This window comes from Chenopodium album, chromosome 14 (genome assembly GCF_948465745.1).
Source record: "Chenopodium album chromosome 14, dcCheAlbu1.1, whole genome shotgun sequence".
Taxonomy (NCBI): domain Eukaryota; kingdom Viridiplantae; phylum Streptophyta; class Magnoliopsida; order Caryophyllales; family Amaranthaceae; genus Chenopodium; species Chenopodium album.
Window position 1 is genome coordinate 24,108,846 of NC_137847.1, and position 72,089 is coordinate 24,180,934.

General features: G+C 36.3%; 1 protein-coding gene across 2 annotated transcripts; it reads right to left on the bottom strand.

Annotated features, from left to right (window-relative positions):
- Positions 1-13,917: 13,917 nt before the first annotated feature.
- On the bottom strand, positions 13,918-44,336 carry LOC145580169 (ornithine aminotransferase, mitochondrial-like). Of its 2 annotated transcripts, XM_081637555.1 has the most exons (10): positions 43,963-44,334; positions 39,623-39,731; positions 39,166-39,396; positions 38,710-38,869; positions 37,830-37,885; positions 34,823-34,975; positions 33,771-33,868; positions 33,188-33,268; positions 17,345-17,578; positions 13,918-14,290 (listed from the first exon to the last, which is right to left on the bottom strand). In XM_081637555.1, the coding sequence occupies exons 1-10, from the start codon at positions 44,118-44,120 to the stop codon at positions 14,152-14,154; spliced, it is 1,419 nt and encodes a 472-aa protein (XP_081493681.1). In that variant the 5' UTR covers positions 44,121-44,334; the 3' UTR covers positions 13,918-14,151. The 2 variants fall into 2 exon arrangements, with proteins under 2 accessions (XP_081493681.1, XP_081493682.1); XM_081637556.1 differs by lacking the exon at positions 17,345-17,578 and having other exon boundaries at positions 43,963-44,336.
- Between the last annotated feature and the right edge of the window lie 27,753 nt (positions 44,337-72,089).

Below are 72,089 nucleotides of genomic sequence, written 5' to 3' on the forward strand. Positions count from 1 at the left end.
TTTTGAAAAATCAAACCAAACTATAAACCGTATTTAAAAAAAAAATTGAAACCAAACCATATTTTTATAAACCGTAAACCAAACCAAACCGCTTAAATACGGTTTGGTCTGGTTTGGTTACGGTTCTGACCAAACTGTGTACAGCCCTAACTAGGGTGGCTAACATCGCGCCATAGCTAGCCTTGTTTATGGAGCTTTTTTAGTTGTTGGCTATATTAGTGAGGAAAAATATGTAAACAAATGTTTTAGGGGTATATAAATGTTGCACACTAATCTAAATAACATTAACAAACGTAAAAATTTCATGTTCTTTCTCCTTCAATTTTTAAATATTTGCTTTACTTTCCTTTTTCGGTCGTTTTTAAATACTTGCTTCATTTTCTTATTTGGAAATCTTTTACAATATTTAATTACTTTCTCTCACCTAATGGACCCACCATTAATCACATTTTATTAATTTCATGTTCTCTCTCCTTCAATTCTCTCCACTACTTTTGCTTTTTACAATTTTTTATTCTTCCACCTACCCCACTATCTCCATATTTTATTACATTTTCCAATTTCTCCTAAAATTGCGCGCATGGAGAAATGGAGCAAGTATTTAAAAATAGAGGGAGCACATATTAATGAGAGTACACATGCAAATACAAGTACACATTTTGAATGGTATAATTGGCAGCATACTGTTCATAAGATCAATCTTGTACTTTTTATAAGGTAGGGATTTTTTATTAGTTAGGAATTCATGTGCTTTGGAGACAATTTAAATTACGTAGTGGGCATTTAATGGATATAGGTGTCCATTGTTCGGATTAAAACTGGAATCCAATCCAATCCAAACCAAATTATCAATTCGGATCGGATCCGAAATTTAAATCGGATCGGATCGGATTGAAATTTTTTTAAAATTCGGATTTTCGGATTGGATCGGATTGACCCTAATTGGATCCAATCCATACTGAAAATTGAATTGTAAAATTAAGCTTTTATAAATATGTATTTCTTTAATTTTTGAAGTTTAGCTCAAATACTTACTACTACATAAAATATATTAGGGAGACTTTGTATTAATTAATTAATGACTTGATGTTGAACTATTTATTTTAATAATGATTTTGAAGACTTGTAACTATATTAAAGATTTATTTTTATAATTGTATTAGGCGCTAAAAAATATTGTATTACAATTCGGATTTTCGGACCGGATCCAAATAACCGAATTTTAATTCGGATTGGATTGAGAGAGAAATTCAGATCGGAATGGAAAATTGAAAACCGAATTATATTTCGGATTGGATCAGATTTGGGCTAAATCCAAACCGAAAACCGAACGGACACCCCTATTAATGGATAAAAATAATATTGTCATATTGTTGAGAATTTCGATTAAAAATTGAAAACAAAACAAAATAAACTTGAAAATTCATAAATTTTTAAAAATTAACCAAAAATAAATTAAATAAAAAAAAGCTCTAAACCCGTTAGGTTGACCAAAACTCGAAACTTTGTGTTAGGGTTGAGCATTTTTCGACCCGTGAACCAAAGTAACTTGATCCGAAATGACACGTGACCCGACCCGATTGACAAGCCTAATCATTAGTCATCATCCATAACTTAAACTAGAGGTGTTAAAAATTGACCAGACTTGAAAAACTGACTTGAACTGACAAGATCAGAACTCAAACTATACTAAACAATGGATGATATGAGTGGCTCGAAACCTGACTTGAACCTAACTTGATATTAACCAACAACTGATTTGACATGATACTCTATGACCTATACTCAAACCTGCACCTAATCTGATATTAACCGATGATTTAACTCGACCCACCAATAATTTAATCCCAAACTAGCACCTTACCCGATTGAAATCTAGAATTGTTGATAACCTGACACAACCTATTTATTCATCCGACTTGTTTGACCCAATATGTAATTTAAGTGTCGATTAGATCTATTTCTATTCAACTTGGAAGTTTAATTTAGTTTCAATGGTTTAAACAAATATAATTTAACTTTGTCAATCCATTATTTTATTTTTTTTTAATATAAGTTTAGTTTTGGTTTAATAACATGCTAATAACTATTAGTCAAATCATTGAAAGCATAATTATAATACAGGTCTTATTTGATAGGGTTTGATATTAAGCCAACCCAAATTTAACCCCTAAAATTGACCTAAAATTGATGTTTGTTCAATTAACCTGATTATTATACGGTAAAATATAACTTGTACTTAGATTTACCCGCTGTAAACTCGCTCAAAACCCAACACAACAAAACACAAACCCGAAACATTATCCAATTAAAAATTAACTTGAAACAAATCCGACTTGCACTCGAAAGCAAAATAGACTTGACATAACCCAAACCAAACTAGATCCCACCCGAACTTAAACTCGATCGGGAGACTGTATTGACCCAACCTGACCTAACGTGGACATGACTTGAGACTTGACTTAACTCGAACCAAAATCAACCCGAATATTCAAATCCACACCTCTAATTTAACCACTCAAATCTCGAACATTTCGTTGCTCAATAACGTATAAAACCGGCAGGTAGTGAAATGAAGAATAGACAAGTTGTCCATGTTTAGCTTAAACAAAGGAATGTGTAGGATTCCCATTTGATCACAAACGTTAAGATTTATGTAGAAGGTGTGATTTTATGCATTATCTTAATCATCATCGACAATCAACTTTTTTTAATTTGCATCATCTTTTTTGTAGCACAATGATCATGTATAGCGGAAGATGGTAACAATGTCTCAACCTTGTCTATCAATTATTATTTATTTTAACCAAAAGATAATAATAATACCATGTATATAGCTACTAGCTTCTTGGGATTCTAATGTCTTGGTTTGGACCGTCAAAATTATGACTAATTGGATCATTTTAAATCTTTGATAAAGCTTTGTTTTTCTATTAATATTGCCCAAATGCCAAAAGTTTAGGAATTATCTTGTCTCCAACTCTACTACGGACAAGTACAATATATTTTGGATCTCGCACTCTACGAACAAGTACACAAAAGTATATCAAGTTATTTAGAAGCATAATACTCCGTTGGTTATGTGAAGGTAAATCAATAATCAAATCAAACAATTTTGAAATATATGACATATTAAGATATTTATAAAGTATTGGGTGAGTTGGACTCACTTTGAGCCTACCCACCAAGATATAAACGGCCATCATACTTCCTTCCAATTAATCTTCCATTAAATACTTAACACTATTTCTTCCGTTATAATAAGTGATCCATTTGTTTATGACACATGCGTATAAAAAAATCTTTGACTAATAATATATTTATGAGAAGCTATTGTGTACGTATAGACGTACGAACTGTTTGGTGCGGGAGGTTTGGCTGATATATTTTACTCATTAGCTTATATGTTTCATGTGTTGGCTGATATGTTTCATTTGTTGGCTGATATAGTTTTTTGTGTTGGCTAATATATTCTTTTTGTTGGCTGATATGTTTTTTTTTTCCTTTTGTTGGATGGTATCAGACATAATTTGGCTTATATGTTTCTTTAATTAGCTGATATATTTATTTTTTGGCTGATATATATGTTTTAATTGTTGGCTTATATGTTTCATTTTGTTGGCTGATATGTTTATTTTGTTGGTTTATCTGTTGCTTTTGTTTGCTAATTGGCTGATATGTTCCTTATGTTGGCTGATATACTCTTCTTGTTGACTGATATACTCGTTTTGTTGACTGATGTGTTTTTTTTGTTAATGTCTTTAATGTTGACTGATACAAAATATTAATTGGCTAATACGTTACTTGTATTAGTTTATGTAGAAAGTATTTTAATTTCATTTTCTTTCCTCTTTCCCCCTTTTCCTCTCTTTCTTTCTAGCACATTCACAAAACCATATCATCCAAGCCCAAGATTTCTCTCTCTCCTCTTTCTCCCTCTTCCTCTCTCCTCTTTCTTCCTTTCGCACGCCATTTCTCACGCCAAACACCAACCTTTCTTTCTCACGCCACCACCCAAGACCCAACAAACCACGACCCTAACCTCACACCACCACCCTAGCTAAACAAAACCACCTAGCCATGGAAACAACCCACTCACCACCGAACCCATCTCACCATTGAACCCATCTCACCACCGAACCCACTCACCCACCATTGAACCCACACATCCACCACCTGAAAAAGGCCCCAAATGTGATTACTCGTCAGATCTACTAGCGTTGGAATTTGCACCTCCAATTCAAACTCCACCAAATCGAACCATCACCAAATCGAACCATCACCAAATCGCACCTTCACCAAATCGCACCACTGTAGCGAACCAGCACCACCGACTGAAGCAGGCCATGCCCATTATTTCCGCCAACAGCAGCGAGGGCAGAAATCACAGTGGCCCGATCTTCCATGTCCAAATTGCCTCCAAGTAAATCACAAATTGGTGAAATAAAGAAGAAATAGGAGAGAGAAAGGTTCACTTTTCTGATTCTAGAGAGAAGTAAAGTGAAATAGCGGAAAATGGAGAATGGTAGCATAAACACTTGGGTGCGGGTGGACGCACCCAATAGTTTGCGTATATTTATAATAATCTATTTATTAAGATAATATTAATAAGTATCCACAAGATTATATTTTATTTTTATGTGTAAATCACAAATATTAATTAAAAAGGTAATACTACATGTAGTCCTTAAGGTTGCATATAAACATTAAATACACTTTTGAAAATTGTATAAAATTAGGAACTCATGATAAAAATACGAATAAATGAGTAATTGGTGTGTTTTTGTCGTAATTTTCTAAAGTAAACAATTTTCTAGAGTGTGTGTAATGCTTATATGTAGCCTGATCTAAAGGCTATGTATAGTATTTTACTTAATTTAAATAGGTCAACTGAGTTTGCAAAAAGTGCTATTGAACATATGAATTCAACTTCATTATATTACAGCAGGAACAAGTCTCAAGTGTATTAATCCTACGTCTTTTAGGTACATTAATTGCTTTTTAAAGATTTTTCAATCACACTTTCGGAGAAATTAAGTTTTAATTATTAAAGGACTAATTTTGATGGATATTAATTTGTATTTGTCAGTGTTGAATAACGTGTGTAGAAGATGTTTATTGAAATACATTGGTTGATTCATGTTTGAGAAATGATTTAATGTTTTGTTTTTAGATTTCCGTGCGGCTGGCTTGGGTTATATGTTTACTTGTTGGCTGATATGTTTCATTTGTTGGCTGATATGGTTTTTGTTTTGGCTAATATATTCTTTTTGTTGGCTGATATGTTTTTTTTTATTCTTTTATTTGCCGGTATCAGACATCATTTGGTTTATATGTTTTTTAGTTGGGTGATATATTTATTTTGTTGGCTAATATGTACATTTTAATAGTTGGTTTATATGTTTTATTTTGTTGGCTTATATGTTTATTTTGTTGGCTTACCTGTTGCCTTTGTTTGCTTATTTCATCCATTTGTTGGCTGATATGATTCATTTGTTGGTTGATATGCTCCTTCTATTGGCTGCTAAGTACATGTTGTTGGCTGATATATTCTTTTTGTTGGCTGATACGTTTTTTTATTAATGTCTGATATATTTCTGATGTTGATTGATATCAGACATCAATTGGCTAATATGTTCATTTGAATGGCTTATATGAATAATGTATCAGCTAAGAACCCAAAATGTATTAGCCAACAACCAAAAATGTATAAGCTAACTACTCAAAATGTATAAGCCAACAACCCAAAATAAGTCCATACATTATTTTTATTTCATTCTCTCTCCACTTTCTACTCTTCCTCTTTTTCTCTTTCACGTGAAAATGGGAACAAATCCTCACAAATTCCCTCACTCCTCCTTCAATTTTTTCCTCACTTCCCCCTAATTTCTTCCTCCACCGCACCCACCAACCCACTGCACCCACCAACCAAACCCACCACCACCGAACCCACCAGCCGGAAATCTGCAACCTCCACCAAATCGCACCTCCAAATCAAATCTAGGGTTTCAATCGTCGTCATCTTCATCGTCATTGTTGTCATTCACCATTGCCATCATCGTCCCTCTTCATCATCATTGTCGTCTTCGAAGACTGGACGTACAAACACTTGGGTGCGGGTGCCCACACCCAATAGTTTGCGTTAATGATGTTGCCTTTAATCGGATATATTACTCCCTCCATTTTTAAATACTTGCTCCATTTCTCTTGGACACATATGCCGATGCTAATTTTTGATCAATAATATCTTTAGTTATCAAAATATAGATTCTAACAATTGAAAACTAATAATCTATTCATTGAGATGATCCTAACAAGTACCCACAAGACTATATGTTTTCTTATTTATAAATCACAAACTTTAGTCAAAGTAGCACAAATGAATAGTGCAAAAAATAGAAATGGAGCAAGAATTTAGAAACGGAGAGAGTACAAGTTTATCATCTAGATTAAAATTACTCCATTCATCCCTAACTTTTTCCTCATTTAACTTCACGGTTTTGAAGTCACATTTAGAAACGAACGAAGAATATATCTTTACTTTCATACGCATAAAAATTATAAGAACTTGATATTAATATATATTTATATATGGCCTAAATTAGCACTATTTATGGGTAAAATCATTTATAATAAAATCGCTAACATCATTAACATATTTTTATCATTATGATAAACTAAAACTCTCTCCTTTGATTATTGCATTATTTTTTAGATTGTCAGTATAAACTATTAAATTGTCGATAAAAGCTACTCCCTTGAATTTTTTGTTTATTTTATTTTATTTATTTATTTATTTTTTATATATAATTCTTGAGATTGGACGTGTTCATTTTTTAAACAGTTTGACCTTAGAAACTCGATTAAGACAATCACTATTATAAACATCAAAATTTTATTATGTGATTTTGTTAGATTCGACTTGAAATATATTTTTAAAATATTAATTATATTAGAATATTTTTACTTGTGTTTAATAAAGATATTTTTGATTAATCTAATATTATATCACTAATATATAAAGTTGGTCTCGCAGTTAGATCACGAGACATAGACACTTGACATTATATTCCAATTTTTATGTTATTTATAACCCGTGCAATTTACTTATATATGCCATATGTCCCTATTTTGTTGGCATATTTTGACCGGCATAATATTTTATAACATACTTTGACTGGCACAAGTATTTTTATATAATTTTTTTATTACAAGAAAAAAAATGATTTCATTAATGAAAGATAGTCAAACGATAGTTACATACAATTCCTAGGAAATCTAAAATGTCAACACAAGTACAAATCACCTTATAACTAGTTACATCGCAGAATCAATCAACGATCGCCTTAATAAAAAAACTTCATCTGAAGCAATACAATCTGTAAGCTAGCACTAATTCGGCTTGAAGTTCGACGGATGAGTAGTTGTTTCGGTAAAAAAAACTCACATGACCTTCTAGATACTTTCTAAGACTGTGAAACCCTAAAACTTCAATCTTTAGTAGATGAAAAAACAAAGAAATTAAGCCTAATAAAATAAGCACCATCATAAAGATGAGACCCATTTACTGAAAGCAAATAAAAAGTTTTTTGGGGCTTACCACCGGTAAAAACACCGATGAAAGTCCCTACAAAAATTTACAATTGAGATCAGAAGAAAAGAGATGAAAGAGAGAGAGTGAGAGAGAGTGAGTGAGAGAGAGAGAGAGAGAGAGTAAAGGAAAACCTTCAAAAAAACGTAGAAAAAATCTATCAATGGAGGCTAAAACAACCCTCCCAAGAAGAAAACCTAGAGGGAACGATAAGAAAAAGATAACATTCCACACTTATTTTTATACAAATTTAAGTGACTTATTTTTTGTAACAATTAATAATCAAGTTTTTTTTTTTTTTTTTGTAAAAAATAAAATAAAATAAAAAAATAAAATAAAATTATATTTATACTTATTGAATTGTAGTGTTATTATTATAAATAAATCAACAAATATATAATAAAAACTAAAGTGTTAATCATGGTTGGAGCAAAAAAAATGTCAAAAGAAAAAATACGATGTCAAATGATACAAAGTACAAGAGTAGTGCCTTATTCTAGTAATATTACCCTATATAAGTAGTACTTCCTCTGTTCTTTTTTACTTGACCTATTTCTTTTATCACGCTTGCCAACGCAGAACTTTAACGATGAATAACTTTAATTATTCATAAGTAAAAATTATAAAAGTTGTATATTATGATAGTACTTATTGAAACGAATTCAAAAAGATATCATATAAATATATTTTTCCTTACATATCATTCACAAAAGACGGTCAAACGAGAGGTGGTGAATAGTGCAAAAGTCAAAGTGGGTCAAGTAAAAAAGAACGAAGGAAGTATATGTTTGTTTATCATAAAAAAATACCTTTTTGACAGTTAAAAATACCTATTATAAAATACAAGAAAGGTAGGTTAAAATATTTCTATTAAATGCATATAGAATATACTTAGAATATAGTTGCCAAATTGAAAGTTAGATAATATAGGATATATAAATTAATATGCATAAAGATTTGGAAAAAAAAAAAAAAGTGAAAGTCGCTGGAAATTAATATGCATAAATGTCATGTCAGATTTGCTTTTAGTATGTTACTAGCTTATGGTCCCGTGCTATGCACGATTTACCAAATTTTATAAAGAATTTCAACAAAAATTTTAATTTTTTTTTTCTCTTTATAAAAAGTATATGAAAAAGGTGGTCAAGGCAAAGGTCAATATTCTGTTTTAAAATATTTCGTAGTAAATTTTAGGTTGTACATACCAATATGATATACTTCGTACAAATTTTATACTCCCTCCGTCCACTATTATCTGCAATATTTACCATAAATAATGGGTGCTCTCTATCATCTACAACAAATGTTTTTCTTTCCATATTTAGTAACTTTTTTCCACCAAATTGACTACAATACCCTTACTTTAAAATTTATAACCTCAATTACATACTTAAAACAAAATTAATTAAAAACTAATCTAATGTAATTAATCCCAAAATTTTCTTCTCATCATCTTCATCTTCCTATTATCTTTCTCTCTAATCCTTCAACCCATTCTCATGAATTGAAGAAGAAGACGGCCAACCTTAAGTGTTTTGATTCCAGATCTGAGTTGGTGGGTTTCGTGCGTTCTTAGGGTCATGGGTTTCGTGTTCTGGGTTCGTGGATTTCGTGGTTTAGGTTTGTGGGTTTCGTGGTCGGGTTCGGTGGTTTGGGTTCGTCGGCTGGTGGGTTTGGGTGGTCTAGGTTCGTCGGTTGGTCGGTTTCAGTGGTCTGGGTTCTTGTAGTGGTGGGTTTTGGTGGTTTAGGTACATAGGATGGTGGGTTTCGGTGGTGGTTGCATAGTTGTTGGTGGTTTGTGGGGTGGCGTGGTGGTTCTACATCCGTGAGCGGTGGTCTGTTTAATTGTGGTTTTTTTTATTTACTAGTATTTTAAATTAATTATCCCTTCTCTCTCCTCTTACTACTTTCCCTCCTTTTCCTACTTTCCCTCCTTTTCCCACTTAATTAAACCCACTCAAACATGATTACACTCCACTAAAAATTTTGTCTAGAAGTCCGCAAAAAGTACGTTTGTTGTAGATAATAGTGGGTGGAGGGAGTATTAAAAATTATGCATATCTTTTTAATAATAATATTTTTCTTAATTTTCAATCAGTAGTTGTAAAAATGTGATTACGTTATATAAACTATATGGAAGATTTTGAATAATATTATATCTATTTACAAATAAAACTAAATAAATACAATATTATATAAATCTAAGCGATATGATATCGTATGTCTAAATATTTTACAATATCAAAAGGGGTTATATGATCGTATTTAACATTCAAGCTAAAAAATTTAAGACAATCCTGGCATCGCCCGGGCACAAAACTAGTATATATATAAAGGGGAGTTTTTTTCCCTGTGTTTTTAAAGCGCCACGTAGAATTTTAATTTTTAAAAAATTATTAGAGCGCCACTTAAGATTAATATTTTTAAAATGCTATAATAGTATTTTGCCACGTAAGATTAGTTTTTTTAAAAAACTCTTCGTAGGATTATATCAAAAAAAAAAAAAAAAAAAAAAAATCGACACGTAGGATTAATAATTTTAAAACGCTACAATAGGATTATGCCATGTAAGATTAATTTTAGAGCGTCGCATAGGAAAATGTTATATTTTAGCCAATAAAAAAAAAAGAATTGCAATTTTATTTAGATCGAAAATTTTATATTAATTATAAAAATAAAATCAGCTCGTTTTCGTGTGCCTGGCCATACCGTGTGGCCGGTTGAGACACACCGAAATCTGACCGAGTAACCCTTGACCGTCCGAGTAACCCCTGATCGATTGAGTAACCCTTGACATCCCAAGTAACTCTTGACCAAGTAATTGATGACTACACGGTGTGACCAACCACATATAAACTTTGGAAAATAAAATATTTTCTTTTTATATAATGAATTTTATCTAAATATGTGAAACAAAGTTAATAATTCATTTTATAATAAAAAAAAATTGAAGTAGCCAGCGAATATCACAAAATTTATTAAATAAATATATATTAGTAAAATATTTTATTTGAAAAAATACAAATAAACCGTACATCGCACGGCCTTCATCTAAAAATGTATATTTGAGACCGTAAAATTTAAAGTGTGAAGAATAAAAAGAAACAGAGGGAGTTTAAGTTGTCAATATACGCTACTCTATATTAAATTATTGATATTGGATATTTCAAAAATAAAAATAAATAATAGTTTTTTTTTTTTTTTTTGAAGAAATAAAAGTTTTTTAGTTTCCGATATATATTATTAAATATTCAATATAAAATATTAAACTGTTGATTTAAGGAGCTACTAAATTCTTGAATTAATATACTAAATTTCTATATAAGGTACTAATTTGTCAAACGTTAATTATGGCAAAAGGTAACGAATTACCAGGATGTTGGATAAGATAACTAAAAGTAGAAATATTAACTTGAAATAAATATTAATTAACTGATAAACATGTGATTTTGACATATATTTCCAAATTAATGCCATTTTAGGAACCAAAAGGATTATCTAACGCCCTGGACGCGTTTGTTAGCAAGATCCTTAAAATATTACAAATTCGATAGAGCCTACAAAATTGTCACTATACGCAATTGAATCAATTGGAGCTGATCGTGGTTTCTCAAGCGATGAAATAGTCATTTGTATTAGTAAGTGAGGCAACTTTTGTGATTAGGTTTGTGATGAGTCTATTTTATACATATATTTACTCACCGTCCTACAATATGTGCTTATTTGAGCTCTGCGGAGCTATTTTTATAGTGTTTTTATAGAGTTGGTATTATTTTATAGAAATTTGCAGAATTATGATAATTCCCGAGCTTATTGAGCCACTACAAACATATTGGAGTTAGATCGTATTTTATAACCGGATATTTTAAGCCCAAGGCCGAGTTAGGAACTTTAATTCGATGATTAACCGCTCAGTTTGGTGAAGGATTAATTTATAAGCTAAACATCAATTGCATAAAAGACAAGATTAAAGACCCAAAGACAAAGAGCCCAATAATCAAGTCTTCTGCAAATCTGACTGGGCCCAATCGGGCGAAGCACTTCAGTGCAGGGGCGTGATGTTTAAGCGGTCCAGTTTCTTATGGGCTTGGCTTGATTGTTTAAGTCGGTCTACAAATGTTGGCAGGATGATGAGATAACAGGAGCAAAAATTATCTTCTTGTATTAGCTTTTAAGATAGGTTTTGTTAGCTTTTGATTGTTTTGATAATACTTATAGTTTGAGTGGGATTGGGAGGCTTTGACTTTTCTTATTTATATAAGGAGGTAGTACGTAAGTTTTGGGGAGGAGTTTAGATTAGCTTTTTAGTTTAGTTTTTAGATTAATTTTAGTTTCTTTTAGTTTTGTTTCTGTTTTTACTCTTCGTATCAATTTTATTATTTTGTTTTAATACTATTATTCTCTTTTCTTAATTCTTGCTTTTATTATGCTTTATTTAATTACTTTAATTAGTTTAGATTTAATTATGTGTGAGTAGTCTTCAATTTAGGGTTTGTTGGGATCCATAAATAATATGAAGGAGTCGTAATTTATTATTGTTGATTGTCAATGCTTGATTAATTTCTTATTGATTGATTTAATGCTATGCAATTAGATTAGGCTTGGTTTAATTGTATGAGCTATGCAATATTGATTCGAGATTCAAGAGATGAGAATTGATGTTTAGGCTTAGTTTCAATAGACAGGTTAATTTATAAATGGTTAACTCAAGGTTCGAGAGATGCGATTTAATACCGGTAGATTAATTCTGTGATTGTAATACGTAGCGAAAACCCTTTATGATATGACTAATTGATGCATTGATGATTGATTGTTATGTTTTACCCTGGAGTATTATTTATTGGTGAACATATGCCCTACGCTTTTATTAATTGATTTCTCCTTACTTTTATTCTTCTCTACTTTTATTCTTCTTAGTTTAATTCCTTTTACAACAACAAATTTGGTTACTTGATAATCTAGATTATATTAATTAATTAGAAATAGAAAGACTCGTTTTCCTGTGGATTCGACCCTACTTCCCTATTTATTATTAGTTAGTGGTTTTAGGAATTACTTTTGATTAGGTGATACGACTTTAGCCTATTAGTTTGAAGGCTAAAGTTAGCGATAGTTAGCTCCTTCATCTTTCTTCAACTTAGTCCTTCTTCCTTCAACCCCCACAGACCTTCATTTTTGTTTTCCTTCTCCTATCAACACCCACCGCTGCCCATACCAACACCATTATTTCCGACACCAACACCATCGTAGTCTCCACCGACATCGATACTGCCATCTTTGTGTTTATAGATGTGTGTAAAGTCAAGAGGATTTAAACTAACTTACTTATGAAACAACTAGCAGAACAAAAATTTGAGTGATTTTTCTTTCTCAAAGGGATGTAAACTTCAATATTCCTTTAGACATGGTCTTGGCAGTTGCCTCCAAAACAGAATACACATTTGAGTCGTCACTCGCGGAATTGTAGAGGAAGTGTAGCAGGACACAAGGAAGAGCAAATTATGCTGTCATGGAACCTAGGCTTTGGAATAGCAACAAGACCATACTACTCTTTACTAAGCGGCAAATTAGCAAAAGTTTGCCAAAGTATAAGGTTCATGACACTAGTCGATTTAGGGACCTTGAAAATTGAATATGTTAGTCACTTTCCTTCGTAACTCAGCTTGTATAGTGCTATTCCTTCCACTGGGGGAGGCAATTCAACATTGGTAAAATACCTTCCCCAATTTATTGTTATTTTTATGATTCCCTTTGAAATCATCATATAACACCAGACAAATTATACTTACATTAATTCTACACGTTAAATTCAATTTCAAGAATCAAATCCTTAAAACAAAAGACCTGATTTCATATAATCACAATTTGAAATACTAACGTTGGAACTACAGCTTCGAGACACTTCTCCAAATGGTCCTCTGTATAGCTTTTCATCACCTTCTGCTTAAATTATTCGGCACTAAGAAACCTCATGGTTAACCCTTCTTTGTTTCCTGATTTTCTGACTTTTCTCCTAAAATCAGGAATGGCTGTCACACACTCCCGCCCCAACCCCAAAATGGATGTCACCTTTAACTTTCAGGTACTCCCCAAACAGCAAGATAGCAGTTGAATCAGAAAAGATCGCAATATACGATCCACTACAACACCAAGATGAAATATTATTACGCTCAATCAGGCACAAGCCACCCTTGAAGCACCTGCAGATACAAAATACAATCCACAATAACACATGCAAAATTTTCACCACACCAGAACAAAACCTAGGAACATTTAGAGTTACCACAACGAAACCTATTAATGATACTTCACGTCTTCAGCAACTGTTTGCAATAAGAATGTTTTCCAAGATAAATCAAGGTTTCACTGCACAACTGAAAGTTATGTACATAGCACAATTATGACTAACACCTGAAAGATATTATCATAACTAAAATCAAATGAATTTTTCAGGTGAAAGCACATGGATTCGGAAAATATTAAAGGACCTAACTTCATATATAGTGACACGGAAGTTGATGCGCAAACCCTGGTGAATGAGTATATGTTCATTCTAGGGCTTATAGGTTTCTTCCACAACGATCACATACATCAGCTTCCATTGAAGTAACATGTTCAGGCTTTTCCTTTTGCATCTTAGGTAGATCAAACTCAAACACTTCAGACAGTGCCTTGGTTCCAAGTTTAAGCTCATCCATGCTGCATGTGTAAATTGTTTATTAGGCAACAGCCTGGCAATACCAATATATTGGGAAAAAAACATGCAGATAAACATGTACCAAACAAGGATAGCAACCCTCGACAAAAAAGAGAACTAAGATAGCAGGGTATGCATAACTACGTAGTATAACAAAATAAAAGATGAATATACATTTTCTATAACAATATACAATATGAAAATACAAAAACCTACAATAATAGTCTAAATGGAAGGCTAAACAAATTTCCAATGTAAAGTGTATAAACAATTGAGCACATCAGATAATTAGTTGAAATAGCCTAGCAACCAAACTATTAGAGCACACAATCCCAAAGGCTGCAGCAAAGTAGCAAATCATAGGTGCATTCTAAAATCTCACCAAGGTTATAGATATCTTTAACTGCCAGATGTCAGAAATGACCTGCTCCTTTCATTCAATTGATAAGTGCCATAGGACTATAGGAAAAATATGTATGGCCATTTCTTTTAGGCTTCTTCTATTCTATTTTAAGCTGCTATCTCCAAAAATAGTCTCAAGAATATTTTTATTTATTTATTTATTTATTTTTATTTTTTTATCTAGTATCTAGGCTATGCTCTAGTTTGACAACAATTATCTTTAATTGTGCGTTTATAATTATAAAAAGTTAATATTTTAAAAATAAATATTAGATGTTTCCAACAAGATCTCACTTGATTATATTTTCTAGTACTCCCTCTGTCCCTATTTTTTGCACCATTTGACTTTTCACGGTTTATAAGGCTCGTCTTAAAACGTATATATCTTCATTTTCATGCATGTAAAAATTATAAAAACGCAATATTAATATATACAATTAGACGATTCTAATAAAATCCCACATGACTATTATAAATTAACAGTAATTTATGGACAAAATTTTCAAAGTTAAACCCAAAAATGACAATGAGGCAAAAATAAAGGGACACAGGGAGAATATGATATTGTAAATCGTGGTTGAAGTTTATAAAGTTTGATGTTTAAAACAGAAATAGTGCATCTTTTGTGTCACTATGAAGTATATAAGAATGAAAAGGTGTGAAAATACGACAACACCACCACCAACAACAATAACAAAGCCTTAATTCCAAAATGATTTAGGGTCGGCTAACATGAATCGTCATAAGGAACCGTCACAAAAAGAAAGAGCATGGCAAGATAATTGATAGACACAAAGAAAAAAGACCAAAATGACTAATGTAGAATTAAATAACAGTACAAGGAAACAATGTATTAGAAAGCAGTTTGTAACAAGCACAATTATACATATAGAACTGCCTTCAAGCCAATGACGATTCTATATATGTATATACTATCTTGGAGGACAAGAAGAAAAATAGCAAGAGGTAAAAAAAAACAAAGTGGAAATTCTACATGGTGGCCCCATGGAATTGCAATTTCCATTTGGAGGAAACTTTTTATTTTTTTAATTTTTTATTTTGACTTTCTCGAGTAACATAATCAAATTATGCCCTTATTGGTGTTTAGTCCTAACCCTTATGTTTTTGGCTATCCTTTATCTTAGATAGTTTAATCTACTAATTTATCCTTCTATTTTATTCAGCCAACCCCTCATCTCCCCATGACCATACACCAACCTGAACCCTGCCATGACTAGCCGAACCCGACCCAACAAAAGGTCAAAAACCGCTATCCACCCACCAAAATCCACCACCTAACCACAAAAAACCTCACATCCACTAAAAAACATCCCTCCCCCACCCCCCAAACCCTTTTCCCAACCTTCGAAACCATCACCCATCATTTAAAATCACCAATGACACAGAAAATTACCATCTAACCCACCAAAACGAAAGCCTCCTTGACCTTCATTCCCATCTATATTCTCTATCCTTCCTTGAAGGGTGGTTTAGTGGTTAGGCTGCTGGTACGGCCATCCAATGTAGCTGGTGGATGGGGTGGTGGATCTAAATAGAGGGCAACGTGGTTGGTGGTTGTTAGAGAGAAGATTAACCATTTTAGCCTAAGTTAGCCATCATAATGGCAATTGGCGGGCTCTAAACATGAAAAGTAGTCACTTGAGAAAAGGGCCAAATTATATCCACCAAGAGGAATTTGCAATAACATGAGGCCATCATAATGAATTTCCAAAAAAAAAAAAAAAAAAAAAAAAAAACGAGAAATGCTAAGCTTTATATTAATTTAATTAGGAAGAAAAGGTGGAAATAAAAAATGAAACAATAGAATTGATTAAAGTTTTAAGCAAATAGGGATTCCTTGATTATGATTTCACAAACACTACATTCTAGTTTCCAATTAGATTCTATGTTACTAAGACTCTGCATTTCATCTAAAATACCCATGCTCTAGTACCCGTGTTAGACTGTAATGGGTATGACACTTGGACACTTCAATTTTAGTTCAAATTCATGAAATTTTTCACAAGATAGCCAGGTCGGACCTGTATATGTATCTGTACCCATCATGGGTACTTGTGTCCAAGTAAGATAGGTTAGAGTTCACATATTAGACCACTGTGAGCATCAATAATGGTTTATAGCTAGGGACTTCTTCTTTCAAATTTCAAAAGACTCTAACTAAAATTTGCTTGGGCAAGTTAATTGCTTGAGAAATTGCCAAAAGATGAGGAACTGGTACATTACCTTCTATTAGCTACTTTAAATAGCTAACCATTGGGACACAAACTAGCTACAAAAGAGTTAAGTTAGAAATCTTACGTGGCATGGCAAGCTAATTTAACAATTAGCTTAGCATTGGAAATGCTCTAATGCAATATAAAAAATTCGAGAAGAAGAGAATTGCAAGAATGCACATTTGCATCAAATAATAATCATATGAAGTATAATTAGATCACAAATGAACATAACCAATGATCAGGGAACTCTACTCCCTATTTTCCAACCTGCTGCAGCAAACCAAAGAAAGGAACCATCCCATTGACCCATTTACGAGAAAAGTTGACTTCTATGTCAGCTTTACAAAAGACAAAGAATACCCAAACTTTATTCCATATAAATTCTTCGTATCCATGATGTTGGAAAAATATAATTACCTTATTGAGAGTGGAGGAGTTAATCTTATGATTGTGTTGTGGGTAGGCTTAGCAAGAACACCTCTCTCCTTTAATTTGAGGCATATATCATAAGCTGAAGCAGGGAACAGAGCTTTGCTATTGAGTTCTACTGCGTTAAAAAGACCTTTTCCACGCACTTTTACAATGAAGTTAGGGTACTGCTGTTGAAGCCTATTTAGCAAATGCCTAAGCTCCTCTCCTAACTCTGCAGACCTGTATCAAGAAAATGTATAACTAAACAATCCACAAATGCTTTAAATGAAAACATCAAGAATAAAACAATTTGTTAAAGACATTAATAACTGCATATTATCTCGACGACTAATTTAGTCCATGTAAAGGATATACATTTTGCCATTTTAAACCACTATGCTGAAATATTTCGCTAATAGCAAGTTTCAAAGTCTTACTATAGGAGTTCTTTCATGTTAGGTGGTCTTTGAAAAATATTCTAAGACATCATGTTGCAGAAATTTCTTAAGTGGACTACCCTAAGAAGTTGCACACTTCAGCAAACCACCTAAATCACAAGTTATAGCTGCATTTATAATGAATAAACAACCACCTTCTCATTGTTCAAAGATGGATACATTTTATTTCAGATAACCACCCACAAATGTGTTGAAAGTCACCAAACTTTAATTTAGAAAACACTAAAATTAGTTTACTTAAATTAACTTTTAGTGAGAGGTTGGAAATGAGAAGAATTTTCATCATCAAATTTTAGCAAATTCGATAACATATTTGCAATGTATTGTTTTCAATGTATACTGCAGAAGAAAAAGAAGAATAAGAGAGGGATAAAAAAATGAAAGGAGATATAAGGATTAGAAAGTTATTTGTGAAAAAATATATACACTTTTGTGATTTGGGATTGTAACCCATGTTTCTTTCTCCTTGATAATAATCCTTATAATTATTTAAGTTACCAATTTGTAAATTGTAACTCCTACATTTGGTATCACAGCCACGTTATTTTCTCAATAAAAATGTCTACTAACTTTATTCAGCCACAAGTGCCCCAATTATCAAAGACCAATAATGAAGATTGGTGCATTAAAACGAAAGCACTACTTAGTTCCAAAATTTGTGAAAAATTGTTAATGATGGGTTTGAAAAACCATCATATGAGGCAAAATTGGCATTAACCCAAGAAAAGAAAGATGAGTTGTAAGAATATCAAAGGGCATTCCTTTTGATTAACGCAGGTGTAGATCGCGAAACACATGTGAAGATCTCCAATGCAACCACAAGCAAGTAAGCTAGGGACAATCTTGCAATTATATTAAAGGAGTTGAGAGAGTTCGAAAAATTCACTCACAAGCCTACGAGGTGAGTTTAAGGAAATCACAATGACTATTTTTCTTGCCTACTTACAAATGTTAACTAGCAGAAATTAAATGGAGAAAAGACCGAAGACACAAGGATCGTTGAAAAAGTACTTAGATCATCCACTAAAATATTTAATCATGTATTACATGCAACTGAAGAATCAAAACAAATTATCAATAGAACTTATATGATCCCTTCTAGTGCATGAACAAAGAAGTCTGAAGAATGATGAACCAGGTGTTATGGAGCAAGTATTTGATTCAAAGTTTTCATTAAATGAACAAAAAGGTGTAAACCAACAAGGCGGTTTTCGTGGACAAGGTACAGGTTGTGGTAACTACCAACCAAAGTAATGAGAGATATTTTGGCCATGGCAGAGGGTCAAACAGAAGAGGAATCAGTTTTAATGAACTTAATAAGACAAAAGTCATTCCACGCTTTAATTGTAAAAATATGGACATCGCATCCGAGCAAAAAAACAAAATGATCAAGGAAATCGATTGAAGTTTGTTGAAGATTCAAGAAACGATTAGGAAAGTCTGACATTGTTGCTAGCCCATGAAGAAGTTATTAATCAACAAGACATGTGGTTTTTTAATTCTGAAGTGCTAGAGATTAGTACAGAAGCAGAGCAATAAAAGCAGAGTAAGGTAATTAGCAGCCAAAATATAATAAATTGTATTGCAAGTCAGAGAAACCACAATACAACTCCCTTCTTTCGAGAGGAAAGGATGCTCTCCAAGGTTTCCACAAGAATTTTCTAGATGCATTACCCCTTCACAATCCCTCCTTAAATACACAAAATTAACTGACAAGCAGAAATAACAAACTCAGCACACAAAACAAGGACTAACAAACTTATTCCCTTGATTACTGATTTACCCCTCCCTGTAACTAACTTCCAGCTCATCATTCTAGCTCAAGATCTCTTATCAGGCCCTTGTTTGGGCTTCCTCCTTGCATATGTGAAGCGCACCTCAGGTCTGGTCTCTTGCAATACCTCCCACCCAAAAAAGCACCTTGTCCTCAAGGGGGAAGTGAGGAAAACGAGCAGCAATTTCATCATGGTCTTCCCAGGTAGCCTCAAAGTCTTGTAACCCTTGCCACTTAATCAAAACTTCGGTGGCAGCCTGAGAACTTTTTACTCCCAGCACAGACTCTGGTTCCACCTCCAACACTAAGTCAGCAGAAAGCTCGGCAGGCAGAGAAGTACGCAATTGGCCTGGTCCCATGGCTTTCTTCAACTGAGAGATATGGAAAACAGGGTGGATTTTGGCAGAAGCAGGGAGCTGCAGCCTATATGCCACCTTTCCCACACACTCCAGAACTGGATAAGGACCATAAAAGCGAGGTGACAGCTTCTCAGAACGTCTTCTGACCACAGAATGTTGCCTGTACGGCTGCAACTTGAGATAGACCAAATCCCCAACTTCAAATTCCCCATCCCTTTGGTACTTATTCTCATATTGCCTCATGTAAACTTGAGCCTGCACCAAGTAATACTTCAAATCATCCAAAATTGCATCCCTTTCTTGAAGCTGGTCCTCCAAGGAAGAAAGAGCAGTATCTCCTGGAGAAAACCTGACCAAGTGGGGTGGGTCTCTGCCATAAAGAGCCTTGAAAGGGGAACAATGACTCGCGGTGTGAAAAGCCGTGTTATACCAAAATTCTGCCCAATGCAACCAAGTCGCCCAACTAGAAGGCTTCCCATTCACAAAACAGCGCAAATAGGATTCAACCCCCTTGTTAACAACCTCGGTCTGGCCATCCGTTTGAGGATGGTATGCCGCACTTCGCTGAAGAGTAGTGCCCTGCAGCCGGAATAATTCCTTCCAGAAAATGCTAAGAAAGATTATATCCCGATCCGACACTATAGAGGAAGGTACACCATGCAACCTCACAACTTCTTTTACAAAGGCTTGGGCAACCACCTGGCAGTGTATGGATGCCTTAAAAGAATGAAGTGACCATACTTGATCAGCCTATCCACTACCACCAATATGGTGTCCCAATCAAATGACTTAGGAAGACCTTCCACCAAGTCCATGGAAATGTCTTCCCAAACCTTTTCGGGAATAGGAAGGGGTTGAAGGAACCCGAGGGGAGATAGGGTGGACACCTTGTTCTGTTGGCATATGTGACAACTTTGGACATACTTTGTCACGTCTTTGCGCATACCTGCCCAATACCACTCACTAGCAAGCCGTTGGTAAGTTTTGAAATCCCCAGCATGGCCTCCCACCGGAGAGTCATGGTATTCCTTAAGCAACTTGGTGGTGAGATCACTGTGCTTGGGAATGACCACTCTATTCTTATACTTTAACACTCCCTTATCAAGGGTGAATCCTTTTGGAACCTGCTCCCCACCTTGTAGCTACGAAATAAGCTGCTGAATGGTCTTGTCTTTCTCTATGAATGAGAGAATAAACTGCCATTGGACCCCACAAGACGCCACCAAGGAAGAACACTCGACTTGTACACCATGCTGTAGCATCCACCACTTTGTTAGTGGGCCCCGGTTTGTAGTGAATGTCAAAAGAATACCCCAAGAGTATACTTACCCATTTTTGGTAAGCTTGACCCACCTCCTTTTTCTCCAACAGGTACTTGAGGCTGCGTTGGTCAGTTCGAACAACAAATTGCCTCCCTAGCAAGTAGTGCCGCCACTTCTCAATAGCAAAGACAATAGCCATGAGTTCCTTTTCATATATGGGTTTGGAACGAGCTCTCATACTCAAGACCTTGCTGAAATATGCAACCGGGTGGTTTTCTTGTAAGAGGACAGCTCCTAAACCATGCCCCGAGGCACGGTTTCCACTATAAAGGGTAGTGTGAAGTTAGGGGCAGCTAGGATGGGAGACCTAACCATGGCTTCCTTGAGTGCCTCAAAAGCAGATGTAGCCTCATCAAACCACCTGAAACAGTCTTTGCGCAATTGATCAGTTAGAGGTTGAGCAATGAGCGCATATCCCTGAATAAATTTCCTATAGTATCCTGTAAGACCAAGGAAGCCTCGCAATTCTTTGATGGTGGTAGGTACAGGCCAGTCCACCATAGCCTGCACCTTAGAAGCATCCACCTCCACACCGACTGCTGAAATTACAAGTCCCAAATAATCCACCCAAGTTTTACCCACTTCACACTTTGTTAAATTCGCATACAACTGATGAGCAGCCAATGTTTCTAGGACTAGTCTAAGGTGACCTTGGTGGGACTCCTCACATCTACTGTAAACCAAAATGTCGTCGAAGAAAACCAAGACAAACTTGAGTAAGAATGGACGGAACACCTCATTCATTAAGGACTGGAAAGTAGCAGGGGCATTAGTGAGACCGAAAGGCATGACCAAGAATTCATAATGCCCTTCGTGGGTACGAAATGTCGTCTTATGCACATCTTCTGCTCGCACCCTAATTTGATGATACCCAGACTTTAAATCAAGTTTTGTGAAAATTGCAGACCCACTCAATTCATCAATCATGGGAATAGGGAATTTATCAGGTGTCTTTCTATAGTCTACACAGAAACGCCAATTACTGTCTTTCTTTTTAACCAACAAAACAGGTCTAGAATAGGCACTAGTGGAGGACTGTATTATACCTGCTCGTAACATATCAGTCACTAACTTCTCGATCTCATCCTTCTGGGAATGCGGATAACGATAGGGGCGAACACTAATGGGATTTGCACCATGCTTAAGAGTAATGGAGTGCTCAATTTGACGCCTCGGTGGCAAACCATCAGGCATGTGAAAAACTTGCTCAAACTCCGCCATTAACAGTTGAAAAGGGGCTGGTACTGTTGGTGTTTCCTCTACTACAACATCCATGTGGTTACATTCGAGTAAAAATCCCTGTCCTTCCTTCTATAACGACTTGAACATTGCTTTTAGAAAGATACACGTCCTTGAGCGTTTGTGTCTTCCAATTGGACATGGTAATGCCCAATTTCTCCGGCCACTGAATTCCCAAAATTAAGTCAGAATTTCCCAAGGGAAGTACCAGGAATTCCTCGACAATTGTAATCCCTTTGACCTCCAGCACAACTCCCCTGCACACACCACTTCCTTGTATAGTCTCCCCTTTCCCCAAAGTCACTCCAAAACTCCCCGCCTCGGTCACCGGAAGTTGGAGATGTTGCGCAGCGATGGAAGAGTCAAAGTTATGGGTTGCGCCTGGGTCGACCATTACCACCACATCGATATACTTGATCGTACCGACCATCCTCATCGTTTTAGGGCTGGTAAGCCCTATAATAGAGCACAGAGCAACCGCGGGATTGGGTGTGGGTTCAATTTCTGGTGGGTTAGGGGCTGGAATTTGGTTTCGACCGCGCTGACAACTCGCCGGAACCGTCCTAGTCCTCCTCGTCGTCCACCATAAGCAAGACACTCAGTTCCCGGCAGGGGCAGTTGTGGTTGAGGTTCCATTTCTCGTCGCACATGAAACAAAGGCCTTGCTCCCTCTTTTGCTGAAGCTCCTTCTCCGACAACCGCCTTATCTCGCCGGTATTTCTGTGGGTGGTGGTGGTGTTTTTGTAGTTCGGGTTTGTGTTTAGGTTTGGGGTGGTTTGGATCTGGTTGGTTGGTCGGGGTGTTTTGGTCTGGGTTGGATAGGGAGTACGCCAACGCCAACTGAGTGGGCTAGAAGTGGATTTGGGCCGTGGGCTGAGTCGTAACTTCTCCTCGACCCGCAAGGCCAGTTCCATGGCCAGTTCTATGGCCCGATCCAGAGTAATCGGATCCAACAAGCGAACCTCGACCCAGATATCTTCGCTCAACCCGTTTATAAATTGCCCTTTAGTAATTTCTTCGAGAACTCCATCAATCGGGGCCAAGAATATGATGAACCGACGCCGGTAATCCGCCACGGAGCTTGTCTGTTGGTGCGCAAGCCATTGCTCATGGAGTGTGCCGGTGGCGGTGGTCCTGAAACGGCAAAGCAGCAGCTGTTTCAAAGCGTCCCACGACAGCAAGGGGCGGTGATGATGCTCCCACTGATACCAGAGCAACGCGTCGCCGTCAAGCACCACCACAGCCGCCTCAAGCAGATCCGCGTCAGACAAGCGGTAAAAATGGAAGAAACGCTCGGCACGGAGGATCCACCCATCAGGATTCGTGCCATCAAAGATTGGTAAGTCGAGCTTTCTCAACTTCCAGTTTGATTGGCCACCCTGAAAACCACCGTCACCATAATCAAGGTGGTGTTGCGTGGAGAATGGGTTACCCATTGACCAGTGTTGGGGTCACGAACCTCAGTACGAATAGATTGAGATCTGTTTTAACGGCAGCTAGAGCCGTAACTATTTCCTAAGCTACCCTCGTCGAAATCCCAGCAAGCTCCTGCTCCATCAAGTCCATGCGTTGCGCATTGGTGAGGCGTGCCATTGTCTTCTCCGGCTCAAATCGTCACTGATACCAATTTGCCAGAGATTAGTACAGAAACAGAGCAATAAAAGCATAGTAAGGTAATTAGCAGCCAAAATATGATAAATTGTATTGCAAGTCAGAGAAACCACAATACAACTCCCTTCTTTCGAGAGGAAAGGATGCTCTCCAAGGAATGATTTCCACAAGAATTTTCTAGATGCATTACCCCTTCACAATCCCTCCTTAAATACACAAAATTAACTGACAAGCAGAAATAACAAACGCAGCACACAAAACAAGGACTAACAAACTTATTCCCTTGATTACTGATTTACCCCCCCTTTAACTAACTTCCAGCTCAAGATCTCTTATCAGGCCCTTATTTGGGCTTCCTCCTTGCATATGTGAAGCGCACCTCAGGTCCTCTTGCATGAAGCTATTAACCACATGTGTGGTAGAAAAGAATTATTTATTGATCTTCAGAAAATCAAAGGTAATGTAAGTTTGAGAGATACGTCCAAACTATAGGTTGAAGAAAAAGGGAAAATTCAAAATTTTCTCTAAGCATGGAAATGAAGAATTAATTTATGATGTTTATTACGTGCCTAATAATGGAACAATATACAACCTCCTATACACCACAACATAATGGAACTACTTTATGGAAGAATCGAACAATTTTAGACATGACACGAAAGCATTTTATAAGAAAAAGGATTTCCAACATGGACAGCTTGTATTCTAAATGATTGTCCTATAAAGAGTGTAACGAATATGACTTCACAAGAAGCATGGAGTGGTGAGAAGCCAAATGTTGAACATTTTCGAGTGTTTGGGTGCATTGCGTATGCCCAAATACCTTAAGCAAAGAGGAAAAACTTAGATGATTGAGGTGAAAAATGTATCTTCATTTGATATAGTTCACAATCAATCAAAAGCTTATAAGTTATACAATCCAATCACTGGAAAGTTGATTGAAAGTAGAGATGTAATTATTAGTGAAGGAGAATCTTGGAAATGGGATAATCAATAAAGGAAAATAAAATTTGTGTTTGAAGAACATACTGATATTTTTAGGATGAGTTCTGAAAAAACACAAATATTGCACCATATCTATTTAAGGAAACAAAATGTTTGTGTTCACACTACAAATACTTAATGTACCAATACTTTTAACACTTGATTCTTTAGTTTATGCTTACGTCATATGGTTAATTTTGTACTTCTACCACTCTCTCTCTCTTCCTTTTTTTTTTACTACCAAAAAAATTGTGCCCAACCTATATGATGCGATAATAAAAGAACCGAGGAAGTTTATTATATTCAACTTTATACACATATCAATCCTAGATTCCTAGAGCATCTTTATTCATTTATAGGTAGACTTGACTGACATATGACATTCTAGAGGACCTAACGGTGTTGTACACATCATATGTTTTATTTATTTATTTTATTTTATTACAATATTTAAATATAAATTTATTTGATTACTTCATATAATAACAAACTAGACTTTTTCAACAATGGATTTTACCAAAAATTTTAGCCAACGTAAAGTATTTTGTAGCAGTATTTAGCATTGATTTATCAAAAATTTATGAGCTATTGTGATTACTTCATAAAATAACAAACTAGAGTTTTTCAACAATGGATTTTGCAAAAATTTTAGCCAACATAAAATATTTTGTAACCGCATTTAGCTTTGAGTAATCAAAAATTTATAAGCTAATGTATCTATAAATAACACTCTAAAACTTAAGAATACATCCAGCATATTGTCTCATAACAATATAATCTATAAATACTTTCATATCTACGATTAATTCTTCGTAAAAAAAATAAAACGATGATACGGATAATCCATTTAGTTAATATTTTGGTTATTTGGGAAATTCATCAAACACTTGAAAATTACACCTCTAAATATTCCTACCCTCAAACGCTACTATTGTCCCAAACACTACACTGCCTAATTTGCATGACACTATGTCGAGCTACTATCCTCAACCTCCACTTTCGAGTGAATTTTATGTGGTTCATGATGCTACAAGAAGAGAAAGTGTAAGGGCCTCTAGCATGCATCATGAACCTTCATTTCAAAGGTCTCAAGCTATTAATAAGAGATAAACCCACAAGCTATTAATAAGTTGATAGATAAGCTTTCATGGACACATGGACGAAGATTTTTGCATGAGTTGGTTAGATTTCAAAACTGATTCAATCAAAGGCACCAAGAAAAGTAAGGCGAATTATTGGAAAAATATTATACAGTATTATAACGAGTAAAAAAAGGGAAGATTGTTCAATAACCATTGAGCAAGGTACAAATCACTGATATATAATGAATCCTGATGTTAGCAAGTTCAACGAGTGTTATATACAAGTTAAAAGTGCTCACCCAAGTGGCAATGACGATGACCAAATAATTAGTAATGTCCAAAATCTTTTTACTGGGCCAAAGTGAAAACAAGAGATGAACATTTCAAAATTTTCATTCATGGAAAAATCTTCAAAGTGGAAGGATTATGTTTCTCCACAAGGTAGTTCTACAAAAAAAGAACAAAGACTTCTACTCCCGGGGATTACACTACCTCTTCCTTAAATCCTGATACTAGTGAAATTGATAACGTGGAGGTGAGGAGATAAACTACTAAAAGCGGCTAAGGAGGTTGCGAGGAATAAAAGCAAAACAACTCATTTTGACGAGAAATGGGATAATTATCAAGATATAAATAAAAACAATAAATTAAAAAAAAAAGACTTACATAGTGTGAAGAACACATTCGACAACAAGATTTCATGATACTTTGCAAAGACACGTCTAATATGGACGAAAAAGCCTCAAAAAAAATATGAGAAAGTATGCGAAATCATTAAGGCCAAGTATGGAATATCATGATCACAAATCCGTTTAATATGACGACTATTAAGTCATAGTATTTTAAGGATTTTTTGTTAGAGGGGAGTAATTTAGGTACTTTTATGTTGAACTTAATAAGCAAGTTATTAGACTTTTCCTTTCTCTTGTGTAATATTCACAATTTTCTTATTGTTATGCATTAAGGTTTATAGCCATTGCTCTTTTTATTCTTTTTCTATTATTAATGATTTAAGTTACTCTTTAATTTGCTACTTCTCATTTTCATTTCATTGTTATTCATTTGTATTTTAAAAAACGAGTAAACCATTGTCTTAAAGATTTGTCCCTTCAAAGTACGACAAACAATGAAAAAAACAATATTTGGAGAAAGAAGTTGAATTGTTCATCATGTCATCATAAGAGGAGTTAAGAGAAAAAACTTGGCTTAAGCTAAAAATATGATGGGAGAGAATATAGAACTAACTTTGACTTATCTTCTTTATTATATATGCATTTTTACAAGAACATTTATTATATATGCATTATATATATAGAACTTTACTTGTATATGGTTAGATTATTATATACTTCTTCCATTTTTTTGTCAACACGTTTTTGTTTTTGACATTATTTATATTTTTTACATGAATATAGTATATGTATAAAGTGACACTTTTATAAGTTGACACGTTTATATTTTTACGAAAGTATTTTACAAGTATATATACAATGATTTACTTTGAATAACTTTTGTAATTTATGGTCATGATAAAACATGATCATCAAATACAAAAGAACGGGGAAAGTACTTAACTATGCTAGGTCATCCAATACAAAGTAGAATACATGATCTTTAGTTATTTTGTAACTTTTATTGAAGAAGTTTATATTTCACGTGTTAGTTATGCAAAAGAAAATTATCCGATCAAACAAGAGAACATTTAGAGATGAAATTTACATCAAATGAATAGTACTAATTCCTCCTTATCCTTTTCTCTCCTGGATTTAAGGAGGTAAATTAGCACTAACTTTTGAAGGAAATCAACTAAAATAAAATGTATATAAACAATACTCCTTCCGTCACACAATACAAAGTCTGTATTCCTTTTTGGGTAAACCAAAATACAAGAACTATTTCTATTTAAGGGTAGTACTTTTTGATGAGTTGTCATCTTTTTCCTTTTTTTTTTTTTTTTGTACTAATGACATCTTTTGACATCAATTCCCAACACTTTCTCTCTCCATCTCTTTAACAATTTCCAACTACTATTTTTTTCTCTAAAACTCCGCCTATGAGAGTCACTTTGTGGAATTTACTGTCGGTTAGCAAGGAGGAGAGTTATGGTAGGTTTGTGTCGGCCGGCGTAAAACATAGTCACATCTCATGGACAAGCATCGAAATTTGGATATCGTGGGGGTGTTCCCTACTCAGCGACGCGCTGCACTTCATACGCTAAGGTGTAGTGAAAAATATGCAAGGGTTGCTAGGTCGTCGCCCAAACACCACCGTGGTGTCAAGTATGCAAGGGTTCTCGCATGACGGACGAATGCAAGTAAAGAAACTAGTCCATGGAAATGGTAATAGTAGTAGGATGCGTTTTGAGACATGGAATGTTAGGCTCTTTGACCAAGAGGTTGGTTGAATTAGTAGAGGTTATGAGGAGGAGAATTGACATAATGTGCGTACAAAGAACTAAGTGGGTTGGACACAAGACAAAGGAAGTAGCTCCATAGGGTTATAAGCTTTAGTACGCGGGTACGGATAAAGGTAGGAATAATGTATGTATCCTCATTAATCGGAAATATGTTGATGATGTGGTTGAGGTGTCTAGAAGGAGTTATCAGATTAGGAGTGTTAAGCTTGTGATAGGTGATGAGAACGTAACTATTATAAGTGCTTATGCACCACAAGTAGGATTGGATGCCTTTATTAGACAAGAATTTTGGGATGACTTCGAAGAAGTGGTGCAAAGGGTGAGAAATTGGTCATTGGGGTCGATCTTAATGGACATGTGGGCATTAGGAGGGATGGCTTTGAAAGTATTAGGTTTTGGTTATAGAGATAGGAATGAAGTGGGAAATGATATTTTGGATTTTGCATTGGCATATGACTTGAGTATCATGAACATATGGTTTGAAAAAAGGATCTCTCAATTAGTGACTTATAGCAGTGGGGGCAATGCAAGTCAAATTGATTTCTTTTTGGTAAGGAATGCTTAATGAAGAGTTTCGTTGATTATAAGGTGATCCCTAAGGAGAGTACATTAACTCAATATAGGCTTGTAGTGCTTGATTTTCGAGGTCGTAGATATGTAAGGACGCGGAGACCACAAGTGGAGCCTAAGATCAAGTGGTGGAAACTTAAGGGGAAAACCAACAAAAAATAGTAAGAAAGATAGCATTGGATGTGGGGTAAAATGGAGCATAGCATAAACGAAGTGGCGAAAGAAATCCTAGGAGAATCTAAAGGAAACATGCCACTGACTTGGTGAAATGAAGAAGTGCAAAAGGCAATAAAGAACAAACAAGATTGCTATAATATGTTGGGTAGATGCAGAAGTGATGAAAATTATGAGAAGTATAAAGAAGCTAGAGGAGAAGCGAAGAAAGTTGTACATAAGGCGAGAATGAAAGTGAACCGAGACCTTTATGCAAGCTTGGATACAAAGGAAGGAGAAAAAGGCATCTATAGGCTTACTCATATTAGAGATCGAAAGACGCGAGATATTGGAAAGTCGAATAAGTGAAGGAGATTGACCAAAGATTTCATGTTAGAGACAAGGAGATAAAGGATAGATGAAGGTCTTACTTGGATAGTTTATTTAATGGAGATCAAACTCAAGATATTGGTGATACAGTGTCCCTCATGATATGGTTAATCGGGAGTTTATTCGGAGGATTCAAAAGGGAGAAGTCAAAATGGCATTAAAAAGATGGGATTGAAGAAAGCAGTTGGACCTAATGCCAATCCTATTGAGGTTTGGAGATGTTTGGGAGAAAGAGGAATTGAACGGTCGACAACTTTTTTGAACAAGATTTGGTGATGTAATAAGATGTTTTTTAAGTGAAGGAGAAGTACTTTGATACCTTTGTATATGAATAAAGGTGATGTCCTGTGCTAGCTATCGAGGGATCGAACTAATGAGTAATATTATGAAACTTTAGGAGCGAGTGATTAAACAAAGGTTAAGGAGAAAAGTGAAGATCTCGGAAAAACAATTTGGATTTATGCCTAGATGATCGATTGTGGAGGCAATCCATCTTATAAGACAGCTAATAGAGATCGGGATAAGAAGGATTTACATATGCTTTTTATTGATTTGGAGAAGGCTTATGATAAGGTACCAAGGGAGATTCTTTGGTGGACTTTAACAAGAAAAGGCGTTTCGCGGAAATATATTAACATCATTAAGGACATGCATACGAGAGCTAGCACAAGTATGCGGACGACTGTTAGGAAAACTGGAGAGTTCCCAATTACAATTAGAGTTTATGAAGGTTCCTCACTTAGTCCTTTTCTTTTTGCTATAGTCATGGATGATTTGATGAGTTCAATTTACGATGATATACCATGGTGCATAATGTTTGTCGATGATATTGTGTTGATTGATGAGACGAAAGAAGGCGTGGAAAGTAAGTTGGAACTGTGAAGACGTACTTTGGAGTCCCGTGGCTCGAAGGTGAGCAGAAGTAAGACAGAGTATTTAAAATGTAAGTTTAGCGGTGTGAGAAACAATGAGGCAAGGGTGATCACCTGGATGGGGAGAGTGTTTAAAGTTGTGAGGTCTTTGGGATCGATTATTCAAAAGGATAGAAAATTGGATGGAGATGTAGCTCATATGATCAAAGCGGGTTAGTTGAAGTGGAAGAGTGCGACGGGTTTTTTTTACAACATTGCCACGTGCATAAGATGAATGTGGCAGAGATGCGTATGTTGCAATGGATGTGTGGTCATACAAGAAAGGATCGTGGAATGAGATAATAAGGAAGAGAGTATGGGTTACATCGATTGAGTACAAGATGAGGGAGAATCGCTCAAGATGGTTTGGCCATGTAAGAAGGAGACCAAGTGACGCTCCAGTAAGGAGGTTTGAAGAATTGCAAAGTGTTGGGATTGCGAGAGCCGAGAGGTAGGGGAAGTCCTAAGAAAACTTGGAAGAGGGTGATTGAGATCGACATGAGTATTTTGGGGATTAAGGAAAATATGTTGTTGGATAGGGTGGTGTGGAGGGAGAAAATTCATGTCAACGACGTATCGTGATTATATATATACTTTCTAAATTTATTTTTGTATGGAAAAATTGTCAAAAATAATACAAACTTTGAGTGGTCCGTTAACAAGTGAATCTTTAAATTATTTATGAATAATACAAACTTGGTGAGTTATTCGCTTTAAACAAGTTATTTTACCTACAACTTATTTTGCCAGTTAATTTTTTTATTTACCTTATAAACTTGTTTAACAGTTTAAATAAAATAATACAATGCCACTTGTTCCATATAACATTTTCATTAGATAACTACTGGTTTTAACTTGTTTAAAGCAGATACCCCTCAAAATTTGTATTATTCATAAATAATTAAAAGATTGACTTGTTTTTGGCGGACTGTATAAAGTTTGTATTATTTTTTACAATTTTTCCTTTTCGTATTTTATTTTATTTTTAGCCCACCAATGTTTTATGAACTGTAATGTTTTCCTTTGCAAAAGTTTTCTCAAATCATTATGTTTTCTACTTCAACATTTTAACCAATGTTATTAAAATCACGATTCGGATCGTAGATCCCAATCCACCCAAAAGATTTGGTAGAATCTCTCGGCGATAGGATCGCTCATGGAATCGGTAGAATCGGTTAGAATATGTGGAATCGGACCGATTCCATGATTCTATACCGATTCTAACGATTTCACTCCTGCATAAATCTGATTTTCCGAAACCCATAACTTTTGATTGCGAAGTCGAAATCGGGCTTATAGTATATTGTTGGGAAGCTCTTGAGGTCTACTTTCTAATAAAATTGGTCCCACACCCATATCATTTATATATTTTATGTTATACCCTAAAGAATGTAAAGGTATCATAGTTGAGCCTAACTTTAATCAATGACTTATATATTATTCAATATAAATCATAATTAAAGCTTATCAAACATTATTATAAAGAAATTTTAAAATTCTATCCAACCATTTAAATATTTTGGGCAAAAGAATATATTCACGAGTCTTATACACTAACTTTAGGCATATATAAACACTTTTATAATATGAGTTTGTTGTAGTTGTCATTCGATCTTTAGCTATCTCTTTGAAATGAACTAACTTGACACTTAGTATTCTATTATCATCGCATTTTTTATTAAGGAAAACAATTTTAGGAGTCAAGAACGTTATTTTTTTCATAATTTAACAACAATTGTCTTGTACTCTTGTGATTAAGATTGTATACCAATATTCTGACTTTATAGTGTACTGTGTGACTTATGCGCGTGCGAAATTACTTCTAAAACTATTTTATGTTTGTATTGTCGATATTGTGTTATCAACAATATATATTATTATCATTCTCATTGCTTGAAAATTATGTATGTAATCATTTATTACATTTTGAAGCCCAATTTTTCACCTTTGTAGAATCGTACGATTTTATCGATTCGATTCTACCTCACTCACCGATCCAAGGTAGAATCTCGATTCTAATAACTATGGTTTAAACCACTCTTTTTAAAAAAATTCTTAAATTTTATTCTTGATTCTCTTTTAAAACTCCCCTAATTTTTCTTATATGCTTCGTCATTTACTCACTTTACTTACCTTTTTTCAAACTCTTTTAAATAATTATTTTGTTATGTCCTTTTCTTTATATCATACGATTCCTTATGACGATTCATGTTAGCTGACCCTAAATCTTTTTGGGACTAAGGCTTTGTTGTTGTTGTTGTTGTCTATCTCTCTCAAATAACCCCACATGCACATATGTACTCTCAATTATTAGTTTTAAGGAATCTACAATCTCCTTAATTCTCGTTAAAAAAAAAAACCCAAAAAGGCTTTGTACTATGTGACCATGACCCAAGAATGCCACATACACCCAAGTCTGAGAATTTTTAAATTCAAAACGCCTACTCAAAAGGCCATGCAAGATCTGTATCCCTCTAGTTATTGTCTTGACATGCTAGGACAGACAAACTGCATGAGTATTTGAACTTAAGACTTTCACAGTTTCAAGGACAAAATTATGCAAGCAATACATTTAAGTACCTCTCAGCAAGCCCTTCCTCTCTGAGAACATCTAGTGATGCAACAGCAATCGCACTTGCCAATGGATTTCCACCAAAAGTACTGAAAATGAATAATAGTGATAAAGCTTATTAGAAATATAGAAAATGACATAATCACCAGATATATACAAAAAAAAATAAAAAGAATATTCGAATTACATGAGAAATGACTAATGGTTCAGGTCATTAAGCATAGCATTGATCAGTGGGCTTTGACTGCAGTATAAAGTGAACGACGTACCAACAGTCCACTTGTATCCATAGTAAAAGGTAAATAAATCCTAGTAAGCCATATAAATACACATCAACAAATTATAAAGATCGCGGTCTACTTGCAACCAAACAATATATTCCATATCAATATATACCAATGCATTTCAACATTTCAAATATTTTTTCAAAAGGCTTTTTCAAATTTTGAAAAAAAAGGAAAAAAAAAAAAAAAACTAAAAGGCAGTAATTATGAGTGTTAATACAGAAAAGGTTAGGGTATATACAATTTAAGCCATGAGACAAATGGAACAGAAATCATATTGTATCATAAGCATCATAGAAATACAAACCTCCCATGTTCTCCAGGTCGAAAACACAGCATCACATCTTTGTCAGCAAGAACAGCGCTGACAGGCATTACTCCACCTCCCAAAGCTTTTCCAAGGATCTACAGGCAAATAATAAACAAAATTTAAAGGCATACTTCCGATGATGGTAAGCTGTTTTAATTTTACAGTGACAATAAAATCAAAGTTTGTAGAATCATAATAGGAGAGAGAAGAAAAGATACTCCTTCCAATCCTAAATGTTCATGTCATTTTGACTGTGCATGTTTGTCAATGCATTACTTGGACCATAATTATCTATCTACAGTTGCATAAAAAGAAAAAATACTAGTTTAATATTAATAAACTACTCAATAAAACGAATCAAATAAGACCCAACATGACTATGTTATTTTTTATATATTGAGAGTAATTTAGAAGATGTTCTCAACTTATAAATAGTGTCAAGATTCTAAATAGGACAAAAAGGATCCAATGGAGTATAAAAGGAAAACCAAGAATCATTACTGTACCAAAATAATGGAAATATCAAGTCCAATCATCCTTCTATTAGAGGCCGTCACAAAATTTTCCTAAATCTTCACTTGGTCAAATTAATTTTAACTATGGGGCAACCTTTTCAAAACAAAATCTCAACGTTGCTAGAGTGTTGGTCTGGTTAAAAATAATAATAATGTGTCATGTGCTAATTGGCCATCAAAATTTTTGTTTTACTCAGTAATATATTAAGACAATAATTCATACCTCTCGATCTTCACAACCACTTGGTCTAATAATATATACCAAACAGAAGTAGAAGAAACTGCTTACAAAATCATATGATGAAATTTACATTTTAATCATTTTTGTACGGACATAATTCCTCCTTCAATTAATTTTTTCTGCCTAAGGTGCGGAAGCTCTAAAATGCCATGTTTGGTATGCTTCATAAACACAAAATGAAAAATACAGATGGATCCTTATTGATGACATTATGATTGATTCTCCCCTCTCCAGACATTCCAATAAAATGCAACAAACATTAAAGATGCTAATGCACACAAAAATAGTCTTACAACGAGATCTGGACGAACACCTTCCCAGTCACAAGCAAGCATTTTTCCAGATCTTCCAAGGCCAGATTGAATTTCATCAGCAATCATCAATATTCCATATTTTGTGCATAGATCCCTGACAGCTTTTAAATAACCTTCTTTAGGAACTATAACCTGCAAAGATGAAAAAGGTTCTGTAAAAAAAGATATGTTAATTAAGAGAAGAAACAAAAAATTAAATAGGACGATGAGTTCCACTCAGGGAGACGTAAATGAGAAAATAAAGAAGTCACTTTCTTTATACTTGCTTTTCTTATATAAGATGAAGTTAGAAAATATTTAAAAACCAGCATGAACACAGAGAAGACTAAGGTCAGCCTTTTCTTTGATAAGGATACAAATTTTATTAAGCAACAGCAACAACAAAAGAGTACCAAAAGTCCACCAAAAATCAGGGCCAAAGACAAAAAGAGCTCCAAACTCTCAATACGTTAGAAAAGGGCACGCTGCTATGATCCCCATGTGAGTGCTCCCAAAAAAAACGCTAAATAAACCATTCCTCACATAGAGTAACCAACAAAGGCTCCCGATCTTGGATAATCTTACTAGACCCCTACCACAATATCACCACATAACGGCCAAATGCATCCTGGCACAATAACTCTTGTTGCTTTCAACTTCCAAACTTCACATATGGTATCTGAAGATAACTCCGAGTAGAAGGGAACAATTTAAAAAAAATTAAACAAAACTTAGCAATATTATGGAACCATGCAAAAACAAATGTGCTTTTTCCCTTTTTGCTCTGGTAGTTTGGGATTTCTCTTACAGCAAGCATGTATGCGCTAAACAGAAGTTTTTAAATGGCTAAAAAAATGCCATGTGACCATGACCATGAAAAAAACATACTTCCTCCGTTCTCTTTTACTCGCAATGTTTAACAATTTGCACTATTCACGTTCTCTCATTCAATCACCTTTATTGATTTACATATTAGACAAAATAAAGTAATGTGGGAACTTGTTAGATTCATCTCAATTTACAATTTTCCCAATATCAATTTTTTATGTTTTTTACTTTTCTATAATTATAGATAAAAAAAAAAAAAAAAAAAAAAAAAAAAAAAAAAAAAGGGGGTTGAATCATGTATTGGAAAACATGAAAGTCAAAACGTTGTGGGTAAAAGTGAACAGAGGAAGTATAATTTTGTTTCATCTCTAGCAAGACTAGGAGTAGTAAAGAGCCTAACCTAATAACTGATTATTCGAGACTGACTCTGCTATATGATGTGTTAAACATGATCCTTTGACGGTAAATCTAATTTTTTTTTCGATGACAACAGTTGTGATTATACAGAATTTCGGCTCAATACGAATATTAAAATAAAAATAAAATAAAATAAACGAGGAAAAATGTTGTACTTTCCTATATTCCCAATATAATCCTACCAAAAAACTTAAGAACAAGGAGGTTAATTTTAAAATAAATTTCAACTTAAAATTATTGGAAAAGAATCAAGCAATGTATCGTGAGGGGCTTGTTATGAACACAGCATGCAAAGTGATTTTGGGAAGGTTTTGGTGCATGGATTATTTATTTTGGTGATGAGGGGCATTGTGTTTATAAATTTATTTTTTAATTATAAAATTTAATATTGAAATTATATACTCCCTTATGTTTTTTAAGGGTTACACCTGGTTATATCATCAGTTCTATTTAAGTGTTACACTTCTATCTAAAGTAAAATACTACATTTATGTATTCTGTCTCACTCTCTCATGATTCCCCCCTGTTACTTAATTTTATTGCTTCTATAATCTTACATTTATTACATTTGAATAACAATTAACTCCTCAATTACTCTGGTGCTTTGGTTTAACAATGGGTGTCGCATGTCGACATAACACAACTCCACAGCTCCAAAAAATTGTTAATGTCAATGATGTGTAGGAAAACAAGTGTCGATATCCTACTATTTGACCCAAATTCCTTCAATGTAACTTTCAGATCTGGGATTCAGATCATAAACCTATAAACCGATTCATGAGTTGTAGGACACCTACAAACAATAAAACAATATGGCCACCAGTGGATTTCAAAACATGGTATAGATTGCCGATCGGCATGTGCTGGAGGCCCGTTGTGGTGGCCAAGTGTGGGACAGTGGTAAGAACGCAAGAATATAGGATCCTTAACCCTCTCCTATTCGTCAATAAATTTTTAATTTATTGTTTTTAGAAAGGGACAACCCTACTTATGGGATTAAGGCTTTGATTGATTGATTGATTGTTTTTAGAAAGAGGAAAAGGAATTAAAAGTAAAAACCCCACTTAAATTCTTCAGTTCCCACCTCTCTATCTCTCCAACTTCTGCCACATAGGGTTCACTGCTTAGACCTGAACACCTTCACCTAGATCTTCCTCCCTTCTTGTTTATTATTGGGCTGTTTTTGTTGACTTTGGTTTGAGTAGGTAGTTTTTACCCGAGTGTAAACTGGTATATCCATACCATATTTTATACCCAGATCCGTGTCAGGGTTATTGACCTGGATATGGGGCATTTTTCAGTGTCCGAGTAACACAGCTCGTGACCCACCCAACCCATTAAACCCGTTGAAAAAGGCAACCCACAAATGACCCTACTTGATACAAGTCTGACCCAACCTTCCCAATTGCTAGATCTATTTCCCATCAAAGTGATATTCTGGAAATTAAATTCCCAAACCTGAGGTCTCCCTCCACTTTAGGTCTACAAAACACAATTCCATCTTACACGGGAATCCCTCTTCTCCTTACCAAAATCAAGCCCAGACTACATCCCTTAGAAGTCTCTTCAATCTCTTGGAAAAGAAGATGCTTAATACCACAGAAGAAATTAAAAAAAAATTTAAAATAAAAAAGTTTCCTCAAAAGTCCGATGAAAACCACATTCAGATTAATACAAAAGTAAGCACTCAAACAACTAAATGAACTAACAGCAGTCTTAAGAATCAAACCCAGTAAATAAATGGGAGATCTTAGTATCTTACCCCTGCCTCCCCTTGAATGGGTTCGAATAAGAATCCAGCAATATTATCTCCATGCTCTGCGGTCCACATAACAAGAAAGATTCAGACAAGATATAACATTGAAAAAGTCATCTGATTCTAGATCCAGTAAACAAGAATATCAACTTTAAGATTTATATTCAACAATCAGACTTTGAAGGTAAAGTGTGACATGCTCATAAAATATATAGCATATAACTGATGCAAAAAGGTTGTAAAATCCTCAGCTGGTACTTGACTTACTCCACTCACAATCAACAGAATTGACTCAGGTGAGACAAGTTAATCAAGTTGACCCATCAAGCAGGGCCACCTTAAATGCTTTCAGACTTTATCAAAAACAGGTCAAGAAATATTGCTTCACAATGAAGAATGTTCAGCCTTGACTTGAAACTCTATGGTTAAACAAATTAATCACATAAGTCAATAGCACCTTTCCATTACTTTTCTTCAACAACTTGAATGATACTTGAAACAACTATTACATAGTTGTACATGATTACAATTTTTTTATTATACTCTACAAACAACAATTGAAAAAAGTGAACCTGTTATGGAAAACATTAAAATGATAATAAACTTGACATTTAATGAATTAAGGATACAAATTTAAGCCAAGTTTTTGGGTCACAACGATATGACAAGTCTAAACACAAACCCTAATATAGATAGAAATTATTGCACATTTCTTAGTTGAGGCACAGGTTCAGATTCCACCAAATTCAAAGACAGATCAAGAATCTATAAGACTATCCAGATTAAACAAAAAAATTGAAACCATATCTGAGTGTACTATACTCCGGCAACATGGGCAAGCTTTAATTAAATGCATTCATACATTTAGAATAAAGATACTTCAGACCTTTAAATATTTTTTCAAGGGCAACTTCATCTCCAAAATCAACTTTGAGATGACCCGGCAACAAAGGACCGAAACCACGGGTTGCTTCATTGTCACAGCTCATTGAGATGACAGCTAGAGTGCGACCATGAAAGCAACCGCAACAAGAAACAATAATGGCCTGCGATTTTAAAAAAGTAAATTGATCTGTAAACAATACAATAAAACAATAATCCAAAAATGCAACATGACTAGGTTGGTTGGATAACAAATGAGTTGTAGTAAGCTAGAATTTCTCATGCTCAATTACATAGGATGATTGATAAACATAAATAAGAGAATGAGACTTCCAAAATAAACCATACTCATCTAAACCATGCAGCTCAAGCTTCAATCACAGGCAATACCCAGAGTTAAAATCCTCAACCAAATGAAATACAAAAAACACAGACACCATGAATATAAGATTAATCCCACCTCATTATTAGGAATCTTTTTTTTTTCATAACCCCACTTTCTTGCAAGCTTGAGAGCAGTTTCTACCCCTTCGGCCCCAGTATTCATTGGAAGCACCATATCATATCCAAACATACTAGTTATCATCTCGGCAAATACGGGAAACCTGTCATTGTAGAAAGCTCTAGAACTGAGAGTGAGCTTTTCTGCCTGCTCAATTAATGCCTTCATAATCTTAGGGTGACAATGTCCCTACATGAAGAAAGGAAAAGTCAATCAACTTCATAAACAGTTTCCCTACTATTCAATTACCAAAAATATCAAAGAGGAGATGGGGAAAACAAGTAACCTAAAAATTAAAGTTTTGACAAGCTTAAATATCAGGGATAATCATACTCCGGGCACTGGAATACAACAAGTGAGTAGATTGCTTGGTAGATATGCCAAAACCAGGGATGGGCAGTGGCTCAAAATATACCTGGTTAACAGCAGAGTATGCAGACAGAAAGTCAAGATACTTGTTCCCCTCTGGATCCCATATTGAAGATCCTCTTGCTTGAGAAAAAACCATGGGAATCGGATGGTAACTGCATGTGAACAATAAAAACCTATCAACAACAAAGCGTACCACTCTAGTATACAAAATAAGCATAATTTGCATTCCCTCTACATTATTCCCTTACAACAAAAGTGTTAAGTGGGAGAAAAAAAAAGGTGTGCACCTATACCACCACCCTCCCATGTCATTGCGCAACTCTATACTTTTCATTCTTTCATACTACATATACATAGATGAGAATGTGAATAGGATTGGCTCTGGCATATTTAAAATGGCATATTTAAAATCGCTGGTATTTTATGAGTTTACTGTTAGGTTTGGAATGTATGGAGAGTTGATCAAGCCATAAGGAAGCATAGCTTTGGAGTTAAGCTATGGGTTGATTGCTTGGTACGAAGCAATGATGGATGGCAATGGGCTAACTTCAAATGAGCATATATCAAAACCTAGAAATAATATTGAGATTATTCAAGTTGGAGGTGATAGCTTGTCTCGAGAGCTTTCCAATGACCTAGTCATAAGCTCGTTTTGGACAAGAAACGAGGAAGTTATGGCCGTTCTACAAAGCATTGTCTGCACTATGAGAAAGTTCGCCCGAACCTAGAAAAGGTTTGCCCAAACTTAAAGGGAAAACTGACCCAAAATCCGAACCATGGCTTGGTTCACCCAACATCTTGCCCCTGTTTTCTATGGTTTTGTAACTTAAGTAGCGTGGCTTATTTATGGCAGTAGGATTGTTTTATTATGCCTTCCACTATGTATACTCATGTTTAGTCTGTAAAAGTCAATGAGCCTCAAATGTAAAAGTCCCAACAATTATTTATGGCCGTAGGATTGTTTAGTCTGTATTCGGGGTGGGAGCTTTCATGGTGCTTTGAAAGCTTTCAAACTATATTATTCTTCATCTCTATAGTGAATTGGTGGGTTTTTATCCTGATTCTCTGGCTTCTCATGGTGAATTTTCTTTGTCTTGTTGTTTACTTGTTTTTTGTCTTCGTTATTGTTAATTATCATTTATCGCGTACAAGCTAGCACAATTTGTTCTCCCTTTCATTTATAGCTATCATGACAAAGAATTGACTAAACAAAGAATTTTCAAATACACAATGTAGTAAATAAGGAAACATATTTTAAAATTACACTTGAACATGTACTTTGTATCTCTAAACCATGTCCATTGTGAAGAAATCTTTGGCTATAAAATTTGTAATAACTAAAATATGAATTTAAAATTCTACTATGCTCTCTGTGTTGAGTAAACTCTGTTATAATATAAATGCAACACTTTCTTCTGGGGAAAGTTTTAAAATTCTAAAAAAAAATTACCTTTTTGCATGTGGGTTCTCAGATGTCTCACTTCCTCAAACTATCTCTTTAACATATGGGCCTTTTTTTTTCTCACTATATTGGCTCCCGTCATCACACGGGCTCCTTGACCACCATGCTTCGCCCCCACCCCCCATGTTGAATTTATTTCAATACGAATTTCCAAACAAAGGCAATATGTGAGCTTCAAAAAGAGATAATAATGGTGAAATGATTGATGTGAAATTTTTATAAACATGTTACAAAATGACATTTTGCAAAAGAACAAGCTGAAAATCCTGTGCATACCTACGCTTAGATAACAGCACAGGATAAGAAATCATAGGATTTTGTGCAATGTTTCCTCATGAGTGAATTTCCTCATTTCTCTTTGCCTCCTAGTTAATGTAGTGTGGTGGTTGTCCTCATGTTTAACAATAGATGATGCAAGCATAGTTTGCATGCAACATTTCCCATTCAAATTCTAGAGGATATTTGTTCGTGGGGGTAGATTTTCTCAATAATAATAATAATAATAATAATAATAATAATAATAATAATAATAATAATAATAATAATAATAATAATAATAATAATAATAATAATAATAATAATAATAATAATAATAATAATAATAATAATAATAAATAAATAAATAAATAAATAAATAAATAAAAACCAATAGAATTGTTAAGTTTTAATCCTAATAGGATAGGGATTTTATCTCCGGTGATCATCAACAAAATACTCTTCCTCCTTTCACTTCTATCGGATGTTATATTCTTCTGTATACAAATTCCTTCATAAAAATGGAAAAATGGAAACTAATAATCCCGCCTTTGCTCCATCTTCCCTAAACAATTCCACCTTTCACCAATCTTCTTATAACAGTCCTTTTGACCTTTAACCGGTTAAACCAGTTTTTTTTTTTTTTTTGTCTTACGAGACTCTCTCCTCTCACCATGGCCACCTGTCCATCATCCACACATTTTTCCACCACCTCCATCCTCTGCTGCCTGAACCACCCAACCTCAAAAATCCCAGCCCTACTCGGCTACTCCTTGCTGCCCGAATCCCCACTCCCAACTCCTCCTCGATTCCCTACCCCCACCTCACACAAATCACCACACACCTCACGCAACTCACCCCAACCACACAAATAAACACTCGCCACCATAACCACCGAGATCCAGCCTCCCCAGCAGTGCCACCGCCTACAACCACCTCACAGCAACCCACGCGATTTCATTTCACCCTCCAACCGCAATCCGCAACCCCACACCGAAGTGTAATACCAATTTCTCTTTTTTAATAACCCAATTGTTGTATTTACTTGTTTAGTCGCTGAATTGAAGCTGACTAATTTATGTTTTTGGTTTCATTTAGAGTATTTGGGTTGTTTGTGATGATTTTCAGAACAAATACAAAGTTGAAATTGTATTATTTCGGAAATCGTATACTTTCAGCTAATAAATTAATGTCAATTATGATATACCAAAGGTGTAGGTGCTGGTGATGAATTTGATATTAATCCTGCAATTGAATTTTGATTGATTCTTAATGGTAGTGATTGTGATAGTGTACTTATTGCTAGTCAATTACATTATTAGATGATTTTTCCTATCAAAATGAACGAACTCAGATGTTAAAGTGAAATGAAAAGAAGTTAGAGGTGAGGATTGGGGTGGGGCTTGCTGCCGGCGAGGAAGGGGAAAGCAAGGCTGGCTGTTCATGCGGATGGGGAGGGAAAGGGGGTGGCCATTCATCCCACGGCAGCACAAGGGGTGGGGGCGCGGTGGTTGATTGGTCATTCAGACCATAGGTGGGACCAGGCTGGGGTTGTGTTTTTTCTTTTATTTTATTTTTTTTACAAAAAATGAAATAGACCTGTTAAATAGCGACACGTGGCAACTAACCTAGGAAAACAGGTTACCAAACAATCCAACACGTCGGGGATTGTTAGAAGAAGATTAAGGTAAAAGGTGGGATTATTTTGGAATAATCAAGAGGTGGGATTGTTAAAAAAAAGATAAAGCAAAGGTGGGATTATTGTTTCCATTTTTCCTATAAAAATTCTCCATCCCTTTCTCCACAAGGACCCATTTGGAGGTACAAACAAGCCCAAAACTCCCATGCTTTCCGATTCCGGTTTATTGATCTTGGCTTCCATCAACTTTTTCTAAAATCTCCATAATCTTAAATCTCCGTCTTTCCTTACCAAAGTATCTAGTTACAATCATCAATATCATAATGTTCCAATAACAGCTCAGGTTTATTATTTATCAACCAGTAGCTCACTTTTTTCAAATTAATAGGGTAGATGAAAATACATTCACATGAAAACTTACTGAGACAAACAAGGAGGGTGTCAGGAACATACCAGAGATGGGATGAAAACTGTAGGCCATATTGAATACGAACTAATTTCACATCAAAAGACAGCAAAAACACTCAATCCAAACGATGATATCTAATAAGTAGCCTAACTCCAATCATTTGACAACTATAACAAGTAAACAACTAGCAAATTGTACGCCCAGTGAGATTGCAGTGTGCTAAGCTTGACCAGAAATATGGAAATTGCATAACACAAATATATTTTCCTATATTGATTATATCAAATGTCTCATAACTCTATGTCTCTATCAATGTTTAAGGGAATACTAAGCTAACTCAATTACCATCAACAATCTCCACCCACAAAAAAAATAAATAAATAAATAAATAAAAATATAATAATAATAATAATAATTCCCTACCAATTTCTTGTAAATTGATTGACTCTGTAGGTTTTGTTATAATAATAATAATAATAATCATTTTTTTAATCATCAATAAGAATACTGAAAACACGGAACATCAATCAGAAAAGGCAATACCCAGAAAAAAAAAATTTAAGAAATAAATTAAATTAAAAAGATAAATTGAAGAAATTGTGAGGAAGAATAGCTTACTTATGAGCACTAAATTGATCCTCTAAATTGATGAGATTTTGTGAAGATGAAGGAATTTTGGAATCAGGAACTGCAGCAAAACACCTAATTCCAAAACCATTTCCAGTTGTTCGTCGAATTGCATGCTGCAAAAGTCTTTTGCTCGCCAATGAATACATTCGATAGTTCAAACAAGCAGTAGATTATACTTGTTAATTGATCAGAATAAGAATTTCAATGATTATGGAGAATTCAGAAGAAGATAATTTGTGATTTATTGAATGAATTTTAGGTGGAAATTGATGGTTTAGTTGTTTTTCTGGGAGAACATTTGATACACGAAATGTTATTTTGTTTTTGTTAATGTTAAAATGTGCCGCGGTTTCTTATTTGTTACAAAATGTGGTGACTGGTGACACGCATAATTGTCAGCTTGGGTGCGTTCCAATTTATAATTTTTCTTAAATAAACCTGCTCCACAATAACATTATTGTGGACCAAAATGTCACGTGCCAATTTACTCATCCAAGCTTCTTATAAACTAATTGCTCCAGATTACAACCACCTATTTCTTTCCTTTATTTCGCAAGAAGTTGACACTTTCTCTCTCTTCCAACTTTCTCTTCTTGCATTTTCTATCTCTTCAGCTTGAATTATACAATGGCGAGAACCCATGGAGGTGGTAGATTTCAACGAAAACGTGGCCTTCGTTCTTCCGCTACAAAGGTCGACGAACCACCACCTTCTGGTAATTTTTGAATGAATTTTTGTTTTGCGATGTTCGATTATTATTTCGTTCAATTTTGATTGTTTTTTGTTTTCTCATTCAATTTTATTGATAATGTGTTGTTCTCGATGATGATTTGTGCAATTTTGAGCTGATTAATTGTTGTTTTTCTTTAATTGAAACTATTTGTATGAATTTTTGTTTTAATCTTTTTTCATATTGAAGATTATTTGAAGATCTAGGGTTTTTTCGATGTTCGATTGTTTTTTATGTTTATTGTTCAATTGAACACATAAAACCTAATAAATGTTTGTTGAATTTTGTTTTTATAGTTCAAATGATTGTTTAGCTGTTTGTTTTCTCGTTGAATTTTGATTGAAAATTAAATTTATGATGATTTATGCTCGATGATGTTACTAGCCTTTAATATGTAATATGTAATGGTTCTGTTTTTTGTTTTGTGTGTTGATTCCTATGATTCCATGGAATTGTTAGTATACCGTAATCTGTTGAACTATATATGAGGATGAAATTGTACTGATCAGGTTGATTTTTGGTATTGGATTTTAGAGAGTTGGAGTTTTGGGGATTTTAGCAGAATGTGCTTGCTTTAAGGGATGAAATGATGTGAACTGATTAATATGCATTTTAAGATTCTTCTATGCTAATTGCATATTTTCAATCATGCTCCTTAATTACATCTACTATTATATTACTCTCTGTCTTTGTTGCGCTTTATGAATCGAGTTTTTGTTGGCTGGCTTTGGGAGCTATTGTTAAGTGATGAATTGTCACTTGCCTCCTCACCAAATTGTTTCTTGAGTACCATCACTACAACTAGATTAACTAGAGAAAAATCAATAGTAGGGTACTATACTAACCAAAATCTGCTAATACTTGCATGTTTTATAGAGTACGAGACAATAATCAACCCCCATGAAAGCGCGTAGAAGCTTCACTAAAATACAAAAGTTTCATGTATACTAAAAGTAGAGCAAAATTATTATCATTTATCTAAAACTAATATGCCTTAAAGTATTTACTAAAGATGCACATGCTTGATACTACAATCTTTATAATGCATGTTAACTATTAAGTTTCTTTTTAAAGTAGCATTGCTGATTATTTTTGGTTCTGTTTATCATATATGCTGCGTAAACGTGCACTTTACAATGACATGTCACGGTCTTAAATTTTTCAGGTCACTATTGTTTCAGTAAGGTCACTATAATTTACATTTTGATTTCTTTTCTATAAAAATGGTGCCAAAGGCTTGAAGAAGAATACTAGAGTTAAAAAGAAAAAGAGTGTTGCTGAAGAAGATGTTTCTAGAGAGGTTCATGAGCATCTAGTTCCTGCAACTGGTTCACCTTTATCTCGGCAAAAGAGAACTCGTGAAGATGAACCCGAACCTAGCGTTGAAGCTACTGCTCTTGTTCGTGTTAAGAAGCCATGGATAAGAACGAAGAAATCAATAGTTGAAGCTGGTGGTGATGTACCTACGTAAGTAACTTTATTTACTTTGGAGTGCTCTCAAAAAGTTAGATTCAACATGCATGTTGGTGTGACTATGCATTATTATTTTTATTTTGCAGATTGCGGCCATTTAAAACTAAATGTAGGCCTTTGCATTTGGTTGACATGATGTCTAAGTTTACTCATGATCAAAAAATTTCAGTAAATGAAATCGGTTTTGGAGGGTTGTTATCATTGAAGTTGCAAAGGAATCCTACTAGTATGTACAGGTGGCTAATTGATTCTTTTGACTGTGGTAGCTGCATGTTTTCAATTGATAATATTAAGGAGTTTGTGGTGACTGAGTATGATGTGTATGATGTGTTTTGCCTTCCTTTGAACCCCAAAAATGTTGAGGAGATACCTCGATCTGCTAATAAAAATAATCCTGACTTTGTTTTCAAACATAATTGGAGGTTAAATGTAACACCCTAGAAATTCCTTTCTTTTAAAATACCTGTTTTGCCCTGTATAAACTTTAAATAGGAATATCTAAGACATCACCGCCACCGTGATAACGACTAAGGCAACTATCAAAGACACACAGCGGAAGACTAATTTCAAAACCTTTCAAAACAAGTCAACTTGAAAAAGTCAAGCAACGAAAGTAAAGTCAAACCAAAGTCAAACGAAGTAAAATAAAATCAACCTACAACTTGGAACCATTATAGGCCCTTATTAAAACCAAACCGAACTCAAAACCTTTTCGTTAGCCATGCATAATAATCAAGTCATAAATAAATAAAGCAATAAACACATCATGTACTTATAGAAACTAGCATGATTCGCTCTTCACTCATGTCCATTCATGAAAATGCTTCATCACCTGAAAAGCTTATCTCTACCTATTTCCACTACTCTCCATTAAAAATGGATCATCATAGGGCCATGATAAAGACAAGGCCAACAAACACACAAAACACACAATCAGCAAAGCTGAGTACTTAAGCGTAATTAACACACTAGCATACAATTCCCTATCAACACACGACTTACCTTGTTGCACCTGTTTTTCAAGCATGAAACATTAAATAAAAGTTCTCACTAGACACTAAATAATTTATTTAGCGTTGATTACGCATCGAACGGGTTTCCCACTAACCTCCCCCAATAAATTGAGGTTACTGACACGGGAGCTAACCGTGCCAGCATAAAAAACCACTCGTAAGTGGCGGAATTCCTGCGCATAATAATAATAAAAGGAATGTACAGCGTCCTGTACTCCAGTAGAAGTTATGGTTAAATATAAAACCCCATAACTCCCCCCATATGTTCATACTCAAGGTATATACGTTCCAAGAGTTTTGGTGCGCAATCTCTTTCACTTTACGTTATTTACAGATTATTAAACTTGGTGATGACTCTCAAACCATAATCATTCAATCAACAATAATTATTCAAACAATCAAATATATCAATTTAATTCTTGAATAATTAGTGACCACATAATATTTAATGTTGAACCCTTTTTAATTCTACCTCGGTGCCAATGACACCTTAAACGCATAAAGCGCCACAAATCCTATCCCTCGGTGTTAAAAACACCTTAAGTGCACTAAGGCACCAACATAAAATTTATCCCTCGTGTACATAGACACTTATATAGCTCCTTTCTCATGCTTAAAGCATCAATAAAAATTATATGAACCATAATAAAATTCCTTTTCAATATTCCAAACCAAATTAAACATTTAGTTTAATTAAACATGCTCTCTATAATGAAATAAATAAAGACGTGGTTCATAAATAATATTCCAAGCTATTATTTTCCATTCAATAATCCATCACAAATAAATCATGCTTCATAATCCAATCACCAATAACATCCAAATCATAAGTTCCATTCCAAACCTAGCATGATATTACTTGTAATCAATCAAACACATTTAGCATGCTACTACATCAACATAATTATGCTAAATACGCGAACGTACCTTGTATACGATCTTAATATCGCCACAATTAATAAAAATCGCTCACTTCAAAGTCTCCTACAATTTAAAATTATAGAAGAGTATTAAAATCCACTCTACACAAATTTCCAACAATATGTACTACTATAAAACCCCTCATAATTTATTTAAAATAAGCTAAAATTATATTTAAAACATCATACTTTAATCCCAATTAATGGGTAATTAAATTCCTTAAAGAAACTTGATTTCTAGTGCTTTACCAAAAATTCCAGCACTCTATTTTCATTAAAACTTGCTGTAATTTAGTCTTAAAACACTTTAATCAAAGGTTTATACCACTATATATCATAATCCTTCAATAATTTATAAATCAAGAACCTAGGGTTTCAAAAATTGGGGCTTTTTAATTAAAAATATAATCTGAAAATTAATTAATATAATACTCATAATTAATCATCAAAATTAAATCACAAAACCCATAATTAATATTTAGATCTAGGATTAAATAGGTTTTTTTTTTTAAAAAATAAAGTTTTAATTTTTTTTTTCGAAAAAAGGGGTGGCTGGTCGGCCACCACTGCCGGCTGCCGCCAGCCGCCGGCTGGTGCTGTTGGTGGCTGGCGCCGGCGGCCCACCGGTGGTGGTGGTGGCCGGCGGTGAAGGGGAGGCGACAAAGGGGAAGGGGAAAAAGAGAAAGAAAAAGAAAAGAAAAATAAAGAGAAAAGGGAGAGAAGTTTACCTTGGAGTTTCTCCACTCTGGGCAAAGTTGATTTGCCTCATATGTGGGATATTTATACCCTTTCTCTAAGACCCTTCTCCCTAAACATTCCTTTTTAATTTTCCTAATCCCATCCCTAATAAAACTTTACTAAAATAAAACTTTCCTAAATTAAACCCCAACTTAATTAAAATAATTAATTAAATAAACTTTCCTTTTATAAAATATTTCCAAACTTATTAAAATAAATAACTAAAATACTTTAAATAAGACATTTCAATTCAATTAAATACTTCTCAAAATACTTATTTTAAATAAAATACGTATAAAAATACGAGGTATTACAGTCTACCCTCCTTAAAAGAAGTTTCGTCCCGAAACTTGGGAAATGAAATCCAAAGTTTTTCCTTAATTAGTATAATATTGCTGTACTTTTTGTCACACCTTTACCTTTTTGTGTCTCATTGAGAACACAATAACTCAAAATACTCGATAAAATTGTGCAAAAAGCACAAAAATAACTGAAAATATAGGATAAAGCACGAAATTCTACCGCATTCTACCCCCCAAAAGGAAACGAGTTACGTCCCCGTAACTCAACATACCTGAAACAACTCAGGGTATTTCTTTTCATTTCATCTTCTGCCTCCCAAGTGGCTTCCTCATACTCCTGATTAGACCATAACACTTTCACAATCTTAACATTCTTATTGCGTGTACTACGCACTTTACTATCAAGAATTTTGACAGGTCTTTCTTCATAGTTTAAACTTTGGTCTAGTTCAATGGTTTCAGGTTGTAGCACATGGGATTTATCAGGTATATACCTTCTTAATTGAGACACATGAAATACATCATGCACTTTGCTTAGCTCCATAGGTAAGGCTAACCTATAAGCTACTTTGCCTATTCTTTGCAGTATTTCATATGGACCAATGTACTTTGGGCTCAATTTCCCTTCTTTCCAAATCTCATTACTCCTTTCATTGGTGATACCTTTAATAACACCTTATCATCAACATTAAACTCCTCTTCTCTACGCTTTAAATCTGCGTAGCTCTTTTGGCGATCTTGAGCTGCTTGAATCTTGGCTTGAATTTCCTTTACTTGCTTCACTGTATCCTCGATCAATTGAGGCCCTAGAATCATTTTTTCGCTTATAACGTTCCAACAGATTGGACTACGACACTTTCTCCCATATAATGCCTCAAATGGAGCCATTCCTACGCTCGCATGATAACTATTATTGTAAGAAAATTCAATCAAATCCAAGCTATCCTCCCATCCTCCTTGGAAGTCTATAACACAAGCTCTTAACATATCCTCCAAGGTTTGAATGATTCTCTCAGTTTACCCATCTGTGGCAGGGTGAAACGCTGTACTCATCTTAAGTGTCGTACCAAAGTTTTCTTGTACGCTTTTCCAAAATTTTGAAAGATACCTGGAATCTTTGTCATACACAATATCCTTTGGGATTCCATGTAACCTCACAACATTCTTGATGTAAGCTTTTACAAGTTGCTCCATCTTCCAAGTCTCCTTCATTGGTATAAACACCGCAGATTTTGTCAGTCTGTCCACCACTACCCAAATGGTGTCATTTTCACTCGTTGACTTTGGAAGGCAAGTCACAAAATCCATTGAAATGCAATCCCACTTCCATCTAGGAATTTCCAAGGGTTGCACAGTACCTTGTGGCCTCTTGTGTTCTATTTTCACCTTTTGGCAAGTCAGACACTTTGCTACAAATTCCGCAACTTCATTCTTCATTCTAGGCCACTAATACATCTTTTTCAAGTCCTTATATAGCTTATCCCCTCCTGGGTGCACTGAATAGGGCGTATTGTGTCCCTCTTCCATTAGCTTTTTCTTCACTTACTCACACTTTTGAGGTACACACCATCGACCTTTATGCCTCAAACTTCCATCTTCATGAATCTTGAAATCTGTAGCTTTGCCTTGCTTTATTTTCTCTCGAATCCTATCCAATTTCACATCTCCTGCTTGGTTTTCCCTTATCTCATCGAATATGGTTGGTTGGATAGTCAAACTCGCAAGAATGCCAGCTGGTACTCCCCATTCTACCACTTCTAAGTTCATTTTCCTCATTTCCCTACATAACTCATCAGCCACTATCAAAGTATTTAATCCATGACTAGACTTACGGCTTAGAGCATCTGCAACCACATTTGCTTTCCCTTCATGATACTCTATATCCAGGTCATAATCCGTCGTATATTCTAACCATCTCCTTTGTCGAGAGATCAAATCCTTTTGAGTGAAAATGTACTTTAAGCTTTTATGGTCTGTATAAATTCTACATTTCACTCCATACAAGTAATGACGCCAGATCTTTAGTGCAAAGATAATCGCAACAAGTTCTAAATCATGGGTTGGGTAATTCACTTCATGGGTCTTTAACTGCCTTGATGCGTATGCAATTACCATCCCATTTTGCATAAGCACACACCCCAAACCATTCTTTGATGCATCGCTATACACATCATAGATACCATTGTCGTCTGGCAGTGTAAGCAATGGTGCTGTAACCAGCTTCTGTTTCAAGAGTTGGAATGCTTCTTTACACTTATCATCCCACTCAAACTTCTTGTCTTTCTTCATTAGAGTAGTCGTAGGTTTAGCAATCTTCGAGAAATCTTTTACAAAACGCCTATAATATCCTGCTAGACCTAAGAAACTCCGAACGTCAGACACCGTTTTGGGCGTAGGCCAACTCTTTACAGCTTCGATCTTAGATGGGTCTACTTCCACGCCATCCTTAGACACAAAATGACCTAAGAATGCTACCTTTTCCAACCAAAATTCACACTTAGAGAACTTTGCATAAAGATTGTTTTCTCTCAGCGTTTGCAGAATTGCTCTTAGGTGGTCCACATGCTCCTCTTTGTTCTTGGAATACACCAATATATCATCTATGAACACCACAACGAACTTATCCATAAATTGATGAAACACCCTATTCATCAAATCCATAAAGATTGCCGGAGCATTAGTCAATCCAAATGGCATCACTGTAAACTCATAGTGTCCATATCTTGTCTTACAAGCAGTTTTAGGTATGTCTTCATCTGCAATTCTCAACTGGTGATATCCAGACCTCAAGTCAATCTTAGAAAACACGGTCGCGCCTTTCAATTGATCAAATAAATCATCAATCCTTGAAAGTGGATACTTGTTCTTTATTGTCACCTTATTTAGTTCCCTGTAATCGATACACAACCTCATGCTTCCATCTTTCTTTTTAACAAACAGAACTGGTGCTCCCCAAAGGGATGCACTCGGCCTGATGTACCCTTTGTCCAACAAATCCTGCAATTGCTCCTTTAACTCACTCATCTCTGCTGGTGCCATCCGATATGGTGCCTTGGATATTGGTGCTGTTCCTGGGACTAAGTCTATTGTGAAATCGATTGCTCTCTTAGGTGGCATTCTAGGGATCTCGTCCGGAAATACATCCAGAAATTCATTCACTACTTCTATATCTTCTGGCTTAATTGCCTCCTCATAATCCATGTTTCTCACACTACAAAAGTATACTGGATGCCCCTTTTTCATGTACTTTGCCAACTTCAACACGGATATCAACCTAGGGTATTTGGTTTCACCATGCATCCAATAAGTCACTGACTCATTCTCACTTGTGTTCATTTTCACCTTCTGCGATCGACAACTTATTTCTATATTGTACTTGCTCAACCAATCCATTCCTAGGATGACATCAAGATCCCTTAACCCAAACTCGATCAGATCAGATTGAAACACTTTCTTTTCGATCTCTAAAGGTACATTCCTAAAGGTTTTGGTACAGTTCACTACCCCACCCGTCGGAATGGTTATCGGTAAATCTACTACTTCTACTGTTTTCAAACAGTCTTTAAGTTTCGAAACAAGTCTTTTTGATATGAAAGAAAAAGTTGCACCAGAATCAAATAAAACTTTAACAGGAATAGAGTGAATAGAAAAAGTACCAGTGATGACATCTTTTGTGGAATCAGCCTCATGCCTACTCAACACATTCAATTTTCCTATAGCTCCACTTTTCTGCTGATTGTTCCCATTACTGCTGCTATTGTTATTCCTTGCTCCATTCTATTGCGCTCCCTTATTCCCATTGCCCTATCCCCAACCACTACATCACCGGTTGCAGCTTCGAGTGGCACGCCACTCTTCAACGCCGTAGAGGCGTCCATCAATTTCACAGAACGCTCAAGGCCTTCAGTACAGTCGGGCCCTTGCCACCGGTTGTTGGGTGTGTAGGGTTCGGCTAAGCAGAAGAAGTTAGTTGGGGAGGGTTTTGTTTCCCCACCTTAGCCGGGGTCTTCTTTAACTCATCCTCAGGCCGCTTGAACATCTTGCTGATGGAGCGGGGGATGGGCTTACTGCCACTCTGTAAAACCAGGCAGAGGGGTTATAGTCGGCACATGAAAATATTATAAGAAAATTGCAAGAAAGCATGGTAGGCGGACCATACCCCGTCTTGTTTGGCATCCAAGGCCATCTTTCTCTTTTCCAACTGCTCTTTCCTCAGTTGAGCAGCCGGTTTGGCAGGTGTCTTGTTAGCATCCACCATTTCTAAAGCTTCTTCTGCAGAAGAAAACCAGTTGGGTCAATTACTTTACAAGTTTTTCAAAAAATAATAATAATAATAGTAGCCGAAATAAATCACATACGTCTCTCAAATATGGTGCTAAGACCACATGCGGAGAGAAACGCCTCATCTTTCAAAAAATCCGGGTGAGGTACCTAATTTTTTAGTACAATTATGTGAGTCCTATCATCCAAAGGTTCAGTGGTGGTCTCAAAAAACTCGGCTCTATTATTTGCTCCCAAGCCTTGGAAGGAATGCGAGGAAGGGCGCACTTGTTACCCAGCAAAGCCTCATCTTTATTACACCGGCGCAAAAACCGGTTGTGGTCCAAAGAGGGTGAGGAGATCAAATAGAACTTCTCCTTCCAACCGGTCCACTTAGACGGCTTGTCCAACGTCATCATATACTGCGGATGCGTCGTCAAAGTGTACCATGCCCTAAATCCGCCTGGAGCCCAGCTCATGACTTGCTCATCTTACCCCTCATGCTCCCCATCCGGGGTCACTTCGTCGGCGGGCACTTCCAGAGCGCGTCGTCTTCTTGTCTTAATAGCCGTTTTTTTAGGCTAGCCATCGTGTCCTGCATAGACACAGAGACGAAGGGATTCTGGGATGAGCAAGGCAGGTCCAAATGTCCAAAAAAGGCACCCCCGGCTCTAGAATCATCTGTACCAGGAGATCAGCTGATTAACCTAGGCAGTGTCGTGTGTGTCGATAGAGAATCCATTGAATTTGAAAATGTATGTATACAAACGGAAAAATTGTGAAAAACTGGAAGAGAGGAGAGGCGGTTACCTTTTTGTTTAACTCTGAAAGCAGCCTCAAGCGGTGACCGGTTATACGTGTTAACTGGAAAGGCAGACGAAAGCTTGAGAAATCAGCTGCTGGCAGAATCAGAGTCTCTCTCTCTAGACAAATCCTCTCTTTCTCTCTCTAGACTTGAAGAATGGTCAAAGATGGGGGAGAAACAGGGGGGTAAAACCCTATTTATAGAAGGGTGAAAACGGGGCATCCCCGTCACTCAGCCAGAAGGTGAACGATCTTTTTACTGTTCACCATCCATAGGCGCATGTCACAGGCGCCCCGTGGCGTGCCACGTCACCTTTGTGAGGGGCAAATATTTAGGGTAAAAATACCTTAGACACGTGGCCCAATCAGAAAGGGACACGTGTTAGCCTGGGACATCTCTAATATGGGCCACTCAACAGCTGACACGTGTTAACCTCAAATAACATATAGAATTGCGGCCTTCAGGGCCCAATTCCCCAAAGTGCCACAAAACGGCGCAGCCCATTAGGTAATTCTAACCTAATGAAGGACACTTTTTCCAATGACCCTATAAATAGGGAAATTTCCCTCATTTTGGGGACAACTACAATTCATTTATTACACGCTACACTACATTCTCTCACATCAGAGAAAACACCTGATCTCAGAATCCGTGAAGATCTCACTTTTACCTTTCCGTACTTTTTACATTCTCCAACACATTCTAACTTGATCGTCGGAGGCGGATCTCCTACCAACCGGAGTCTCCGTGTTTTGCAGGTACAGACCACGCCGAACCGATCTTGGTGACGTAACTCTCCCGAGGGACAAAATCACCCAAAACAGAAACCATCATGTATGTTATGATATGGAGTCGTCACACAATTTACATGCTTGGAGCATGAGAAGTATTAATTACCAATCAAATTAAATCTAAGTAATAGATCGTTAGATTATGATCATGAACATCCATAAAACTTGGATAAGTAAAAGAAATGAGTTCTTGACACATGAAAAAAAATGTAATTTAAGAATTAATGTTGTAAGCACATCCTTAGCAAGGATCAAGATCCTTAACAAGGAAGCCGTTTATAAGCACGAGCTAAACTCCGTCATAGCTTAAGAATGGTAACATGGACGTTCATCCATGTGTAATGTGCAGAAATTTAAGGTAAATATCCATGATCACAAGTGATTGGGGTATCCCAAATCATTGTAAGCCGTTTAGAATGAAATCCAAGGAAAGCACCAATAGAAAGTCTACTGAAATATATGTTGAGAATATTATTGCCTTTTAAGGCAATAATAAGAAAGTTTTTCAATGGAAGTTTGTTGTTGAACGTTGATGATTGTAAGTTGTCAAGTTGAAGATCTCAAATCATGAAAATGAGTGGGAGCCATCACTTGGACAGTAAATCCTAAATCACATATAATCCATAACACTCTCAAATTTTATCATCTTATTAAGAAAGTATTCGATAATGAAGATGATAAGATTTGCAAAGTAATCATAACTAAACCTATGCAATGAGTAAACGACAACATTCATAATTGCATGAAATAAATCAAGAATATTAAATACGGGTATGATTTCTATTAATGTTTGGTGAACAGTATTAGTTTTAAAACATTTTGGGAAAACTATTTATCATAATATGAAACGTTGAAAGGTTTCATAGTGGAATAAAATTTACTAATTATTCCACAAAACTATTTAATTGTGGTTTAGAATTAAATAATTAGTCCATTCGATTTTGAGAAAATTCAAAATAGGGTATCAAGACAATGTATTGGATAAAGAAACACCTATTAAGTGAACATTGAATATTTTAATAGAACATTATCCCTAATTAAGGTCATTTAAGTCACTAGTACAAAAGTAACATCAAGTAACACCCAAAAAGTGTTACGTAAAGTGGTTAAAGTGTTATTATAGACAATAGGTGACATTTTATTGGGTGATACTTCCGTCCATGTTACCTAAGGTCTTATGTAACACTTTAGGTAACGTATGGTAACACTTTTAAAAGTGTTACTATAAGCTCTCTTATGTATAACTTTTTATATTATAAGTATCATTTTTAAAGTGTTGCTTTTTATTTCTTATGTAACACTTATTTATCTTTAGTAACATTTTTCAATCATATAGTATCACTTTATTCTACATTATGTATCACTTTTTCGAACTAATGTAATACTTTGTTGATTATTAAGTAACATTTTTCAATTTCCTTTTGAAATTTAGTAGCACTTTATTTGACATTATGTATCACTTTTTGCAAAGTAATGTAACACCTTAATAATTAATAGGTAACATTTATATTTATATTTCTAAAATATAAAAATAATATTAATATGTACAACAAATGTGAAATTTACATATACAATAGACAACAATTTGAATTAAAATAATTAAATTTTATAGTTCCTTCTAAAAAAAAGATTCATTAACACCAATTTTTTTTATTGGCCAAACAATCTAATAATCAAAATAAAAAGAATGTGAACTTTAGTCTCTTCTAGACCTCCAATTACTAAATAACAGTCAGCACGGTTGCAGCAAACAACAATAATAATAGCACATAGCAATAGCTAGGTAGCGAAAACAGTGGCAATACTTGTGCTATCTGCAGCCGTAGTTGCAGATGCGGCACTTGTCACAGTGGAAAATCTATTTTGCTGAGTTGCAACAGCTATACCGGGGTTAGAGACCATTTTTATGTCCACGAACTGGGATTGAACAGTTGAAATAGACTCAACACGAACAATTTCTTCTGTTTTTGCAGCTAGCACTTTCTTCCTCTTGATTTTCTCCTAATCCTACAGAGTACAGGGGCAAACTATTTGATTAATTCATAGTTAAAGGTCATCATCATGGCATATGGCTTCAAGTTTTAAATGCTCATGACAATGCAAAGTTAACGTGCAAAAAATTATAGTATCAGCAGCAGAAGTATCATCCCTGATCCAGCAAGCGCCACTTTGATTAAGGAGAATATCAGATATCATCCACCATTCAGCACTATCCATATTTCAAAGCAAAGTACATTAATTCATGGACTCATCAAATAATCTACCTTGGGTGCAATGATATCCCTTTAAGGTATGTTACTAAAAAATAGAAGATAGTAGCATCTCAATAGAAGACAACAAAGAAAATGACTTTATAGCACATTTAAGGTGAGAAATTCATCCCACATAATCTATCCATTATCCTAACTACATAATGAACAATTCAGAAATCAGCCTTAACTTTCAGCGGCAGTATGCCAACTTTTAGTGTTTTTCAGCCTGCGTGCCGAGTATTTAGATTTAAATTAACAATTTTTAAATTTTCCACCGGATGGTTGTCCAGTTAGACAATTCTCTCCGGCTCTTTGTGGCAGGGTCTATATATGAAAATACCGACTGGGTCAGTTTGCTTTATTTTAAATTTTGCTCTTTAAATTTGTCTATGTATGTCTGAGTTTGCCTATCTTATTAAAAGCATGCAGCAGTCAGTACACCGGCTACTCTTGCCCCTGGCGGCTGTGTGGTTGGTTTCAGTACTTTGATTGATTGACTTGGGAAGGTTTGATACTTTAAGGAGCATGAAACCAAGTACACAGCTGTCCACATAACCAATATGTAGTCATCTAACCCAGCCGGGGAATTAGCTAAACTGTAGCCAAAATCCTCCGTCTGGGGGTATTCGCAATATGATTAAATTCTTTTAATAACGCAGGTGGTATATTGCCTCCTGGCAATTAATGAAGCAGGGGACAAATAGTCCGCCTGACAGATGGTCCTTAGACAACTTAGAGGCTGTCTGAGATACCCGCAATCCATTGCACTTGTGCCACTGCCCCATTGGGGGGACTTGTACAATTTCGCCGAATAGTCTAACTCAGAACTTCGGTTATCAACCTGCTGGTATCTTTAAAATATTTTGGTCAGACAGCTATGAGTTGACCTATTATGTCGTTCAATCTTTGCCGTCTGCATATGCTTGTAGAGCAAACGATAGAATGCCCTCTGCGACGATAACACCCAGAGGGGCGTTGCCGGACGCCATACTCATGTTGGAGCAGGCGAATGTATAAATTTGAATCCGGCCATTGGCCTCAATTTAAATATCGATTTAGCCACTAAGTTTTTAACTTAGCTTAACTTATTCAATGGATCGTCTGTGTTTTTAACAAATGGTAATTTTATCGTTGCGCATGTATATATACGGGATAATTAAATGATTTGAAAACAAAAGGAAACTTTTTCATTGATAGGCTTTTCATTTACAAAAATTTACAAGTCTAAGAAGTTGTACTTTTTCAAATTGTCTACGTTCCAAGTTCTGGGCAGCCGCCTGCTGTCTAGAGTTTCCAGGCGGTAGGTGCCATTTCTTACTTCCTCATATATCTGATAGGGGCCTTTCCAATTAGGAGTTAGCTTTCCTTGCTAATTGGCCCTACCGGTTGCCTCCATTTTTCGTAACACAAAGTCCCCAACTTTCAAGGGGCGTTTGTGCACTCTCTTGTTATAGGCATGAATCATTCTCAGACGGTAAATCTCATGACGCAAGGCAGCATTGCCCCTGCGCTCCGGGAGTGAGTCCAATGCAAGCCGCATGGCTTCCCAGTTTGCTTCTTCGTTGTATAACATGACTCGTAGAGTCGGCTCATAATGCTCGATGGGCAAGACGGCTTCAACACCGTAAACCATGAGAAACGGGGTTACCGGTTGCCCCTTTTTCAGTTGTCCGGATGTCCTATAGGACATGAATTAACTCTTCCACCCATAATCCACCGGCTCTTTCAATTTTCTTCTTGATACCGTCTAAGATGAGTTTGTTGAAGGCTTCAACTTGGCCGTTCGCTTGGGGTCGGCCGACTGATGCAAAACAATGCGAGATCCCTTGATCTCCCAACCAAGTTTTAAGCTGAGGCGTCTCAAATTGAGGTCCATTATCAAACACCATGGACATAGGTACCCCAAATCGGGTGATAATGTTCTTCCAGATGAAGGCGATGACATCCTTTGTCTTGATGCCCTTGACCGCCTCGGCTTCCACCCACTTGGTGAAATATCAACAGCCACCAGAATGTAGCGCTTTTCGCCTAGTGCAGGCGTATAAGGACCTAGAATGTCCATGCCCCATTTAGCAAACGGGATTGGGCTGTGGATTGTCGTCAGATCAGTAGCCGGCCGATGGATTAGCTTGCCAAACCTTTAACACTTGTCACATTTTTTAACAAACTCCATGGCATCTGACTTAAGAGTGGGCCAGAAATAGTGTCGCCTGGCTCTAACGGCCAAAGATCTGATGCCTGCATGAGAGGCACAGTATCCCGCTGTAGACACCCAAATGTGTCTCCCCAAAACCAAACCCAGTGATGAATACCTTTTGCGTCGAATGATTATCGAATGAGGTGAAAGTGTGAAAAGTCAAGTGTTACGGTTGGTTTTTATTATATTCTTTCTTTCTGTTTTCGAAAACAACTCTATTTTATGAAAGCAGCCAATCCAGTTTAGTTTGGTCCATGACAAGGGTCCAATAATAGGGTCGTTGGATGAGGCTTGCAAAGAGCTTTCCAACGATATATTATAGGCCCAATTCCGATGAATAATGAGGAAGTTATGGCCAAAATACTAAACTAGGCCCGGTTTAATCTTTACATGTGGCCCAATGATCTAGGGGAGGGCCCAATGTTAATTATTATTCCTAAAGTTATTAGAATTAATTATAGTCTTCTAAAATTCTCTAGAAGGTTCTCTTTAATCCTAATAAGAGTAGAATTAATAATTAGATTTTGATAAAGTTTTATTTGGAATAAAATATTATTTTATGAAAAATACGATTTCAGTTTTCATACGGACTTTACAAATCGATTTTGATTGATAAGTGGACTCCGTGTTTGAAAGCGCGTAGGAATCCAGGCTGTCGCCAAACGACAGGCTTGTTGCCACGCGACAAGCCCTGTCGCCTGGCGACAAGATCTGTTTTGCAGCGACAGAGTGGAGTTTTATTCCTTATCAAATTCTACCTATTTCCGGACTGTTTTCTTATAAATAGGGTCCTGAACCTCCGTTTTAATTCATCTACAATTCTCAATCATCATCTTCAATGATTCCATATTCTCTCTATGCTCTCATCTCTCTTTTTCTAAACCTTCCCTCTTACAAAATTCCGCATACACGAGATCTAGACACACCTAGCCAAGTTCGAAGTTGCCTTCGCCCTAGACGTGAAAGGTTATAATTTCTGAGGGTTTGGTCCGTAATCTCTATTTCAATTATTTAATTTGATTGATTGATTTTATTTTCCTTGAAGTTACTAACGCGTGTATTTTGTTATTAGAAAGAGATACGAGGCATCAAAGTATGTAGTCTTATTGCTCTATTCTTGTAGAAAGCATGTTTATTATTTATTAATTCCTAGTATCATGTTAGGATGTTATTATTGCTTTCTAGTATCATGTTTAGGGTGCCTTTTACTCTTTTCTAATAACATGTTAGTATCATGTTAGGTTTAAAGCTTTGATTTTTATTGTTTAGTGACATGCTAGGGTTTGTTATTAATCTTGTTAGTATCATGCCTAGGATCTTGCTAATAATATTATGCTTTAACATGATTATTATTGTTATAATTATTGTTTTTATAATTATGATTTATGATTATCATGTTGCTTGATGCTTATTTATTGTTATTGCTTGATCATGCCTTTTATGCATGTTTAAAGGGAATTTGTACTTGTAATCACGCTTAATAAGATAATTAATAATCTTGTTTAGGGATAATATGGTTATAATTCAAGTGATCGCCAATAATAGTTTTATTTGTGCATTAATAATCAACCAACATAAATAAACAGGTTTAGGGTTAATCTAATATTTGCATGCTAGTCAGAAAGCGCACATGAATACGAGAAGAATAAAGTAGAGGCCTATTTAGGGCAAGTTCAATCTCTTTTAGGTTGGATTTGTACCTTCACCCCCGAACCCTATTTGGTTCAAGACCTTTTGGAGTTGACGGTCTCATGAATCGTTAAGGGGTGTAATGTTCACCTTGTGAACGGTTTACAAGTTCCTAAAACTTGTTGGCGACTCTTTTGCTCTAGCTTCCTTCCCTTTGGACGCCACCATTCTTAAGTGTATGATCACAGTGGGGTTCAAGCTTGGGGTTAATGCTTGAAATATTCCCTACACCCGCATGCAATTCTTCGAGAACTTCTTTCCCTTTTGTGGGGTAACGCACTTCAAAAGAGGCTTCAAAAACCCCGCTTTGAAGAGCTTTCCTTCCCTTATCTCGAAGTTCGCAGCACCTTTCTTCAGTACAGCCGCCTCCAAGGATGAATCAGGGAGCGTGCCGTTTATTAAATAAGCCCGGATGCCATCCATCCAGGTAGAGCTTCGGTCCAGTACTCTAATGGGCTCATCATCGAATATGCTTTGTTTTTCCATAACTTCCCAAAAGACTGACCAAGGCATATCATAGGAGGCGGAGGATGCCAATTTTGACAGAGCATCCGCCTGTTATTTTCAGATCTGAGCACTTGACTTAGATGAAATCGTTCAAGTGTCCCAGCTTCATCTTTGACCGCCTGCAAAAATTTGATCATGGCCGGATGGGTGGCTTCATACTCACCATGGTATTGGTTAACGACCAACTGAGAGTCAAAGCAGACGTCAATTTTTGTTGCCCCCGCCGCCTTGCACATGCGAATACCGACTAGCAGGGCTTCATATTCCGCCTCATTGTTTGAGGCCTGGAACTTGAACCGTAGTGCATATTCATATTTATCTCTTTCCGGAGACTAACAGATTATACCTGCACCACAGTCGTTCATAGTACAGCTCCCGTCTACATGCACCTTCCAAACCTGATCAAGGTTGTCCGGAGCAACCGGCCTTGTCATTTCGACAACAAAGTCGGAAAACGCCTGACCCTTCACTGCCTTTCTTGGTTCATAGGTGATTTCAAGAGAGCATTTCAATAGCCCATTTGAGCATTCTACCGGATGGCTCTAGGTTTGTCATTGGCCGCTTGAGGGGTTGATCTGTATAGATTACCACCGGATGTGCCAAGAAGTATGGTTTCAACTTCTTGACAACCATGTAAAGGGCAAGGCCAAATTTTTCAACCATGGGGTACCAGAGTTTAGCATTTCTGAGCACATGGCTAATAAAATAGACCCGGAGCTGAATACCATCTCTCTCAGCAAGGAGAACGGCACTGAGGGCATGATCTGAGACGGCTAGGTACATGTAAAGCGTCTCCTTTGGCAGAGGGCTAACAAGCCTTGGCAAGGAGTGTAAATGTTCTTTCAACTTTTGAAAGGCCGCCTCAGCATCATCTCCCCATTCAAATCTAGTCTTCTTCCTAATTGCTTGGAAGAAATAAAGGCATTTGTCACCTGACCGGCTGAGGAATCTCCCAAGCGCAGCCAGACAATCGGTAAGCCTCTGAGCTTCCTTGACAGTGCGGGGTGACTTCATGTCAATCACCGCCAGTATCTTCTCGGGTTTAGCCTCTATCCCCCTTTAATCAATCAGGAATCCGAGAAAATTCCCAGACTCAACACCAAAAACACACTTTTTGGGATTTAACATGACCTTATGCTCCCTGAGTGTGGTGAAGGTTTCTCGGAGATCAGCAAGGTGATCCGTCTGCAGCTTGGATTTGACTATCATGTCATCAATGTATGCCTCTACATTCCTCCCAATCTGATTAATGAAGACTGTATTAATCATCCGTTGGAAAGTAGCCGACGCATTTTTCAAGCCAAACGGCATCATAGTATAACAGAATAACCCCTGATCAGTGACGAAGGCCGTCATCTCTTGATCTTTTTTCCACAGGGGTATCTGATGGAAGTCGGAGTAGGCATCCATAAAACTAATCAAGGCATGCCCGGCTGTAGAGTGGACCAGGCTATCGATCTTTGGAAGCGAGTAACTGTCCTTTGGACATGCCTTTTCAAGTCAGTGTAGACAACACACATGCGCCAAGTACCATTCGCCTTCTTTACAAGCACCACATTTGCAACCCAATCAGGGAAGTTACATAGCCGAATAAACCCGGCGTCTAACAGCTTTTTGACCTCGACAACTGCCGCCTGACTTCTTTCCTCGCCGTGATTTCTCTTCTTTTGTCGGATGGGCTTCTTTTTTGGGTCCACGGCGAGTTTGTGGATAGCAAGATCCGGGCTGATGCCTAGCATCTATTCCACTTGAATGGCAAAGATGCCTTTGAATTCTTTCAACAGGAGGTGCAAGTCTGCACCCAACCTTTCAAAGGCAGCCGTCCCCAACTTAACAATTCGCTCTGGACGGCTGTCGTCCAGAGGTATATCAATGTGCTCACCAGCCGGCTGGGGACGGAGGTCATTTGATCGTTCCCGGTCAGTGATTGCTATTTCTTCTCCTTCTTCACCTCCACCAGTTGATCAATTTTTCTTTTCTTTACGGCTGCTGGGGGGTGAATCAGGATCCTTGACATCATCAAGATTTATTGGTCCTTTGGCTGACCGGCTGCAGCAGCCGTCGGTTTGACGTCTGAGAGGTAACACTCCCTGGCCGTCTTCAACAGAGCCATCGTCCTTTTTATACTTGAGAAGCATGAGAGGTGTGATGATGACGGCCTTGCACTCTTTCAGAGTGAGTCGGCGAAGAATGATGTTGTAGGCGGTCAACTCTTTAACCACCAAGAACCGAATGATCATATGTCTCCCTTTTCCCTTCTACCCCAGCCGGATGGGTAGATCAATTTGTCCGACTAGGTGCACGACCTCTCGTCGCACAGGTTGTCTAGCTTGTAGCTAATCTTGGACAGACACTTGTAGTTGATGAGATCAGAGGTGCTACCCATGTCTACAAGGATTCGTCCAACCAACTTGTTGGTGACCTTACATTCAATGACGACTGGGTCGTCATGCGGTCGGCGGACTTTACCCCGATCCTTCTCAGTGATGAGGACATCTGGTAATGTTCCTCTTGTAGACGCTTGTCCATCATCAACTGAGTGAATCATCTTCTTCAGATGATCCTTGGTGCCCCGGATGGTCGGGCCACCGCATGCGAATCCGCCGACAATAGTGTAGACCGGATCCTTGTCGGTGTCCGAGCTACTAGTAGGCTGGACAGTCTTAGACGACTACCCCGGATTCGTCTTAGAAGCCGCTTTGGAATTCAAAACATAGGACTTCAACCAGCCCTTGTCTGCCGGACGGTCCAACGTCCGCTTGAGGCTATAGAAGTAGTTGGTGTCATGACCTACTTCCTCATGGAAGTGACAAAATTTATTCTTGTTCTGCGACTGAACAGAACTCTTCATAGGATTCGGTTTCTCAATGGCCAATCGGTCCTTCACCTCTGTAAAGATGGTATAGCAGTCTTTATTGAATTCATACCGTGAGACATACGGCTTGAATTCTTTCTTTTTCTTTTTGGACGGCTGATCAGGCTCATCAACCGCCCAAACTTCTTTTCTCTTTTTTCTCTCTTCAGCTTTCTGAGTCGACTGAGCAGACCGACTCTCTTTTTGCTTGTCAAACTTCTTGAAGTCCGACTGATGGCTGGATGACCAGAGGTTGGTGACTTGAATAAAGCTCTCCGCCTCTATCAACACCTCTTGAAGGGTAAAGACCCTCTTTCAGACAAGTTCAAACTTAAAGGTAGACCCATCCTTCAGACCCTTGAAGAAGTCTGTGTAGGTAACTTCGTCAAACAGTCCTTGAATCTGGATTCTCACCAGATTGAACCGCCTAACATATGAGTGAAGCCCTTCTCTCTCTCCCTGCCTTATGGTACTTAAGTCAAGACTTGTTTTCTTGGTAGGGATGTTCATTAAGAAGTTGGAGGCAAACAAGAAGGCAAGCTTCCTGAAGCTGTCGATGCATCTGGCTGGCAAGTTTCCAAACCATTATTGGGCGATGCCCTTCAATGTAGTCGGGAAGCACTGACACCACATAGCACCCTCCAACCCCTGCATGTGCATGGGGTTGGAGTAGGCCATGAGGTGGTCCTCCGGATTGGTGGTACCGTCATAGGCGCCCACTAACACATTCTTAACCTTGGCCGGCTGTGCCGCCTCGGTTATCTCCTTGGTTAACGCAGAAGTCTGTTCACCAAGTTTGAGCAGACGGAGCTGCCAGTCTAGAGGTTGGACATTGTATGTCGCCTGACCCCCAAAGAGGGATGAAATGCGGAGAATACAGACCGTAGACCACAGGGGGTACGTACAGTGCATTCCCAATCATTTGAGGGCTAAAATGGACGGTATTACCGCCTGTATGGCTCTCATGCAAGGATTGAGTATTCCTTGCAGATGTATTTTTGAAACTGTCTGGAAAACTCGAAGTAGAGGCTGACTCAGACAGCTGCTGACTTCTCCTGTGCTCAATGATTTCTCGAGCGTCAGATGTAGATTTTTTGTTACCCCCCGGTTGATCCGATCTCCTCGGACCCTTCTGGGGTAGAAGGATATTGGATCAGTCAAGTGTTGCGGCTGCCTTCTCCTTTGGATGTGGAGTTGGCTGCCTATCCCTAACTGAGGAGTCTTCTTTGCCGACTGACCCTTGCTTGGGCCAACCTTGCTTTTACTGATCAGATCCTTGATTTCACCCTTGAAACTAGTCATGAATTTCATGAGTTTGTCCCTGGTGACTGGGGCTAATCCGCTTGCCATCTGGGTTTCCCCTTCCGGCTGCACAAGGGGCCTGCTTGTACCCGCCTAGCTTTCACCTCGTTCCAGTTTATCTCTGGGACAAAGGCGCCTGGTAATGAGTGACGCAGCCTTGGCCACATATGTTTCAACCTGAAGGTCATCATCCTCCTGGTCTGTAAAGACCTCCGGCTGATTACTATTGGTGTCAGGAGGCGGTACAGACTCTTGAACCATCTTTGATGTACTCTCCCCACAGACGGCGCCAAATGTTTTGAGTGTTTTTTTCCCTCGGGAGAGTTACAACTCGAAAACTGGCGAATGTGGCATGTACCTGCAAAACAACGGAGATTGCGGGTGGTTGGAGCTCCGCCTCCGACGATCAAGTTAGTACTTGAAAGAGAATAGGAAAAATGTGCGGAAATTTAGGTGAGATCTTCTCGAATTCCAAGATCATGTGTTTCTCTGATGTAAGAGAAATGTAGGGTAGATGTATTAAATTCTAGGTGCCCCCAAAATAGGGGAAATCTCCCTATTTATAGGATCATTGGGAAATGTGCCCCTAATTAGGTCATTCTGACCTAATCCTGCTGGGCTATGCCGAATTACGGCTTTCTCAGGATTTGGGCCCTTGAAAGCCGTCTTTTTCTCCCAAATTCTTGGAGTGACATGTGTCAAATGGAGATTGGTCCGATTTAGACCAATAGGAGTATGACACGTGTCTCGATCTGGTTGGCCCACGTGGCATGGTTAAATTACCCAAAACAGGTCCTATATTAATATTGTCAACAACACTATAGAATTAAATTACTCTTCTACCATGCCAGTGCAAGCTACCCTAAGGCTGCTGCCCTCTTAGCTAGCCTTGTTATTATTGCTATCACGCACATGACTACATGAGTATAATTGGTTTAAAGTTCGAACTAAATACATGTATGGCAGGAAATCGAATCAAACAATTATTATTCAAAGATAAAACAAAATAATTAAATCACTATACTACCATGCCAGTTCAAGCTCGTATGAATAAAATATATAAAATAAATTATTCAACTAATCGCACCATTAATTAGCTAATTAAACACTTAAAATCTTTAATTAATCACATCATTATTTAAATAAACATCCCATAACCAAATTAGTTAGAAAATCTGACCATCCAAAATAGAAGATGATAAGAAAGGGAGTAGATTATAGCAAAGTACCGTTCTTGGCCATCAAATTTTTCGTCAATGTAGTTGTAATTTTGGTTCTCTATTTCAACAAATTTCATTCCAGTAAGTCTCAAAAGCAATAATTGAAAAAAAAATAATAAACATCAGAAAGCCCTTATTTTATTTATCTGCCAAATCGAAAATTAAAATGAATACACTAACTGAAACAAGAAAGATGAGACAAAAATTAAAATATCAATGTGACAGCATATTATTATATATATGAAGCCTTAATTTCAAAATTTCCTTAAAATTAAATTACAATAAGAAGAGGTTAGCCTGGTTACCTAGAGAATGAAGAGACTAATCTGGGGATGTGAGGTCATCGAGTTGGTGACGGAGGACTACAGGAGCAGATGAAGCGACGGAACAGAGCCGTGGAAGAAGGCTGGACAATCAGTGGTCATGAGAGATTGAGAGATCTTTTTTTTTTTTTTTGAGAGGCATGAGAGATTTTATAGGGGAGAAAGTGTGTTTGAAGAGAGATTTATTTTTCTCTTATAAATTCCATAACTATACCCCGTAGTCCGTAATGAAGAGAGATACTCCAGTACTGTTAAAATAATGTTATACGAAGTATTGAAGTACTTCGTAGTTAATTAATGTGTTACAACTAAGTGCTACTCACATAAAATCAAAATGTTACAACCAAGTGATACCTAATATCAAAATGTTACGACCAAGTGATACCTAATATCAAAGTGCTACAAACAAGTGATACCTAAAATCAAAGTGTTACAAGGGTGTTACTTAAATATTGAATAATTTATAACTTCGAAAGTGTTACCATTTGGTGCTACTTAATGTCACTTTTGTTGTAGTGAGTGTTGGACGATTAATGAACACTTGAGATTAGTGTGTAGTATGATTTATAGCACCGTTTCTTGTGCTACAAGGACATAATTGTCATAAATCATTTGCAAAGGTATTGGTTTAGAACTATACCGGATCAACCTATGAGAATACTTTAAGAGATTAAAAATCTTCATAAGTATACTTCTCATTATGGCTATCGAAACCTCTTTCTTTGACCATGAGTATTGTAAGTTCTCTTGTTCGAGTTTTAATCCGTTTTGATGTTTGTCAAACGTCTGCCGTACAAGGGGATTATAACGGCAACACTCAAGCGGCTAGGTCCTCTTAGTAAGGGAATCTAACAATTCAAGACTAGGAATGTCCCCCTATTAACAATAGGGAACATGTCTATGTTGTTTACAAGGCCTCTCGAAGAGCGAGTTTGTAAAAATACATAGCCGTGCTCAGATGAATTTTAGAAATCATTTGCTTACTGACAGTCGAACTAGGAAATCGAGAAACACATATGGACATAATAAGGAAGACAAAGAATATTACCTTATAGTTCATGAAGAGACATTAAGCGACATAAGAAATAGGCTATACACTAAAAGTGCCTTGTCTGGAAGGACAAGTGGGAGATTGAAAAGAATGGTGTCCTTCAAAAGTTATGACTAAAATACTACAGTCTGTCTAGTTTAGTGCACATACATGAAGGCTTAACTAGTCTTTGTTTGACTTTAGTCACATAGTCTAGTCAAATGGTCATTACACGAGTCATGAAAAAATCACTTACACTCACAAGTATTCACACACTTTGTACATACTCTTTTCTCACCATGACCATGTCTTAGGCTCATGTATGGGTCGTCCTTTCCGTCATTTGAGTTGGAGAACCACTTTATTCCTAAATTCTTCTATATATCCCTATCTATATCATTTTTTCACTCTCTACATATTTTCTCCATACCTATCATTCTCCTCTTTCTTCCATGATCTTTTTCCATTTATTGTATGTTGAATAGAGCTTGAGTCAAAAATAAAAATTTACCCCTAACTTCCCTTTCCGCAGCACTTGATCAAGGAGAGAAGAGCGTTTAACCAAGACAACACTTTTTTGTATCACTCTTTGATAGAAGAAAAAGGGTCGTAATAATGGCTAGTGAAGAAGAAGTTTTCTTAAGTAATACCGAGGAAAACTCGTCAAGTTTGGGAAAGGAAGTTCATGAACTACGCAATATTGTTGTCATGCTTATGGGTGCAATAGAAGGACTAGCAAACCGGATAATGGTTATCAAACAAGGTTCTCATTGTCAAAATCGAAAGGACAAAAAGGAGGATCACTATTTTTCCTCTTCCTCTCGTCAAAGCTTTAATGAAAAACTCAATGCTCCTAAGCCGCGGGAAAAACAAACCATTGATGAGTACACACCAATAGGAATGACTTATAGCGAAGCTTTCAACTACCTCCAGGGCCAAGGTCTCATTCACCCTATTGGTCCAATTCTAGATCCAGTACCTGAGAAACGGTGTTCCAATTGGGACCCAAAATCATATTGCCAATATCATAGAGGCCATGGTCACACCACCAAAGAATGTTTCGCCCTCAAGGATCGCGTTCAAGACCTCATTGATTCAAATCTCCTTCATGTTCCTTCGAGTAACAAGAAGGCCAAGATTAGTAGCAATAACAACAGTGGCTGGAAAGGAAAGAGGAACGACCATCCTTCCTCTTCCGAAAACACCTACTCTAGTAACAATGATGTTACCTTTGACCTTAATGAAGTCTTAGCCATGGATAATCAAGGGCCTAGAAAGCAACTAAAAAAGAATTTCGCTCCTATCGAGATTAGCTATGACACTGATTTTGATCGACTCCATGCCAAGGGACTCATTACTCCCATTGGACCTATTCAAGATCCCCCACCTGAGAAGAGACTGCCTAATTGGGACCCAAACGTACACTGCAAGTACCATCAAGGTAGGGGTCATACTATTGAGAGCTGTTGGAAGCTAAAAGAGGTCATCCAATATCTAATTGATAATAACAAGATTCCCACACCTCTAAATGGCAAGAAGACTGGGTGATGATAAAATCAAGACACGAGGCGAGCTTCAACGACAAGATTTTGGGACCTTTTTTTTTCTATTTTTTCTTTCCCCAATAAGTCTAGCATAGGCACCTTTCATTTTCCTTAGATTTACTTTGTAGGTTTTTCCTTTTTCCCTATTAATAAAATGAGCATTTATTTTCTTGCATATGATCATTGCATTGTATTTCAAAAAAAAAAAAAAAAAAAAAAAAAAAAAAAAAATTAAATTTATGTCGAACTAAGCACAAAGTATACCAATGATTTGAGGCACCCTTGTAGCCATATCATTTCACCTTTCACCCTTCAAATATACAATCATTTCTTGTCAAACTACTTTGAGCCTCGTCTAACGATAGACCTTTATTTTTTCGACCCCCATCTAACTAAACTTGGGCTGGGATGGTGTGCAATTTATACAATTATCAAAGAACAAAATCTTGAGTGATTTTACCTAGATCTCAAAAATTAAAAAAAAAATAAAAAAGGATATAAAAATGAACAAAAGGGCAAGTGTTCCTGTAGGGAATATTTCAAGCATCCCACACTTGAGCCCCACTGTGATCATACACTTAAGCATGGTAGGAACTTGTAAACCGTTCACAGGGTGACGGTTACACCCCTTAACGATCCAAGAGATCGTTAACGCTAATAGGTCTGGAACCATGACTAGAATTTCGGGAATGAAGGTACAAATCCAACCTAAAAGAGATTGAACCTGCCCTAATAATAGGTCTCTAATTTATTTTTCTCGTATTCATGTGCACTTTCTGACTAGCATGCAATCAATAGATTAACCCTAAACCTGTTTATCTATGTTGGTTGAATATTAATGCACAAACAAATCTATTATTGACGATCACTTGAATTATAATCATATTAGTCTAAAAAAGATTATTAATTATCTTATTAAGCATGATTACAAGCACAAATTCCCTTTAAACTTGCAAGAGAGGGCGTGATCAAGCAATAAATAAATAATATATAATATCAAGCAACATAATAACAATCATCATGTTAACAATAAAGCATAATAACAATAGCAAGACCCTAGGCATGATACTAACAAGATTAATAATAGCATGTCGCTAAATAATAAAGATCAAAGCTTTATTCCTAGCATGATACTAACATGATATTAAGAAAGAAATAAGAAGCATCATCATAAACATTCTTGATATTAGAAATACTAATTAACCCTAAACATGATACTTGGAAGCAATATAACATCCTAACATGATACTAGGAAATAATTAAAGCATGATTTCTATATTAAAAGATCAACAATTAAATTACTTACTTGGATGCCTCATACCTCTTTCTAATAACAAAATACACGCGTTAGTAACTTCAAGGAAAAGAAATAAATCAAACAATTAAACTAAATAATTGAAATAGGAATTTGGGACCAAACCCTCAGAAATATCAAACCTTTCAAGTCTAGGGCGAAGGCAACTTCGAACTTGGCTAGGTGTGTCTAGTGTAGGAGTTTATAGGTACTACGCAGCGGATAAACATGAATCATATTCATAAAAGTACCCAATCCCAAGAACACATGCATAACACACAAGACACATAATCATACCTTTGAAGCGTGAATTCCACGTAGCAATTTGATTGACAAATCAGGGAGAGAATAGAGCCCCAAGCGTTGCTCCTCTACTTAGTCCACGAGCTTCGAACGAGCCGTCCACCAATACTAGATTGGTCGAGTGATTGAGGAAAACCGCGATCACCACCTTTATTGGACTAACCGACCACCGCGATCTACCACCACCACGAACCACCACACTGGCGCCAAGGTAGGAGGAGAGAGCCGTGAGATAGAGAGGAGAGTTTGAGAGGGGTTGGTCTCGTGTTTGCTAATTAGGGTTTGATCTCACTGATCAGATAATTGCATACTTCTTGGCAAACCCTAGGCACCTAGTCTATATATAATCCCATTATAATTAGACTAGGGTTAGGAAGCCCAAAACCCTTCAATCCACTCCATGTGGTCGGCCATACTAGAGGATGAGGCCCATCATGGGCCTTGTCCTCTCGTGCCCGATCTAGACCCTTTGTGTGACCTTATAGGATCCGTTCAATTGGGATTTGGGCTATTTTACTAGCCCAAAGATCGTTAGTACCTCTAGCTATGATAAAACGACGACCCAAAT

Bases quoted from the DNA above. Each gene is read 5' to 3' on its own strand.
- LOC145580169 (XM_081637555.1), bottom strand. From the start codon at position 44,120: ATGTATTCATTGGCGAGCAAAAGACTTTTGCAGCATGCAATTCGACGA. The intron at 39,397-39,622 runs GTATATTTTGAG...TTCTTCATGTAG, and splicing joins CATACTCTGCTGTTAACCAG to GGACATTGTCACCCTAAGAT. The intron at 34,976-37,829 runs GTAAGATACTAA...TCATCTTTGCAG, and splicing joins CCATTCAAGGGGAGGCAGGG to GTTATAGTTCCTAAAGAAGG.